This window comes from Platichthys flesus, chromosome 16 (genome assembly GCF_949316205.1).
Source record: "Platichthys flesus chromosome 16, fPlaFle2.1, whole genome shotgun sequence".
In the NCBI taxonomy this organism is placed as follows: Eukaryota; Metazoa; Chordata; class Actinopteri; order Pleuronectiformes; family Pleuronectidae; genus Platichthys; species Platichthys flesus.
Genome location: NC_084960.1, coordinates 1828429 through 1897417, shown reverse-complemented (window position 1 = coordinate 1897417; position 68989 = coordinate 1828429). Strand labels below are relative to the sequence as shown.

The 68989-nt window shown below is 45.6% G+C and overlaps 5 protein-coding genes across 10 annotated transcripts in view; 4 read left to right on the top strand and 1 right to left on the bottom strand.

The window, feature by feature from the left end:
* The window catches only part of ilf3b (interleukin enhancer binding factor 3b), an 11766-nt gene extending 5157 nt beyond the window's left edge, over positions 1-6609 (top strand). Inside the window, exons 6-18 of one of the 4 annotated variants that reach the window (XM_062407340.1) lie at positions 1-92; positions 1193-1288; positions 1592-1703; positions 1827-1915; positions 1993-2104; positions 2204-2317; positions 2422-2627; positions 2718-2894; positions 2988-3269; positions 3415-3547; positions 3650-3697; positions 5215-5634; positions 5781-6609. In XM_062407340.1, coding sequence (XP_062263324.1) covers positions 1-92; positions 1193-1288; positions 1592-1703; positions 1827-1915; positions 1993-2104; positions 2204-2317; positions 2422-2627; positions 2718-2894; positions 2988-3269; positions 3415-3547; positions 3650-3697; positions 5215-5634; positions 5781-5926 — 2027 coding nt within the window. In that variant the 3' untranslated portion in view covers positions 5927-6609. Of the gene's footprint in view, positions 93-1192; positions 1289-1591; positions 1704-1817; positions 1916-1992; positions 2105-2203; positions 2318-2421; positions 2628-2717; positions 2895-2987; positions 3270-3414; positions 3548-3649; positions 3698-4232; positions 5090-5214; positions 5635-5780 lie in introns of those variants that run through there. The other 3 variants (XM_062407341.1, XM_062407339.1, XM_062407342.1) reach the window with 3 other exon arrangements.
* A 694-nt stretch (positions 6610-7303) lies between these two features.
* Positions 7304-11444, top strand: farsa (phenylalanyl-tRNA synthetase subunit alpha). The gene is made up of 13 exons (XM_062407280.1): positions 7304-7481; positions 7588-7725; positions 8273-8371; positions 8453-8571; positions 8743-8835; positions 9155-9283; positions 9363-9478; positions 9634-9718; positions 9803-9902; positions 10108-10276; positions 10400-10477; positions 10674-10788; positions 11053-11444. The coding sequence occupies exons 1-13, from the start codon at positions 7335-7337 to the stop codon at positions 11156-11158; spliced, it is 1494 nt and encodes a 497-aa protein (XP_062263264.1). The 5' UTR covers positions 7304-7334; the 3' UTR covers positions 11159-11444.
* A 3519-nt stretch (positions 11445-14963) lies between these two features.
* On the bottom strand, positions 14964-19711 carry LOC133970465 (glutaryl-CoA dehydrogenase, mitochondrial-like). Its single transcript, XM_062407281.1, has 12 exons — positions 19590-19711; positions 18791-18903; positions 18643-18675; positions 18386-18526; positions 18245-18307; positions 17843-18013; positions 17590-17719; positions 16658-16874; positions 16451-16554; positions 16233-16358; positions 15953-16113; positions 14964-15675 (listed from the first exon to the last, which is right to left on the bottom strand). Exons 2-12 carry the CDS (start codon positions 18888-18890, stop codon positions 15602-15604), a joined length of 1320 nt encoding a protein of 439 aa, XP_062263265.1. The 5' UTR covers positions 18891-18903; positions 19590-19711; the 3' UTR covers positions 14964-15601.
* A 2252-nt stretch (positions 19712-21963) lies between these two features.
* Positions 21964-36709, top strand: LOC133970857 (choline transporter-like protein 2). Of its 3 annotated transcripts, none has more exons than XM_062407955.1 (22): positions 21964-22115; positions 28911-28959; positions 29045-29118; positions 29207-29291; positions 29715-29799; positions 30569-30682; positions 30793-30853; positions 31039-31162; positions 31269-31352; positions 31439-31551; positions 31833-31964; positions 32059-32158; positions 32246-32338; positions 32452-32536; positions 32629-32891; positions 33022-33116; positions 33321-33424; positions 33536-33609; positions 33696-33766; positions 33848-33936; positions 34029-34113; positions 35939-36709. In XM_062407955.1, the coding sequence occupies exons 1-22, from the start codon at positions 22088-22090 to the stop codon at positions 36043-36045; spliced, it is 2115 nt and encodes a 704-aa protein (XP_062263939.1). In that variant the 5' UTR covers positions 21964-22087; the 3' UTR covers positions 36046-36709. The 3 variants fall into 3 exon arrangements, with proteins under 3 accessions (XP_062263939.1, XP_062263941.1, XP_062263938.1); XM_062407957.1 differs by lacking the exons at positions 21964-22115; positions 35939-36709 and adding exons at positions 26206-26445; positions 34601-35932; XM_062407954.1 differs by lacking the exon at positions 21964-22115 and adding an exon at positions 26214-26445.
* A 4703-nt stretch (positions 36710-41412) lies between these two features.
* Positions 41413-52511, top strand: LOC133971413 (ral guanine nucleotide dissociation stimulator-like 1). The gene is made up of 17 exons (XM_062408747.1): positions 41413-41731; positions 43920-44212; positions 44575-44619; positions 44708-44907; positions 44996-45156; positions 45241-45489; positions 45578-45681; positions 45992-46076; positions 47257-47328; positions 47910-47996; positions 48642-48674; positions 48954-49075; positions 49632-49724; positions 49882-50011; positions 50490-50858; positions 50996-51110; positions 51198-52511. The coding sequence occupies exons 1-17, from the start codon at positions 41708-41710 to the stop codon at positions 51335-51337; spliced, it is 2322 nt and encodes a 773-aa protein (XP_062264731.1). The 5' UTR covers positions 41413-41707; the 3' UTR covers positions 51338-52511.
* The last annotated feature ends 16478 nt before the right edge of the window (positions 52512-68989 follow it).

Genomic DNA, 68989 nt, shown 5'->3' with positions numbered 1-68989 from the left:
AAACGCTTTCAGTCAACGATCCCCCGGATGTTCTGGACAGGCAGAAATGCCTAACTGCCTTGGCGTCTCTCCGCCACGCTAAGTGGTTCCAGGTTTGGATCTTGCCTTTATTTGTCTCTAAAACAGAAGTAGCTTTGAGTTTGGTTCTATGCAGTTTGTTCCTTTGTCTTTTATTTGGGCGTTCAATGTGTTTTTATTAATTATTTTTTTTAAACTCTTTTTGAAGTGTTCCTCCTGTAGTAGAACTTGACGATCTGTTGTTTCCCAGGAAACATTGGTCATTACACTGCTGTAGAGTTGCTTTGCTCACTTAACAGGTTCCACTGCAGTGTCATTTAAAAGACCTTCATTGCTGCTTCTTAGTTTATTACTTTCACTCAAAAAATCTGGGGCTAATATACCACGTGTCCAGGTGCAATATTTCTATAATATAATTGTTGGTGTGAGTGAGTTGTTGTTTTCACATTTAAGCAAGCTACCAGTAGAGCATTGTTTGCTTCCGCATTGTGTAGTTTTTAAGAGAAAATGTGTGTTTATTAAATAATGAACCATGTTGCTAATACCTCATAGTATCGTGGCCTGTGTCATCTTTGGCTTTCACACTTTAACAATGTTGTGTTCCATCTCTGCAGCTTGTTTTTGTAGTGTGGCCTCAACCTTTCCTGCTCTCTGGCTGTTTCGTTACTGTGTGCTTCCAAATCCACAGGAATATTGCACCTCGAGTTATAGTTTATCACATTTTTTAACCCTTTCAGTGACGGCACTCATCAGCGCGTCCTTATTTGAATAGTTCACTTGGTTCTCACGTTAAAGTTGGTCTTAAGTTCGAGGTGATTTAATCGACTCCTTTCCTCTTGATCTTAAGTGATAAGCATGATTTTTTTTCTTTCCACTCAAACAAATGTTTTATGTCTGATAACTTCACCATCAATCATCTACGGCTTTAATTGTGTAAAAGGTCATAACTAGGGTTTCCCAAAAAGTAACACAACTTTCTTTTATCATCTTGTATCTTAGAATATTTCCATAATGACAAAGTTAAGCTGTTAAAGTCTGTGTGGCTTCATTTTTGATTAATTTCCATTTACCTGGATATTTAGGTTGTTTTATGCCGCACCCGCTCTTCCTCTTTGACTAAGGCTTCTTGTCATCCTCGTGCCCCCTCCTCCCCCTCCTCTGCTTGTGTCTCCAGGCCAGAGCTAACGGACTCCGCTCATGTGTCATCGTCATCCGGATTCTAAGGGACCTGTGCGCACGTGTCCCCACATGGGCCCCGCTTCGTGGTTGGGTGAGTCCCCTCTACGATCTCACCAATCTTGGTGACGCTCTGCTCTTTGTGGCTTCTGAGAATACATCCATATGTAGGAGGGTATTTTTTGTTATCCTGATTTGGCTGCTCAGAACATCAGTTATCTTTAATAACTTCCACACATCTCTTGGGTAAACATTTTGTCTGCCTGGACACAAAAAAAGCAAGGCACCACCAGCTCGGTTAAATTGCATTACGCAGTGACCTAGAATCTCTGTGCTCGTGGCCAAGCTTAAAAATAGCCTCCTCATACAACGTCTCCCTCTCTCCCCCGCTGTGTAGCCCCTGGAGCTGATCTGTGAGAAAGCCATTGGTACAGGGAACCGGCCCATGGGGGCAGGAGAAGCTCTGCGAAGAGTGTTAGAGTGTCTGGCTTCAGGAATCCTCATGGCAGGTGTGTATGCAGAGTTTCTTCTCCAGAGTGTTTTGTTCTAATCGCACTGTTTAATCTCATATTTCAGCTTTTTCTGTGTGTTTTAAATGTTATTAAATGAAATCTGCGTTGCAGATGCTGCAGGAATCTCAGATCCATGTGAGAAGGAATCCAAAGATGCTATTAGTCACTTGGACCCCCAGCAGAGAGAAGACATCACAGCCAGTGCACAAGTGAGTGAGACCGATTTGTATGTGCGCTCTATAAGTGAATGTGAACCTCCCTCTGACTCCCTGTGTCGTGTCCTCAGCATGCCTTAAGGCTGTCAGCTTTTGGACAGCTTCACAAAGTGCTGGGAATGGATCCCCTTCCCTCGAAGATGCCCAAGAAACCTCGCAGTGAGACTCCTATCGATTACACAGGTAACCAATACTTAATACGCAATGTGACTCCAGAATATGTACATGTACTGATTATGTCTCTACCTTTTTATTATAACATTTTTATTGTCCCTGTTTCAGTGCAAATCCCACCCAGTACGGCGTATGCTCCACCAATGAAGAGGCCCATTGAGGAAGAGGAGGGAACCGATGACAAGAGTCCCAACAAGAAGAAGAAAAAGCTGCAGAAGAAATGTAAGTATTTCTCAACACTTGAAAGAAAAGCACAATTATTCAAATTGAAAAGTCACGTTCTTGCCACAGGTCCTAATAATGTCTTCATTCTGTCCTCCCACCAGCTCCAGAGGACAAGGCCGAGCCCCCCCAGGCCATGAACGCTCTGATGAGGCTCAATCAGCTGAAGCCAGGACTCCAGTACAAACTCATTTCCCAAACTGGCCCAGTTCACGTTCCTGTCTTCACTATGGCCGTAGAAGTGGAAGGCAAGACCTTCGAAGCCTCCGGTCCATCCAAACGCACGGCCAAGCTGCACGTAGCTGTAAAGGTGAGCACAGATTGGAATATAGCCTCAGAACCATCTGAGCTGCATCTCCTTGTGACTCTAACAGAGCTGAATCTGTGTGGTCTCTTTCAGGTCCTGCTGTATATGGGTCTGCCCACAGGCGTGGAGGTGAAGACCACTGATCCAGTGAAACTAGAGGAGACAGAAACCGTTGTGAAAGTGGAAGAGTTGAAGCCGGTGGTGACGCCCATCGAGCCGCCCCCAGCTGCCACAGGAGCAGCCGCTGCAGACGCCACTGATGCTGGAGAGGTAGGCAGCTCCTCTCTTTGTGTTAGCAAGTAATAAAATGGGTGTTTTCCCAAATTAGCTGAAAGCTCTCATATCACTGTCTCACTCTCTCAGACTGATCGTCAACAGGGACCGATTCTGACCAAACACGGCAAGAACCCCGTGATGGAGCTCAACGAGAAGCGCCGCGGACTCAAGTACGAGCTCATCTCAGAGACGGGCGGCAGCCACGACAAGCGCTTCGTCATGGAGGTGGAGATCGATGGTCAGAAGTTCGAAGGCACAGGATCCAATAAGAAGGTGGCGAAGGCTTATGCTGCCCTGGCTGCGTTGGAGCGTCTCTTCCCTGAAGGCTCTGTGGCCGAGGCCGCTAAAAAGAAAAAGGGGCCCCCCATGGTAAGCTCCAAGTAAAACATCTACAGGCACAAATTAAAAATAAATAAAAAGAATATGAAACTGATGAAGCAGCTCCAGTCGTACCATCAGGTCTCATGTTCTCAGCAGCGGACACATCTTCATAAAGTGTTCCTCTCCTCTGCAGCACACTCCAGGTTTCGGTATGATGGGAGCCCCCGGAGGCGGAGACCCCGGCCTGCACAGAGGAAGAGGTGGACGAGGTCGTGGGAGGGGCAGGGGCAGGGGCTTCAATAACGGAGGAGGCTACGGCCAAGGAGGTAAAAGCACACTGTCGACATAGAGCTGGTAATAAAGACAGTCGCCATGAATATCGAGATTTAATGCGTCGAAGCAGAATATTGATTGTGTCTTCCTCCCAGGTGGCTTCGGAACATATGGTTACGGGAACAACGCTAACGCCGGATACAGTGAGTATTCATTTGATCGTTTATAATCCTGGATACAGGCTCTTATCAAAGCTGCAGTTAGGCTTTCATGTACCTGTGAGATGTGTCTGAACCATGGGGCATGTTGATGTGTGCGGTGGCAGCACGGTGCACCTGCCCAGGACTCTGGAGAAATCACTTCTCACCTGTTTGTGTTTATCAGAGAATGTAACGTAATGCTGAAAACAGTTTTAGCCAAAGAGAAATCAAGATGTGTTGATACCAAACCTTGTTGGGATGTTCCCAGTTCACATATTTTACATTTCTCTGCTTTAAGCCACAGGATTGAATCTGTTTTTGACAAGTCCCCTCTTATGAGACACCTTTGCGTCCTTCTGGCATTCTGTTCTGAGGACTGACCTACCAGAGCGTGACAGGAGCAGAGAAATCTAAAAACCCAATAACTCAGTTTTAATGTAATCCGACCCACAAGTCATTCAACTGCCCCTTTTTATGGCAGCAAACAAATCTAATTTTGATATTTTGTCCCCCTTCTCTGCCCTGTCTCACTCTTTAGGTGACTTTGTCTCAGACTGCTATGGCTACCACGAGTTTGCGACATAGATCTTCCCCCAGTGTTTTAGAAAAATCAAAAACAGTCTTGTAGAGAGGAATAAAAAAATTGACAAAATCCACAATTATGTTGCAACAGCATCATGAACTCCCTTCACCACCAAGTCCGCGACCCTGGGAATAAAGCGCCAAACAGCCTCTCCGCCCTGTCTTGCCAATCCACTTGTCACGCTCTGAAGCCTCCAGGAGACGATCTGCGCCTGCATGCACGTAGCCATAATTCAACTCCTGTTCTCTCAACTTGCCGTGGACGCACCCGAACAGCCGGATCTCCCCTGAACCGCAGGGCCGGTTTACCGTAGAGTTTCTCCACGTGGTGTCAGAACTGGGAACAGGGCTTTGTTCCTGGATGAGGATTTGAGTGAAAGCCCGTAGGAGCTGGACAACTTACTGCCTTTTGGGACAATTGTAAAGACAGAAGCAGTGTTCTGTCTCCATCATGTTTACCGAGATGATAATACTGAGAGTCTTAGCATGAGTTGTTCTTCTGTCATTGTCGAGCCTTCCTGTCACATGCATTGAGCTTATTTTGTATTTTCTGCCTTGCTTTTTAAAAATGACCACATTGTTTATATGAACTTTGCAGTTTCTGTGTGATAACAGCAGCACTGTTTAGTCCGAGCCACACTGAATGCATGATAGTCTTACTTTGGCAGTGTGTCCCATGTGTCACAGCATCGGGCCTCGATGAGCTGAGCTTGTTGGTACGAGGTTTAGAAACAGAGGTTGAAATGGAAAACCTGATGTTTTTTATGATTTTAGTTGTTTTTTTTAATAAATGTCACCGTCACTTCTGTCTTACTCAAGGGTCTGAATTCATTATTTACATGATTGTGCCGATATGCAAGCAGTAGTATAAGATATATATAAATATAATATATCCTGTTATGCCCGTTTTAAGACTGTGCCGTGCTGTTGTTTCCCAGATTACTATAACAATGGTGGCACAAACGGAGGAGACGGGGCATCGAGCAACCCGGCCGGTGGCCCTCCAGCCAGCACAGCACCGGATGACGCACAAGGCTCCTACGGGTCGTACTACCAGAACGATGCCGGCTACACTGCCACTGCTGCCGCCAAAGTTCCGAAGAAGAAGCCCCCCATGCAGAAGGGAGCGAAGGCACCATTTCCAGGTCCACCGGGGACAAACAGTGCAGCTGCAGGGGGCTACCAGTCCACCAGTCCCTCAGGGCAGGCCCCCTATAACCAGTATGGCCAGGGTTATGGGCAGGGAAAGAAGAACTTCAACCAGAACCAGGGTGGAGCAGGTGGATACATGTACAGCACTGCCTATCCCAGCCAGGTGACAGGGGGCACTGGGGGGAGCCAAGACTATAGTTATGATGGTGAGTTAAAGGAATTGTTATAAATTAGATTCTTCATTCAGACATTTCTTATCTTCCTCTTCTCAATAGATGCTCTGAGGTTTCAGGTCAAAGCAAATCAAGCATATTAAAACCTCTACCTAATTCCACTGTCTCTTCCCTCTCAGGCTTCAACAGCCAGTCCACTTACAACGCACAGGGAGGAGGAGCAGGGAGCGGCAACAACCAGGGCTTCGGCAACAACCACTCTCAGTACCACAACCCAACAGGCTACGGCAGAGGAGACGGAAGCATGAACTACCAGTACAGATAGACTCTGCCCCTCCGTCTGGGACTCACCGGCATCTGTGTGTGTGAAGCCTTCTCCAAAGAAAGTGATTGACGGCTCTGCCCCGTCCATGTTCTTTGCCTTGTCCATGTTCTTTGCTTCTCTGCTTTTGAGTTTATACGTAGCACATGTGGGCACAAAGTGAGATGTCAGACCTGGCTCGTGGCTAAGTTTAGTGGTTTCAGTGGTCTGGTCAGTGGTTAGTCCTGTGGTTTTAGGTTATTCTAATTATGTTTTTTATTTTTAAATGTGCTACCAGTCGTCATCCTCATCACTCAATTTGAAGGCTGATGTCAGAAGCTACTCACCTTCTCTGGTTTCATTTTCCTTTCTTCTGAAGACTTTGTGTGGGCAAACGTTTTTCTCCCATAATGGAATTAGTAAAATCATGTAGTTTGAAACTACTACGGTTGTTGTTCTTTTTGTAACAATTCCATTGACCCAAATAGTTCAGTCTTTCTTCAATGTGTGTATTTTATTTTAATCCTTCTTTGGTTTTTACCTAACCTGATATAGTTATTTCAATCAATGGATTTGGAGATGACAGGAAAATACACTTACATTCTGATGTTCTATCCACATCCTGCTCAGTGTAGCTTTTTGATTGGGTGGGATTTGTTCTGGTTGATGTATAACAGTGTGTATTAATAAATGATTTTTATTTTGAATTGATGTCTCAAGGATACTTTATTAATATGGTTAATTCTATAGCTCATTAATGAGTGTCCCAGAAAGGGTAAGTTAAAATAATACCCACCTGTGTGTGATGAAATAATGTAAAATAGAGGGTGCTTATATTTCATATAAAGATACAGCACATATAAATAAATACAAGTATCAAAATATATATATTTTAATGCACCAGCATTTGAATTTATACAGAAATAATAATTTGTTGCATACATTTTCTAATCAAAAGATTCAAAATTCACTATTAATCACATAATAAAACCAATATGAATTTACAAATAATTACAAGAACATTTTACATGTTCTCAGAGGCTGAAATACTAACAGGTAGTGATGAAAATGTCATATGTTTATAAATTAAGATTCTAAGTTATTCATTTAAATCTCTTAAGTATTATAGTGCTTTTAAATTACATAATTGAATTATTAAAAATGAATAATTTAGCCAAAGGAATGAAAGATGCTAAATTCACAGAATCAATTGTATTTTAAAAAAATCTAAGGAATGGTTTTAAAGATGTGTCATTATGCATTTATCATTCTTATTTTGTAAGAATGATCAATAAAGGAGCATGGGTAATTACGGTAATTGGTTTCCTCACTTTTTCAGCAGGAAATTGTTTACGCCCCCTTATTTCAATATATTCGGCCTACGGTATAAGACGTCACTTCCGCTCCCTCTTAGGCCACGCAGGGATCCAACATGGCGGACACCGGTGCGGTAGAGACGCTCCTGCGGCTCCTTGAGAAGACTGACGGCGGCGTGGAGAGCCTGGAAGTGGCGGCCAGCCTCGAGGTGGACCACCAGGTCATCGTCGGGGCCGTGAAGAGTCTGCAGGCCGCCGGCGACGTGAGTTTCCCGGCGTGCGAGGGCAGCGGAAGTCCCGACTGTCAACATGATGCAACACGGAGGTTTGAGTGACACTCGGGTTTAATGTCGGTGCCGTTTGTTCCAGCTCATCTCCGCCGAGCAGCGCTCCTCCAAACACTGGGAGCTGACGGAGGAGGGCACCGACACAGCCCAGCACGGCAGCCAGGAGGCCCGGGTGCTCGGCTCCATCCCGCCGGAGGGTCTGGCCCAGAGTGAGCTGATGGTGAGGCAGCAGGTGGAGGTTCAGCTCCATCATCTACAAGCTAGTGTGGCTAATGTAGAAACACAGGAGCTGATGGTGAAGCAGCAGGTGGAGGCTCAGCTCCATCATCTACAAGCTAGTGTGGCTAATGAGGCTAATGTAGAAACACAGGAGCTGATGGTGAAGCAGCAGGTGGAGGTTCAGCTCCATCACAGTGTAGCAGCTTCAATAACTTTAATATTGATGAATATAATTGTCCCACAACAGATTCACAATGACTCCAAAGTGATTCTGGACCTTGAGTTGTGTGATTCTCTAACTTCTGTTCCAGGCTCATTCTGTCGCTCACAGGCCGACACACCTGGGACCAATTAATAGTCCAATTAAGCTAATGATTTAGGGAGGAAACACCTGGAGAAGACACACACACAAACACACACGTGCTGAGTTCAGTGAACAATCATTTGAAAATGTTACCTCCACTTGTTAAGCATATTAGTGGTCTCCCAGTGTAAGTTCCCAGTTTGTGTTTGCAGTGGTGAACCTCTGCTTCTCTGTCCCTGTGTAGAAACTGTCCTTCGGGAAGGTCGGCTTCAGCAAGGCCATGTCCAACAAGTGGATCCGAGTGGACAAGGCGCAGGAGGGCGGCCCCAGGATCTTCAGAGCTGTACGTGTTCCTACATGATGTCCTTGAGTGGTTGGTTGTCACGTCAGTTAGTTGCATGTGTTGTGTTTGTGTTGTCGTCAGGTGGAGAACATCGAGGACCAGGTCCGAGAGAAGCTGCTGCTGGTGCAGAACGGAAACGGCTCTCAGCTGGAGGAGAAGGAGAAGAACGAGCTGAAGAAGAGAAAGCTGCTCTCTGAAGTGTGAGTCTGAGGCCTGCACATGTGCTGAATGTGGCAGTAGGGGGCAGTAGAGGGTTTGTTGTGCCTCAGTGTTTGATCTGAAACCAATAGAAGCTCAGTGGGATTCATTAAGTCGACCCTCAAGCAGCCAAGGCAGAGTTTATAATATAAGTCATTTTATTTTCTGTTCAGGACGGTGAAGACTTACTGGATCACCAAAGGAAGCTCCTTCAGCACAACTCTCACCAAACAGGAGACGGAGCTCACGCCTGACATGATCGCCACGTGAGTCCACTGTCCTTCATGGTGTTACCTCAGCTGGAGAACGTGTCCTGTTTGCTCTGCTCCGTCTGTCAGTGACGGTGTGACGGGTCTCAAACAGAGGACACAGAGAAACCTCTGCCCTTATAAAGGGGACGGGTCCAAAGAGGAGGACTTTGTCCTAAAGGCAGGGCAGGACATGATCATAGGGACCGGAAATATGATTTACATCTGTGGAATATGAATAATTAATGCAGCTTGTACAGTTTCCAGTAGGACGTTGAATCAGCTGTTGCCTCCTTCAGACCCACACTCCTGTCTTACTTTTTCTTCCTTGACTCAGAGGAAACTGGAAAGAGAAGAAATTCAAACCCTACAACTTCGAGGCCATGGGCGTCGCCCCGGACTGTGGCCACCTGCACCCGCTGATGAAGGTTCGAACTCAGTTCAGACAGATCTTCCTGGAGATGGGGTGAGTCCCTGTAAAGAAGAATCCACACACACATTGTTAAACCAGAGATCACAATAAATGAACTCTGTCTCTTCTGCAGCTTCACCGAGATGCCGACCAACAACTTCATAGAAAGCTCGTTCTGGAACTTTGACTCCTTGTTTCAGCCGCAGCAGCATCCGGCCAGAGACCAGCACGACACCTTCTTCCTGTCCGGTAAGCCGGAGACTGGGTCTGATACCTTCTGTCCACAAAGACTTATACCCGATCTGGATAATTTCAGGAAGATGTCTGTATCTCAGTCTGAAAGCAGCATGTGATCCGGTCCCTGTGATTTAAGTTGATCATTCACCACGAGGATCATTTTTCAGATCCAGCCCTCGCCCACGAGTTCCCAATGGATTATCTGGAGCGGGTGAAGAAGGTCCACTCGGAGGGAGGCTTCGGTTCACAAGGGTGAGTCCCACACTCGCACAACAAACACAATCATCAGCGTCAACGACACCAACAACATCATGATGATCCAACTTCCTGTTTCAGGTACAAATGCGAGTGGAAGATCGAGGAGGCTCAGAAGAACATCCTCCGAACGCACACTACAGCCGTCAGCGCACGCATGTTGTATAAACTCGCACAACAGGTGAGGTGCACAAACATTTATACATGCGTTTGAACTATTGTGGTCCATGTCCCATCCACTAACAAGGAGGAGGCAGAGTTTATGACCTTTATTATGTTCCTCCTTTATGCTGTAAATGTTTAAATGACTTTTATAGAAACTCAGTCGTTCAGTGATCATGTGACCACTCAGTTAATTCACTGTATCTGTGTCTCCATCAAACCAGGAGAAGTTCACCCCCGTCAAGTACTTCTCCATCGACCGGGTGTTCAGGAACGAGACGTTAGACGCCACCCACCTGGCCGAGTTCCACCAGATCGAGGGCGTGGTGGCCGACTACGGACTCACACTGGGAGACCTCATGGGCATCCTGCACCAGTTCTTCACCAAACTGGGTCAGGACACATTCTGATGCTTGTTCTGGAATAAAAGATGCAAATCACATGTTCTCAGTGTTTTGTCCACATTACGTGTTTGAATGATTTTTATTTCTCATATTGTATTTTTCTGTTTTCCAGGAATTACTAAACTACGCTTCAAACCTGCCTACAACCCGTACACAGAGCCCAGCATGGAAGTGTTCAGCTACCATGAAGGTAACCTGCAGCTTCCTGCTACTTTCTGTCCTTGTGTGGAAAACCCGGATCTGACTCTGTATTTTCATTCCTCCACAACACAATGATGCAGTAGCTGTCTGTGCTCGATTGTCAGTCCTGCGTCTGTGTTTGTCAGTCCTGTTTCGTGGACCCGGTTGTTCCACCAGCTTCATCTTGTGTCGTTCTGTGCGTGCAGGTCTGAAGAAGTGGGTGGAGGTGGGGAACTCCGGGGTCTTCAGACCAGAGATGCTGCTGCCCATGGGTCTTCCAGAGGACGTGTCGGTCATCGCCTGGGGTCTGTCGCTGGAGAGGTGAACGAACACAGACCTGAAAACTGTCTCTGCAGGTTTAGAGATCACGACTGTTTTTAATGACGTGTCATCTCCAAGACTGTTTTGAAACTGGGAGCATGTTTGTCTCTCGCATTTGAAGAAGCCACCACTGCTATTACAGGAAATTTGACTGTCTGTCTGAATGCAAACTGAAAATCTGTTGGACTCTAGTCAGACCTGTGATAAGTAAGTTGGACAAGTTGTTGTGTTGCTGCTCACAGCGTCTCCTCCTCTGACCTGCAGACCCACGATGATCAAGTACGGCATCAACAACATCCGGGAGCTGGTGGGTCACAAGGTGAACCTGCAGATGGTCTACGACGGCCCCATCTGTCGTCTGGACTCCTGAGCGTCACCACATCGACTTCATCTGTGACCATGTGACATCTCGTGTCTGTCTCCTCCTGCCTGTTGTTCCTAATCCAACAGGCAGGGGGCCTCGGCTTCCTGCAGACACTCTGCAAAGGGCTTCGACATGTTGGATCAGACTTTGTATGAACTTGATTCTCAGCTCCTTTTAAGAACATGGAGTCAGGAGACATGTTACTCGTATAAAGTCACAAAGTTTCTACTTGTACAGGGAGAAAACAACAACTTTTGGAATGTGACAAACATAAAATGAAGTTTTTTCCAAATCTGACTTGTGTGTTTCTTCTTGTAATCAACGGTTTCAGACTTTGACTCTGGAGGATTCTGTCAGAAGTGGGTCGGGAGCTCCTGGGTTTTCCTTCACGTCTGCAGCAGGAGATTCCCTTGGCCAGCGTGTGTTGAGCTGTTGTTATTATTGTTCTACTTTCCAGATATAGATCCCTGGAAGTTTGTGTAACCATGTTGTGCTGAAGGTTTGTTTTTGTGATGAAGAGTTTGGATGTGATTCAGCCGTTTGGCTTCTGTGTAACTCCAAGGATCTGGGATTACATTTGACCTTCATCACTGATTAAACAAACATCCCGGGAACCAATCAGCTGGCTGTCAACAGGTTGTTGTTCAGTGAAGGAGTTTGTTGTTTTAGAACAGAGCCGATTTCAGGAGCTTTGTGTGGACGGTTGGTTTTGACCCTAAGATATGATTTTGGTGCAGATTCAGGATTGTTTAGATGAGAGTACAGTAAAGTTCAGACGAACTTCGAAGCTGCTGCTCAGACTGAAGTTGTGATTAAATGAAGAGGATTCAAATCCCCCCTGAAAAAAGCGTTAAATAAAAAGTGCACCAATAGTGGAATAAGTGTTTGAGAGTAGCCGACCAGGAGCTGTTGATTTTGTATTTATAAAATTTCCCCTGATTTTATATTTTTGAAGCTGCCTCCTCTTCAGAGAAGTCAGTTGAAATCCTCTCTCCTCATTAAGTGAAAGTTCAGGTCTCAGAATAGCAGCAGCCGTGAGCTGAGCTCACTTTCCTGGGACTCTACTTACGCTCGTACTTTAATCTGCACTGTGGGGGGGGGGGAATCCGTGGGTGTGTAGGACACCTGTAAAGGCCCCAGGATTACGTTGTGTTGTTGAATTGCTGGAACTCCGTTAAGTCTTTGTCTGAAGCTAATCCCTCAGTGTCTTGAAATAACATTTCAGTGCAGCAGCAGCTCGGTGGAAACCACTTTGTTGACCTCCACCTTTTTTTGTTCTGATCTTTAAGTTTTGACTCAACTGGACAAAAAAAAGACATAAACCTGTGATCTCTGGCCTCAGAATGACTTTATGTGTGATCTCCTGGTGCACAGGTGGATTATATCTGAACAGCAGATTATCAAACTTTCAATCTCATCCAGCTCGAACAAACACAAGTCAACTCAGCCTGAACATGAGGCGGCATCTCGACTACAGTGTTCGTACAAATAAATAAGTCACAGTGTCGCCATGACACACGTAGAGCAGCTTCTCCCTGAAGCTCAGGCACAGACACGATGCCCAATGATCTCCTGCACTAATCCTCTCCGTCCTCTGCGTGTCCTCCTCCTGGTGTTTGACTCTCCTGCTGATTTGTTAAGTGAGAGGGAGACAACAGTCTGGACACTTTGAAGACTGAGTCGTGATGTCAGAGGACACGGAGGAGTGTTTCTACACACGGGTTTAAATGACATCTCCTCACAGCCACATTCCCCAAACATTCATCCTTGTTGGATACAAGTCGACCTCCTGTCACTTTGTTTCTGGGCATCAAGGCGGATCATGATCACGGTGTGGGTGGGGTCAGAACTCCCTGGGGAGGAGGCTCTCCCTGCTCGGCCCGGGGCTGCCAGAGAACGGCAGGGGGCCGTGACTGGTCGGGCTGTGGGAGTGCGGGAAGAACGAGGGGATGTAGGGAAGGGCCATCAGCAGCGGGCTGGCCAGGGGGTCTTCATCCTTGGGCAGCGCGATGACCACGTCGTCCTGGTCCCACACGTGAAAGGCATTGTGGGCGAAGGGGTGTGCCAGGGGGGGGTGACTGGAGGCCACGCGCTGAGCTTCGTTTTCTTTCTCCTTCTCTTCGTCACCGGTCGGACCCAACAAGCATTCTGCACGAGAGAGGAAGGGAAGTTATAGATTTTAATATTACATCAGCTTGTGACAAAATGAAAAGGCCTGAAATAAGTGACCAGAGACGAAGTGTGAAGATTTCATATGAACATATAAAATCCACATGATCAGAGAGATGAGCTCAAACTGTTTGATGAAGTCATGATCCACTCGTCACTCTCATACGAACCTGATCCGCAAAATGAGGTGAAGCCTTTTTAATTTTTAAGATAAAAGATTAAAAGTAAACATTAAAGCAATGGATGAAGTCATTTGAAAATATTATAAATATAAATAGTAAAATGAGGTAAAAAAACATCTAAGAATCAATTTGTGATCTTGAAAAGATAGCGTATAACTACCCTCTACATTAATTATTATTATTAATATGCAACCAGGTGTAGTCTGATTTGAAAACTTCTGTATGTGATAATAATTCATACATCATATTCCAAATGTAAGTTAAATCAAATCAACGTTTATTGTGGAGCTATAATAATACAAATACTAAATGCAAATAAAATGTCTTTCATGGTGACACTCAAGGACATCTATCAATATATTATAAATAAAGACCTGAATCATTAAAGCAAGAGAAGAGTTAAAGTCTGATGAAGTCCTACCTGCGATGTCGATGGCCAGATCCTTGATGAGATGTCCCACGATGGCGTAGGCCACTCCCACCACCACCAGTGCAGCCATGAGCAGATACAGCACCGCCTTGGGCAGCGGGATGAGGTCCTTCACCACGGGCTTGTACTGCCGGTACAGAGGCTCTTCCGTGGGCAAGGAGCCCAGCCCGGTGATATTATAACCATTCATGATGAGGAGGACTATAAACAGGACGCTTCTCCAGACATGACCGAGACCCGCTCACAGGAAGACACAGACTCTGCAGAAGAGACAGAAGCTGTCAAACATGTCGGGATGAAATAAAACAGTGGAAGTCATTTAGATCATTTGAACTTCAAACCTGATTCAGACGTGGGAGTGATGCTTCTCCAGGTTCTGCTGCCTCCTGCTCTGTCCCTGGTGCTGAAGAGCTGAGGGGTTAGTCCACTGCCAGGTCCCGCCCCCTCCGTCGACCGCCCTTCTCTCTCTCTCTCTCTCTCTCTCTTCTCTGCCCACAACAAGCTTACAGGCCAGCGTTGCTCTTCCCTTAATTCCCTGGAGTTACTGAGAAAGTCTCTTCGTGGGGAATCAACCGAGCTCTGTCTGAAGCGCACGGAGCTATTTGTGCTGATCCATTCTCTTCAGGGTTTGCCTGATGAAAGGTGTGTGTAAGTCTGAGACACACACACACACACCACAACACGGCCTCACACACAACAAACTGATATTAAACCAACAAAATTCCTCCCGGGTATCTGAAAATAAAGGTGATAACCTGCATGTCACTTAATACATGTTCTTAACTGTTGGATTAGAAATAGATTTAGATTTAAAGTTACTCACTAGAACGTGAGAAACCATTTAGGTCCAAATATATCCGTCCATTGTCTCCAGTTGATCCTGGCTCAGGTTGAGAAGGTCATCCTAGATGTCCCCGTCCCTCAGCACGCTCTCCAGCTCCTCCTGAGTGATCCTGAAGGGATATGTTGTCCCTCCAGCTGGAGAGAATGGAGGTCCCCCCCCCCCCATAACATTGACACTGAAACTGTATATTGTGAATACAACACAGTTTATTGCACGTTCACATGCTCAATGCCGTCAAACTGCCATAGGATGAAGGTTCACTCCCCTGCAGACACTTAAATAACCTTTATTCATATCAAGCACCAATGACCTTCTGACCTCTGGCAAACCTGCAACGTTCTTACATCGTAGTGTTTCAGCCCGTAAAGTGCAACAAGTACCAGCTGCACAGAGACGGGTTTAAATGGATCAGAACCTACAGCTCATTCCAAATCAGAGTCTGAATTTATGAAGTTTTAACTTTTCATCATCAGTAACAAGCAGCAAATCTTGGATCTTGACCTTATTCAACGTTTCCATTCGTCTCTACAGTGAATGATGATGACGTCCAAACCGATCGAGTGAGAAACAAAGAGTTGGAAAAACACTGTTGTGACAGATATAGAAAAATATCTCTCTTTACAAATCTACATCTGAGTTAATTACACTTCATTAGCTCCGTCCCAGGCTGGTACGTTCTTTCAAAATAAAAGCACTTAATCTATATTTCACAAACCTGAGAAAAAAACCCATTTCCATTATATATAAATGACACTTGATCAAAACTAACTGAAAACTGCTTGTGTCTCATTTCTGACAGTACGCTCCTGATCAGAGAGTTGTCTCTATTTGTCCACGGTGAAGGACTGAAGTCCTGTGATGACTCGACCCAGGATCAGCGCGTGGATATCATGAGTGCCTGAGGACGACAGAGGAGAAGACCGATGACTAACAAGCTCAACAGCCTTGTAACGGATCAACAACTATATTAATATGAATTCCATGATAGGAGCTAAATGAACTAAAATGTGTGGGCAGCTGTTGAGAACTAATTAAACCTGTGCAGGACTGTGGGTGGGTACCAGTCAAACTCTGTGGGTCACTGGTACCGGTGAATATAATCCTTCAAGTGTTCAGAGGCTGTGCAGCAATTCAGCCAGATGAACTTCTGGTGACACAATCTGCTTCTTCCTCACCTTCGTATGTGTTGACGGCCTCCAGGTTCAACATGTGGCGGATGATGTGGTACTCGTCTGAAATGCCGTTTCCTCCCAGCATGTCTCTGGCCTGCCGGGCGATGTCCAGGGCTTTACCACAGCTGTTCCTCTTCAGCATGGAGATCATCTCTGGAGCCGCTCTGTTCACAAAACAATACATTTAAACCGTCTTCCACCGGGAGGGATCAGGACAGGACCTGAGGGATCAGGACAGGATGTGGTTTCACAGTTTCATACACCAGAGAAATGAGGAAATTACTTTTTCTCATCGATGAGTCTTCCCAGCTGCAGACACGACTGGAGGCCGATGGTGATCTCCGTCAGCATGTCGGCCATTTTCTTCTGCATCAGCTGATTCCTCGCCAGTGGCACGCCGAACTGGATTCTGGATTAGAGAGGGACATCACACAGATATATCATTCAGTGGATTGCACTCTAACGCAACAAGTGGACGAGTTGAGCTCGGTCTCTTCTGACCTGTCGAGTGTGTACTGACGAGCTGCGTGGAAGCAGAACTCTGCAGCACCCAGCGCCCCCCAAGCGATCCCATACCGGGCGTTGTTCAAGCAGCCAAAAGGTCCCTGCAAGCAACAAGAGGAGATGAGCAATTATTACCGTGTACAGTTTAAAGTGTTCTTTACTTTAACTGGCCTCTGTAACATGCCACCGTTTGACCCCACTCACCCCGAGGCCGGACACTTTGGGGAGCAGGTTCTCCTCAGGGACCTCCACCTCGTCCATGACGATCATGCCGGTGGCCGAGGCTCTCAGGGAGAACTTGCCCTCGATCTTGGGTGTGGAGAAGCCTTTCATGCCGCGCTCCAAGATGAAGCCTCGGATCTTCCCATCATCGCATTTGGCCCAGACCACAGCGACGTCTGCCACGGGGGAGTTGGTGATCCTGGGAGTAAAGGGAAAGGGGAGGAGACAAGTTATCTTACACACTGGAGAACACCGATAAACTGTAATGATGCAGAATGACAGTGGGTACGTTTCTGTTACTAGAATACATTTGAATAATAATTATATGACAACGTATGTCTTTCACCTTCCAAACATAGTTTTAGGAAGTTATAAAACTGAGTGAAAATAGAATGAATAGACTCAAACCTGGTTTATGTATCGAAGTTTAACTGTGAACAGCTCCACCATGTGGACAACTGACAACATAACAGGTCCAGTGCCACCACAATAACCTTTTAACTTTCAAACAGAAAAACTAAATTTCAACTTCAATTTCTTGAACAAAATGTGGTGAAAATACATACATTATGAAATATAAGTACAAAATATAAGAAATACTATAATATAGCATATAGTGAAAGAAAGAATGGTCACTAAAAGGTCACTAATGTTTGTTGCTGTTTTCAGATCATTAACTCTTCCTGACCTGATGCAGTATAAACTCTGAACAGTGTAAATACACCTGACCTTATGATCACATGCTTTATGTAACATGTTATTGTTATTCAGATGATCTGTGTTCTCTATCGCTGTAGAACTGCATCACACAGAAGATATTCAGCTGTTTGGTTCGTCACATTTCTGTCAGTGACGTTTCATCTGTTTCTTGTCCAATGAGGAGCTGGTGTTCACGTCACTTCACCCGGACTCACCAGGTCTTTGAGCCGCTGACAGAGTAGGTGCGACTGGTCGGGTTGTATTTGGCTCTGGTTTCCATGCCACTTGGGTCACTGCCGTGGTTCGGCTCCGTCAGGCCGAAGCAACCGAGGATCTCTCCACGAGCTGGGACAGAGAGAAAGAGAGAGGGGGGGATTACATCTCAGACAGGAATAACCAAAAAGCTCAGTCGCTCATCAGAACAGAGTCCAAGCTGCTGTAGACAGATACATGTGGTTGTGGTCTTACCCAGCCTGGGGAGGTACTTCTCCTTCTGCTCCTCGGTGCCGTAGGCATTGATGGGGTGCATGACCAACGACGACTGCACGCTCATGACAGAGCGGTAGCCGCTGTCCACCCGCTCTACTTCTCTGGCAATCAGACCATAGGCCACATAGCTGGTCCCAGCGCAGCCATAACCTGTGAGTCAGAGGCAGGGAGAGGAGTAAAGAACAAACAGATACAAGTGAAGAGAACAAAGTCCAGTCAAAGAGGCATTTGATTGCGAGACCAGTAGCTGACTATGGAAGTGTTGTGAAACTTTATATCTTAACAATAAAAAGCCAGAATAAACAGAAGGCATCAATTCTGTTGATCTCATCAAAGTCACCTGTTCAATCATGCAAAGCAAACAGACAGGTTCAGACTGACCTTTAATGGTTGGGCCAAGGACGCCCATCTCTCCCATCTCAGACACGATGTCTCTGTGGAAAACTGAGAGAAAAGGACACAACTGTCGTGTGAGCAAGACGTTAGACTACCAGACCGATTAAATATCCCTGAGTAACTCACCTTCATTCCTGTTTGCCATCAGGATGCGAGGCATGAGTTTCTCTTGGCAGTAGGTGCGGAACGAGTCCCTGATCATGATCTCCTCCTCCGTCAGCTGACCCTCCAGGTCCAAGCCGTCACGCCAGTCAAACTGGACCTTCGCTGTCAGACAATTAGAACGGGAACAATTCAAATACCTAGAAAAACTAGTTTGAAATCTGCTAGTTAAGAGATTATATTCCAGAATGGAACCTAGGATTAAAACATTTGTCCCTTACATGCTTTAGACTTCTTCTCAATCTTCTCTGCATCTGTGAAAATACAAATATGAGAATAAAATATCGTTAAAAAGAGAAAGACCTAAAACTATTACACGCTCCTGTATGTTGTTGTTATTGTTGTTGTTGTTGTTGTTGTCGTACTCACCTTGTCTGACAGGCGCTGCAGTTGTCTGAGCTCTGGAAGCTGAGATGATGACACATCTCGGAGGGTTGACCAGAAGACGACCCACAGCTCTCAATGCCATGATGGGAATTAGTCTGAGAAATAAAAACACTACTTATCTTTCTGCAACTCTCTGTTCACCGGGCTCCACCACAATCCTGTAAGCCGCCATGAAAACATGAACTCGTCTTCCTCGCCTCATTGCATTTATTGTTTCGATTCTTATATTGCTTTTAGCCTTTAATTGCTTGTTTCTCTGATTTATTGCTTTAATTTATCCAATGTCTCTTGCATATATGTTCTAAATAGGTAATTGCCCTGCACGTGTTTCCAGTTGTTATGTCTGTGAAGCTCTTTGTTATAACACACATAGTAAAACTGTCTTTTCCTGTTTTATTTAGTTATTCTGTCTGTTATAGCTTCTCTGGTGTTGACATCGCTCCAGGAACTGGTTCTTGTCACTGGTTTGAAACCAAGCAGCAGCTCGTGGGTGAGCTCCCAGTGGAAAACATGACTGAGTCACTTCCCCTCAGATGAACTCTTCACTGTCTCCTCCACTGGGACAACCTTTCAAAGCTAGCAGGCTAAGCTAGGCTAGGCTAATCCAGGTAGACTCCACCGTGGCTACAAGCTAACAGGGCTAGCTTACACAAGGGGACGTAATTACGATATTATAACAGCTTAACTTGTGTATGATTATGAAGTAGATGTCACGTGTTGAGTCTGAGGGTTCCACTGAGACAGCAGAAACCCTAGCAGCGGCTGTGTGAGGGTCTCTAACCTGTGACGTGCGGCTCCACCGTCCTTCCTCTGTGGACACGTTCCTGTCTGCCTGGCAAAACAAGACCTGACGTCATTACGCAAAGCACTCCGAGCGCCAATCAGGTGCCACGTTGAGTGCTACGTCATCGCCGAACCACTGCCAGTGATGCAATATTTGTAATCCTGATTATTATGTATTTATATATAAAGAGAGTAAATATAAAATCTGCACTACGACCCGTGTTTCTTTATTTGTAAACAATCATTGTTGAGGATCCGCCCTTTTAAGGACACTTCCGCCACAGGGGAGGATCCTGATTGGCTCGTTAGGGGGGGTGTGAACGCTGGAGGATTTCCCAGAATAAATATAGATACACGATAAAAGTTCACACGACTCCTCTAAATAAGTTCAGACAGGTCCTCAACACTCCACTGGATGAATAATCTATATATATATATATATATAACAGCTTGAATTACTTAAAAAAACCTAAAAGTTTTATAAAACTGGCTTTTCCTCTAAATGGGGTCAAACAGGTAGAGGTCAAATAGACACTCCCTGCTTGTTGAAAATCCACATCTTCACTCTCTGCAGCTTCAAATCTCTCCTTAGGTTTTCTGCTTTGAACATCTGTACCACACCAACAGCACCTGCAGCATTAGAAGTGATCTGTTCATTCAGATGCTATCGGATAGAGCTGGCTAGTGTCGGGTGTCTGCTAGTTTGTAATAACCAAGTAAAACTTAATTTGTTCAAAGGTTTCTGTGAGTGTCAGACGATTCAGACAGTCTGAAGCAGAGAATGTGACTCGGCTGCAAATTCACTTAGTTAATCAACATGTGGTGAAGTAAGAGCTTCAGAAAACAGCTGGTGCATCAAACGGATCAGTATTTCTGAGTATATTATGAAATTGTGATTAATAATACAATGGATAATAATAAATGTAATAATAATAAGCTAGTAGATCTAGATAGAGTTGGTCAGGGACTCACTTAGACCATCTGGAGGTCTGAGCATAATATGAAGCATCCTGTGTTTTTTCTGTTGTTTTATTACATCTAAAGATGAGTCACTAATCACTAAACAGCTGTTAACCCCTGAAACTCCAAAAGTGTTATGTGGACTCTTATACTTTTCACATCTGAGTGAACTGTCCCTTCAAACTGAGATAATCACACTTGTTTGTTTCTTACTATTTAACTCCAGCCGGGTTTTGAAGAGAAGAACAGTTCAAAGCATTCTCTGTTTTTTCACTTTGCTTTAATGGCGCAGTGTCAGTGGTCATAGATTCCTGTGATGTCTTAGATTTATGCAAAGTTTATATCTTTATACAACCTGAAGAGAACCAAATGTATTTGACCTGAACAGATTGATACGTCTTTAAGTAGTGATAGTGATAGCGCCACCTACTGCCATGTCAAATAGAGGTAAGCCTTGGACATAACTTTAATTCCATTTACAACAAACTTTCACTGTGTGGTCTACGTTAGAAGGTGTGGACAGAAACACACACGTGCGTTGATGTGGTGCGTGCACATGGATTTTTGATATCATACTTCCTGATATGATCCTGAACATTCACTGTCAACATGATGATTCAGACACCTTGTTGTATTTCTGCTTTAACCTGAGCTCAGTACAGCAGAGGCTGCAGGTTGTGAGCAGCTCCGAGTGCAGAGTCAGACCTGCAAGCTGAATTATGAATGAATATATTAGCTTTTATAATTGATGTTGTCTTGCATTGCAGTCAGGCCTATAACAGATATGCTATGTCACTGCGTTGCTGAGAAAAATTCACCTTGAATGGCTGATGAAGCACAAACACTAAAGAAGACCACGTGATAATGAATTGGTTTCTAGAATTTTATTGTACAACTTCCATTATCACTGCAAATTAGACAATTATAGTAACTCAGTGAGAGAGTAGAGGAATCTCAAGAGTTTTTTTTATTTTATTTTTACTTTCATTTTTGCTCTGAGAAGAGTAGAGCTATATATATATATATATATATATATATTATATATATCTTGATTTAATTTGTATATATTTTTTTATTTTAGCTCTTTGATGAGTGTATTTTTTATTTTATTTCAATTTCATTTTCGCTCTGAGGAGTTTATTTATATTTATTTTAATCTTAATTTAATTTTAAAATTAATTATAGCTCTGTGAGGAGTTGATTTTCCACTTTCGCTTTTATTATTATTATTATTATTATTATTATTATTATTATTATTATTATTATCTTGTATATCAGTTAACGGGAACAGTAGCCCCTCCGCCCTCCCTCGCTGATTGGCTCAGCCTGTTGTCAGTGTCGCGGCGCGGCGCTGTGATTGGTCGGCTCCCCGCTCGGGAGGGCTCCTCTCTTTTAACTCAGGAGGTTGAGGATCGGACTCCTCCTCGGGGTGTGAGTCGGACTGAAGCCCAGCACGGAGCCTGAACCCCGGCTCGCAGACTATGCTGTAGCCACGAGAGCAGCTTTGGGTCCCGAGGGAAACTCTGTGTAAAAACCATGGAGCTGGAGGAGAAAGCGAAATATGGTAACTGACTGAAACTTCACTTTTCACAGACACCAGGAGTTCAACAACAGCAAAGTTAGCGTCTGTTCTGTTTCCAGCGTTTCTCTCATGTCTGTGGCTTCGTATTCTGCTTGGATGTGATCTGCTGGTCTCACTGGTGAGTGTCCACCCTCAGTGGACTCGTCTCATGCTGGGACCAGTCAACATGGTGGCTTGTTGTGTCCCAGTTTGTCTGCAGCTTGACCAGTTGCTGCCACATTCCTCAGACTGGTATGGAGATCATGCCCAGCTATGTATAGAGCTGCAGTTATTAGAGAATACCTCCATCCTGTGTGTGTAGCTGTTTATTAGAAAATACCTCCAGCATGTGAGGAGGGTCTCATAATAGAAATATACTTCAATTTACACATAATCTAATTTTCACTGAAAGGGCAATCCTTTTCTGAATCTGTATCGTTCAGTGCAGTGTCTATTTATTTGTTTATTTAATAATTCCACACAAACATCATTTGTTTTCTCTCATTTCTTCAGCATCTCTTGATACCACATCGTCATTTTTGGGAATATCCTTCATATCACACACAATCTTCATTTCATTTGAAGCGTGATCCCTTCCTTCTGTGTCTGTGCCTTCAGTTGTGTTGTTGCTGCTCGTTGTGGGTGTAATTACGCCCTCTGTCCCCCTCGTAAATGTGTGTTCATAGTGACACACCCTGGTGGAGACGTGCTGCTCCTTCCTCAGCTGCCCCCTCTTTGCCTGGGAAGTGCATTGAATCAAGATAAATCCGGCAATAAATGATTCACACTGAGAGACAAAGCATGTCGTCGGAGCGCCTTCACACCTTGAAGACCTCGTTGTGGGTCAAAACAACAATGCTCATATCTGTGTTTGGTCCTTTTCTGCAGTAACGTGTTGTGCATTACAATGTGGACATGTCCTGAGTCTGTCCCGGGATGAGACCTTGACTGTCTGCTGGTTTTCATTATGGAGCTTTAACAAAGTGTTTCCCTCCTCTTCCTCTTCTCTGCCTCCCACACCAGGACTAAACATTACAAACCCTCCACCAGAGGAGTTACAGTCGAGTGTTTGCTTGCTTTGTAACAGGCAGAATACAGTTTGACTCATTAGGGAGACACTCAGGAGCCGTCCACGAGAAGATGGTGGGGACTCGGCTGCACATCAGAAATCACCACGAGCAAAGAGCCTCGGGAAACAGCAAGTGTATTTTGAGAGTCTGGGCGAAACCAGCTAAAAAAAGAAGGCAAAGGCAGAAACCTTCACGGAGCCGAGGGGGAGCACTTCAGAGGAGAGTGGAGGCTCTGCCCCAGTTTCACATGTTGGAGTAATTTCAGGCTGCGATAAATGAAGAGAACCTCAATGAGAGGATGTGAGGCCGCCGTGCAGCCCGGCCCTGGTGCAGGTCGGGCGTAATTAGAAGCCATTTTTAGGAGAGTGGTTTGAAACCAGATCCCGAGTCTCTCTGGCCCTTTTTCCTTCATCCGTGTTCCAGCTTCATTTGCAGATTTTCCTTCCTCGCTTCAGTTACTGTACTGAGTCGTGTTTACGCACAAATCTGCTCTCCATCGGTGCAGCCAATGCGTTTCCACTGAGATGTGCTGTGTGCCCAGGCAAACCCAAACAGGATCATGTGACCCTGCTAACCGTCTGTGGTCGTGCCAACTTGCCTGCGGAGGGAAAAACAAAGGGCGTGTTCACACCAGTGCGATTCTGATTGGTTATTAAGGTCAAGGGAAATGAGGGTGGACGGAGAAGAAGAAGAAGAGAAGTCGTGGAGTCAGGACCACCCCAGAGATCTGTCCTCTGTTTCTACCACTTTGCTCTTCTGATGATCTCATTCTGTCTCAATTCATCTGGATTAGATCTGGATTAGATCTGGATTAGTTCTGGATTAGATCTGCGTCTGACTTCTCGCTCCAGAGATCAGGAGATGATTCTTTGAGTGGGAGCAGGAGAGAGGAGGTCACAGATCCAGTTTGGATAAAGTTGTGTGGAAAATGATGCAACTTCAGAAGTTCCAGAAAGAAACGATTTCCTTGTTCAAAATGTTCCAAACTCTGTTCACAGTAAAGTTGAACATCTCACTGTGGATGTTGAAAACAACTTTCATAGATTCTTGTTTGATTCAAGTTGTTTCCTTTGTTGCACTTGACACTATAAATAGACGTGAACTGAGAGACTCCACACCCTCTTACTGTAATGAAAGACATGGGAGGGAAGGCAGCAGCTGTAAACTGTAGATATCAGACACTTGGACTCGGGGTCATGATATTTTTAATAGCGTGGTGCTTTTCAGAGTTTGCTTCTGGCCTCTGAACGGATGTGATGAACCTAAACAGGAAGGGAATCTTGTTATTCTCCTTGAAGGCCGTCGATCCATCAGTGACATGGATTTGAATATTTTTAACAGCAGCAAGAGCCAAGGATGTTCTGATGCTGATACCAGCTTTTAAAATATCTGTCTGGTATCAGCGTGTTCTCAAATGTATTGGTCAATAACCAGGTCTTTTTAAGTATAGTAAAGATTTTAGAGCATTAGCCAGAGTTTCCAAAAATATCAGCAATTTGGCAAAAAGTCAAATTTCTTCATATCTGAGTCACATTGCAAAAACCAGATTATGAAACTTACACGTTGACCTTTTTCACAATAGCAGACATTTTGACTTTATGTGTGTTTCCATGAACCATCACCTCCTCTCCAACACTTCTCCCAGTAGATCCGATTGTCTGTGGTGGTCTGGCTGCTCTGTGGTGGTCTGGTTGTTCTGTGGTGGTCTGACTGCTCTGTGGTGGTTCACTGGTTTCAGCTGAGATCCTGTTGGGAGCTTCTAACAGATTCAAACTGTTGCTCTGTGTCACTCTCACGTCTGACTCTCTGGAGCGTCCAGGGAAACATTTACATGATGTAAAGCATCAGCGACAGATCCACAGAAGATAGATCAAATGTTGGACTGAACACAAAGGAGCTTTCATCAGGGTGTGATATTTAGCTAGATGGAGCAGGGATGCTTATGTAGGTCAGTGAAGAACCCATTAAATGTGGATTTGTATTTTATATCATTGATTTCTCAGAAAAGAACTCGTAGATCTCGACTGTTATTTATGTGTTCGGGCAGTTTGGTGCTGATCCAAATAAAAAAGCTGATCTAGTGAGTTTGAATGTGGTTTCATGAGGAGACGTTTGGAAGTTTCCTCTCTCTGAGCTGTGATGTGATGTCGTTGCCGTCCAACAAAAACAAATTCCCCAGAAACTAGTCACGTCTTCTCTGTGAAAAACCTTTTTGTTTAGGAAATTACTACCATAGCAATATACTCCTGAGGGGAATTGGTCCATGAATCAGTAACATTGGCCATGAAACGAGAATAAAATGGATGGAAACCTTCAGTTTTTCCGACGGGGTTTTCCGAATCTTGGGGGACAAGAGGGACAGAAATTGGCATCTCCAGCATCTCCAGCCTCTGTAGAGTCTTTGTTGAAATTTGAATTCACTGGAAATACTGGGATTAGCCTTTGGCTGTTCACTACAGAAAGAACTGGGAGCTGGAAAGTTGTTTTATCTGCTCCAAGGTCTCAGTGCAATACAGCCATGTCCCCACAAGATGGGAGAAACCGCTCTGAGGTGAGGAGACCTGCTGGGATCCTGTTTCCTCTGCTCCACAAGGAAGTTTGATTGCAATTAGTCAACACAGCGCACACTCGTTATTTTTAACCCTGATGGTTGGAGGTGTCACTTCCTGCAGGTGATGACATCTGTAGCATCGAACATCCTGCACACCTGAATCTAATCTGTCCTCCTCCATGACACACACCTACACACACATCACCAGGAGAGAGAGAAGTCCTGCTTGTTTTCCCCAAACACATGTTTTAGATAACAGCTACACAACTTCCTCGTACACAACAGCAGTCCCACCCTCTGTCCTCAGAGTCCACGTCTCTCTCTCCCTGCAGATCACTTCGCTCTCCGGGTTTTAGACGGACACTGAAGCTGAAAACCTCTGGGGAGCGTCGGGGGGGGGGGCAGTGGGAGATGCACAGGTGGAGCACAGATTGTAAAGAGGCAGTAGTTTCAGAGTAAAGGCAGAAAGGGGGGGGGGAGTCTGAGGTGGAGCTTTGCCGCCCTGGGCTCACAGCTATTCACTGACAGGTTGGACTGGTTTCTCCTCCTCAATACCAGTGTCTCTGGTGGCTCTGCCTCATTTGAACCAGCTCACAGGGAGGAAGCAGAGCAGAGGGGAAGTGGCTGTAAAGGGTTCTCTGTGCATTTCAACGTTTTGGACCAGGAAGGAGTTTCACCATGCCTGAGGAAGAGGAATATTTTGGAAAGAATGGTAACAACTCTTTTTATTTAATATTTTTATATAGATTTGCATTTGTTTTCTCATCCATAGTCACATGGAAAGGCTCAATCTTCAGACTTCTCTGTGTATGAACCTGTGTGTTAAGGTGTGTGTGTGTTGTGAGTGAAACTGGAGCAGCAGCAGTATCAGCATGTGAACACTGAGGTGGGAATGGGTGTGTGTGTTTGTGCGCACTGAGCCTCTTATTGTGCAGGTGTGTTAACGCAGTGAGCTGCTTTTATCAGTGTTTGTTCACATGTCTCTGAGTTGTGTGTTGATCCTGACTCAGCAGGCGAGCAAACCTTTTCTTCTGAAGGTAGAAACGCTTCAGTCGGCCGGACACCAGCTCCTGCAGCTGCTGCACACCAGTGAACAAGGCCTCAGTCCCCCCCCCCCTGTAACTGATTGGTTTGGACTTGTGAAAATTAATCTCAAGTTTATATCTAATCAGTTAAAGCCATGTCTTGTCACAGACACTGAGCTGTACACGTGAAAAACAAAGCTCGTGCTCTGTGACCTCTGAGAGCTCCTCCACTAAACGCTTGCCACAGCATTATCCCGCTCGCCACATCCATAATTAATATGCAAAGACGCCACAGAGAACATCAGAGTCCCGTATAGATGCTTCCGGTTTGGGAAGTTGATTTCTGCAGCAGCGTTCAGAATCACTGTGCTAAGGATGAGACACAGGAGGAGTCAGGATCCAATGAGGAATACAAGATGGTGGTTAATGGTTTGAGGTTCTCACCCCCTGTCTGTCTGTCTGTCTCTCTGCTGGTTGGTGCGTTTGATTTAAAGCAGGATTACACAACAACCCCTGAACAGACTTCCATGAGATGTGGTGCAAGGATGTGTTGTGAGTCAGGGAGGAACTCTTTGGGCTTTTGGGGCTGATCCAGGATTTTATTTCACTTTCTTTAACATCATGTTTTTCAGAATTTACACAGATTTCCGAGGGAGTAATTCATGAATCATGGATGGAGAAAAATCAGACATTTAAGGGACTGGAATCAATTAGTGTGTTTGAAATTTTGTGTAGTTTGGGAAGTGTCGTCGCCAGGCACTAAATTTGACCTCGCCTCCGGCGATTGGACAAGCGTGTTTGTTGATCCAGGATTTGAGAAGGAATAATTAGACACTTATACATGAAGTTCTGGAAATTGAACATTTATTGTATTCAATGAAATACCTACAGAGAGTCTCTGGGGTTCTACCGGACACGTCACCAGGTTCACTGGATCATGTCGAGAAGAAGCTCCCCCACATCCTAAGTCCACAGTATATATAATCAGACACAGGGTGCAGCACAGAGGCGGGTCTTTTTCTTTGAGAGAATTCAGTTATTGGCCAGATGTATACTGTTTCCACAAAGTGCAGTTTTTTTGCAAGCACATCACTTTCAACTGACCAGGTGTCCCACTACTGCGGCCTTGGCCAACAGGGAGCCTGCTACATCAGAGAGAGACAGATTAGACAGAGAGGAGGATTTCATATCTTTTTCTCACCACGTTTCATGAAACACCTCTTTGTATTAATTCTGGCATGACCTCTCTCTTTCCTGAGAACCTGTGCTTGTTGTGCAAACCCTGCGTCTGAGTCAAAAAGATAGACATCATCCCAAGAAAAGAAACAGTTGTAGCATAAGCATTATTGATATCTAGATTATACAGCTAATATTTATTCACAGGATATAGGTAAAATATAGTCACAAGATACAAAGAAACATAGATATCTCAACAGAAGTCGGGCGCCTTATTGGACGTATACTATTGTAGTTTTCTGTATAACATTATTTTTAGTCTAAAGTGGAGCCTTTTAATCTGTCTAGCGTTTGTTTGCTTGGCTTTCATAGCTGCAGGATGAATTTTGCATAGAAAACTAGAACTGGGCTTCCTGCCTCAGACACACTGAGCTCAGATAACCTGCTGCAAACTTTACTGTATCCATGATCCTGATGATCAGAACTCCCAGTGACACCATGGTAGGTCCTGAGAACAGCAACCCAATTCAAGCAGTGGATGTTTTGAGTTTGTACTTTATGAAATTGAAGGAAGCCTTGTTATTTCAAACTAATATAGTGATCTTCACAACAACAAAAACATGTAAGTTGGCTCATTTTCAGTGACTGTTTTTGGCATAAAACTCCAAATCCTGACATAATAAAATGAATTCCATAAATAACTCCCGCCCCTCTAGTGGCGGTGGATGTTGTTTTGGATTTGTCTGCTGTTTGGCTCAGTCACCAGAGAGGAATTTGTCCGGTTGCCAGGCGTCTCTGCCTGAAGGGAGAAGTCCTCTAGCAGGAGAATGGGAGGAAAAGAGGGGGGGTTCTGAACCTTAAATCCTCCGCTCTCTAAAAACTGGAGCGTGGGTTGAAGGTGCATCTTTTAAAGATGTTTTTCAGGAGTCAGGGCTCTAAGGCTGCACTGACTCATAACTTATTTCTCTTGATGCAGGGGAGCCGAGGAAGTTCGACCCGTCCTTCAAGGGTCCAACCCACAACAGGTGAGACAGAGATGTGATTTCCAACCCTCTGGTTATTAGAGCGTGAACATGAACACAGAACCCAAACGTCTGCTTCCCCTTTCAGAGGCTGCACAGACATCGTGTGCTGCATCCTCTTCAGCATCGCCATCCTGGGTTATGTCGCGGTGGGAATACTCGGTAAGGAAACCCACCTTTTAAAAAGAAAAGAGATTTGAACACACAGAACCTTTTGATGACCTTTGACTTTATTCTGTCGGGCCACCAGCCTGGTCGCAGGGGGATCCCAGGAAGGTGATCTACCCCACGGACAGTCGAGGCCAGTTCTGTGGGCAGGCCGGCACCAAGCTTGAGTGAGTTGCTTTCCATTTATAGGTCTGACTAAGCCTGGTGCTCTCATGGACATTTTCTTCTTTGAGAACACACACACACACACACACACACACACACGGTACATTAAAGTTTAAACTGCAAATCCATCTACATTAAAACACATCATACAATTCCAGTCCACCATGTTTTATTCACCAAACGGTTTCATCCGTCTCTCCTTCGTCAGGGTCGATACAAACCACTGCTGAGTCCATTCTTCTCACTTGTGTGATGTTTGTATCACCATTGTGTGTTTTGTCGTAGAAAGAGAAAGATGATGATGAACATGTGTTGTTGATTCACCAGTAACAAACACAAACTCCCCCCGAATGGAGGCAAGATGGCACAAACATGCCGATGCAGCCTGGGAGAACTTCATGTCTGTTTTTCTCTCTGTCGAACAGAAACAAGCGAGACTTGTTCTACTTCAACATCATGAAGTGTGCCAGCCCCATGGTGCTGCTGGAGTTCCAGTGTCCCACCACACAGGTGTGAGCTCCACTCCCTTTCCACTCGTGTGATCTTCTCTGCTCATGTTATATTCCACATCAATGCCATGAATGTTTTTTAGTTACGAGGGGGGATTCTTAAAAAGAAGTAAATCATTTTCTAATTACCTTCACTGCCTCCTACATCTACGTCTGGTTATGTTTATCTGTTAAATTATTCATGAACATGGGGAAAAGCATGTTTATCGATAAATGATTCGAAAATGTCGAGTGCTCGCAGGTGAAGTTTAAGTTTATGTGTCTTATACAGTGTTTCCCATTAAATACCAAGACTGTGGCAGCCCCACATACTTGAATCAGTCCTGTCACAGTTTCATATTGAACCCACTTGACACTTGACCTAGTAACAGCAGAGCTCTCTAACCTGGTGTTATTTGCAGCAAACGTTTTTCACACTTGAATTCTGGAGACGCCCGCTAACAGGAAGTGATGCAAAGTGTGTAACAGTGCTTGTAATATTGGGACACAAAATGGACATCACTCATATCTGTTATCTCAATCCACAACCTGCTTTATCTTTGAGCACTGTGGTAGAACGGTGTCCATCGGGCAGCACCGTGTGTTTCAGTCTGATCCCCCGACTGTTTTAAGTTCACCTTCTCAGCTGGAACAGAAAACCTGCTTTTAATTAGAATGTTTTCATGGAAGTGGTTTTTGTTTTCTTCCTGTTTCACAAAGAGTGTTGGCATTTGTTCTCACTGCTGCGTTTATCATCTGAACTCACGACCACTGATTTCTCCCCCGTTCAGATGTGTGTGGAGAAGTGTCCTGAAAAGTTCATGACCTTAGTCAAAGCCTACACCAACAGTAAGGACTTTGAGTACTACAAGACCTTCTGCCAGGAGGGCGTCACGAACACAATGGTGAGTTTGAATCTGTGTCACTGAATCGTTTAGTTCAAACCTGGAAGCTTCTTTCCTTCTGTCTCTCTTCCCTCACTTTCATTTGATCATCCACGTGTACTGTTCTTCAGGGTGTTCCAGAGATCCTCCGGTTGGACCTCTGTCCTGCCATGCTGATGCCCAGCAAGCCCTGTGAGTGACCCATCATCTAAAGCTTATGATTGAACAAGAAAAGTCAAATAACATTTAATATAAACAGCAGGTTGAGATTAAATAAGAGTATAGGAGGATGTTGTGTACATCCGGGGAACTGCTGTGGATCTGTACTCGACCAGTGTCTCCATGAAAAGCTGTAACTTCTCCCACTTGTGCTCCAGTCACACGCAGGTGTTTCCCAGCCCTGGGTAAGAAGGGGGGGGTGATAACTGTGGGAAACAACTCCAAGTTTGACGATGGAAGTGGGAAAATTCTAGATGCCAAGGACCTGCTGGACGGAGTCAAGTGAGTCCATCTCTGCAGCTTTCACCTTTTCAGACCTTCTATTTTACAAATATCACTTTGGAGTTTCCCAGAGCTCTAGCTGATGATCACAGGAATCTCTCTGCAGGAACGCCACCGTGGTTATTGAGGCTCGTCAGGTGGTCATGAAGATCTTTGAGGATTACACCAAGTCCTGGTACTGGATTCTCATGTAAGACGCTCACTTTGATCCAGTTGATTGAACACATGCTGGTTTCACCGCCCCCCTTTAATGCCCTCCTCTCTCTCTCTCTCCAGAGGCTTGGTTATAGCCATGGTCCTCAGCCTGATCTTCATCATCCTCCTGCGCTACCTGGCCGGGATCATGGTGTGGGTCATAATTGTGCTGGTGATACTGGTGATAGGATACGGTAAGATCTCATGTCATGCTCAGGGAACCTGTTCCAAAAAAAGGTGATCCAGCAAACCTTCCCACTTGAGAATGCTGAGAGTAAAGAAAGTCTCTGAAGTCTCTGTAAGAGTTTCCACTTCAACTAATCCTCAACCTGCACATTTAAGAGCTGTGGGAGGAAGCCAGAGAACCTGGAGAAAACCCAGAACAAGCTAAATCCACACAGAAAGACCTCAGGGCTGAACTGGCAACCTTATCATAACAGTTTTTAAAAACCCAATATCTCTGTCTGGTGCTCAGGTATCTTCCACTGCTCCATGGAGTACGTTCACCTGAAGGGAGGGCCCGGTGCTAACGTGACTCTCCAGGATCTGGGCTTCCAGATGGACTTCACCGTGTACCTGCAGATCAGACAGACCTGGCTGGCCTTCGGTCAGTGCACAGTTCACATTTCATACACACTCACATGTTGCTGTAAAATGAAGACATGTACATGATCCGTCCCTCTGTCGTTCTGCTGCTTCAGTCATTATCCTGGCCATCGTGGAGGTCATCATCATCCTGCTGCTCATCTTCCTCAGGAAAAGGATCCTCATCGCCATCGCGCTCATCAAAGAAGCCAGCAGGTCAGATAGAGGATTCATTTTCTGTTTTTTATTATGTTGTGTGTGTGTTTGTGTGCGTGACCACCAGTGACACTGTTGTGTTTACAGAGCCATTGGTCACGTGATGTGTTCCCTCTTCTACCCGCTCTTCACCTTCCTCCTCCTGGCCATCGTCATCGCCTACTGGGCCGTCACTGCTGTGTATCCTTCCACGTCCCAGTCGGTCTCATCAGGAGGAATCTAGAGTTTTGATAGACGTTTGTATTTGTTGTTGAAATGTTCCCGTGATCGTGATCCTTGACAGAACCCATCAGTTTCCTGTCGACCTCAAACGAGCCCATCTACAAAGTTTTCAACGAGACGGCGTGTGACCACTCCAGGACAGTTTGTGAGCCGGCTGTAAGTTTCTAATCTTAATGATTTATTTCCGTGCACATTTATCTTATTTAAATCTCCTGTGTAAACAATCTCTCTCCGTCCAACCTGCTCAGAACTACTCCACCAGTACGATGAAGGCCCAGTGTCCTGACTCCCAGTGCCTCTTTGCGTTTTACGGCGGGGAGACGGTTTACCACAAGTACCTGATCGTCCTTCAGTTCTACAACGTCTTCCTCTTCTTCTGGTGCGCCAACTTCGTCATCGGCCTGGGACAGATGACGCTGGCCGGAGCCTTCTCCTCGTGCTACTGGGCGTCCGTGAAGCCCGACGACATGCCAGCGTTCCCAGTGTTCTCCTCCCTGGGGAGATCTCTCAGGTGTGTGTGGAGGAAGCTGTGGTTCACTTATCTTTCTTTGTTTATCTTTATAGTCTTTCTTCCTGTCATTATGTATTCATTCTTTGTGTCTTTTCTTTCTTTCGGTCTTTTGTTTATTTCTTCGTTTCAGGTATCACACTGGAAGCCTGGCGTTCGGCTCTCTCATTCTCTCCATCGTTCAGATCATCAGGGTTTTCCTGGAGTACCTGGACCACAAGCTCAAAGGTGTTTCACTTTCCTGGATCAACAATAATTAATCAAAACACAAAAGCTTTAGTGTTATTGCACCATGTTTCCCTCTTGTGGTTTATTTATTGTAGAGTAACTTTCTCTTTACTTCTTTATATATATATATATGTGTTTGGTTATAACTTTGAAAACGTGTCTCCCCTGTTTGTTAAACGCTGTCTTATCTCTGAATCATCACAGGAACTCACAATAAGTTCACTAAGTTCCTGTTGTGCTGTCTGAAGTGCTGCTTCTGGTGTCTGGAGAAATGCATCAAGTTCCTCAACAGAAATGCCTACATCATGGTGCGTGTGTGTGTTTATCGTTATTTCATTGAACTCCGCCCCCTTCATAAAAACTGGGTTGTTCTCAATGTGGAAACATATTCAGATGTAATGAGTCCATTTCGCCTCTAGGTGGCGATTTACGGGAAAAACTTCTGTGCCTCAGCCAAAGATGCCTTCTTCCTCCTCATGAGGAACATGATCAGGTGAGGGGTTAATAAGTTTACACCAAACTAATTTAATGTGTGCAACAATCTCATTGTGTTTAATCTGTGTTCCTTGAATGTTCCAGGGTGGCTGTCTTAGACAAAGTGACAGACTTCCTCCTGTTTTTGGGCAAACTGCTCATCGTTGGACTCGTGGGTGAGTTTGATTTGTTTCCTCCTCGTTCCTCCTGCTGACTGGAGGAGGAGCCGTTGTCTGATGAGAGCTTTGCTTCCTCAGGGGTCTTCGCCTTCTTCTTCTTCTCTGGGAGAGTGAGGGCCTTCGATGACACAGCACCCAATCTCCACTATTACTGGGTGCCCATCCTGGTGAGTCACTGTTCTATTGGAACTGTAGATTCCAGTTGTTCCAGTGTTGTTTTGGTTCTGATGCGTGTTCCTTCGGTTCTTGTCCTCCTCAGACTGTGGTGGTCGGCTCGTACCTCATCGCCAACGGCTTCTTCAGCGTGTACGCCATGTGTGTGGACACTCTGTTCCTCTGTTTCTGTGAGTAGCCCCCCCCCCCCACACCCCTCAGCAGCTCTAAAACACATAAGAACCGACATGTCAGACGAGCTGTGTAGAAGAAAGGAACAGATCAGTCACTGATGGAAGTGTAATGATGACTCAGAGCTTCTCTCACTTCATGAATCCTCACTCTGCTTTCGGTGATGGGCTGTTTCTAATTTCCAAACATTGCATGCCTTAGGTTTCTCAGAGTTTCTTAATAACAGCCTGTGGCTTCACAGTGAGTGAACCTGGAAGCTGCTGCTGCTCCGTTTCCAGCTGAATCTGTGTGAAATCTAAAGTGCTTATCTTTGCCTTTGCTTGCTCACTTTTTGACTTTCTCTCTCTTTTTGTCTCGCCTTTCCCTTTTCTCACTTCCCACAATTCACCTCCCTTTCCCTCGCCCCCCCCCCCCATCCCTTTTTATTCACTAACCTTCTGTTCCACCCATTAACACGTACAAACACACACACTCTTGCACGATAAGGTGAAGACCTGGAGCGCAATGACGGCTCAGCCGCGAGGCCTTATTACATGTCCTCGACCCTTCACGAGATTCTGTGGAAGACGAAGGCCGAGGACCCGTCCTCGTCTTCGTCTCTGCGACGAGACGAAGAAGACGACCAGACGACAGAGCAGCGCAGTAGAGAGGAGGACGCTGCGTCTTAGAGGAGGTTCTCGTAGGAGGACTGATTACTGAAAACCCGACATAGTTAGAGGAGCCGGTGCTTTGTTGTTGCCTAATGGGGAAATTCTAAATGTTGCACTAAACCCAGTCCTCCCATTGAGGCAGGTTGTGGTGAGGCTACAGAAGACGATGCCTTAAAGTGGCCGGGTTCATTCACAACTGACTGGTTCCCTTTAACTTGACTGTCCTTCAACACAAGGAAACGTTGGACATGAGATGTTATGAATATTGTTTTTCCTGATTGACTCTTCACTAGTCTCCAGACAGCATTTGTCCAATCAGAGCTTAGCAAACGTAACCAGGAGCTGCAGGTCTGTCAGCAAAATGTTGGAATGATTTTCAAAGTTTGAAAAAGAAGAAACTTGAAGCCACAGAGACGTCTGGAGTTTAGCGACTGGTCAATCGGCCGTGAAGCATGTCTCCTGAACTGAGCTCTTTGAAGTGTACATGTGATTATTACTCATTCTCAAGCTGCTGCATGGTGGAAGTGATGAAGTGATGGTTTCCTACTGGACGTGATTAACTGGATTAGAACCTTTCTCCTGTTGTCAGACTGTTGTTGGTTCGTGGTCGTTTTGAATGCGACGGACAAACTGCTTCACTGAATAACTCTTATTTCTAAACCTTCCACTGCCGCCGGCCAAACGGAAACTTGAAGCCGTTCATGTGCCTCAGTTGTTGAAGTTTGTCTGTTTGTACTTTAGTGTTTATGGACACAGAAGAAAAGACGTGATCATCAGTGCTAATCCTCAAAATGCTGTTCTATCGATGCACTTTAACTCCTGTTCACATGCGTATATCTGTACGAGAGAAGATCTTTTTAAAGCTGCTTGTTTTTATTGTAAATCTTTGTAGATTTTTATGTTTCAAATGCACAAAACAGGATTTTAACTTAAATAGATGCACGTTGGCGACAAATGTCCGGATTGAATTCACAGTTATTGCCTTTTTTTTCTACTGAAGCCAATTAAATGTCCTCTGACTTCCTCAGGTTTACTGGTATGAGTATTTCATATATTACATGTATATTTCAAAAATCTGCAGAACACAAAATACGGTGCTTCAGAGTTTGAAATGGAAAAACTGTGTCTGTGATAAACGTTCACTTAATGGTGTTTCTGTTTGAACTGGTTCCAGTGGAGGACCTGGAGAGGAACGACGGCAGCCCAGAGCGGCCATTCCTGATGCCCGAGAGCCTCCGCAAGGTCCTGAACAAGAAGAACAAGACGCAGCCGGCGGAGTAGAGCGCCCCCTGGGACAGCGTGGGCCTCAAGCTGACTGTGGTGACTCAGTGGGGACAGCAGGTTGGACGAGAGTCGGTCCCCAGGACGCCTGCAGGGGGACAAATCACATGTGTCATCCAGTTACTTTTGTTTTTATACCAAATGTGCTTCAGTCCAACGTGTGGCGACTCGCCTGGATCTAAAAACGGGTTCTCATCCCTCGTATTGTGGGTTTTTAATATTATGGAGCAAAGGTAATATCCCCAAAAACATTTTAAGTGTGTTGTAAATTTAAAAAAATCAAATATATGGTTTAATATGAGTGTTTTATTTTTAATATTTGCACGTTTCATATACAAGTAAGGTTATCTATTAAAGTCAAAGCTTTAATCACAGCTTTATTTCCTTTTTATAATGTGTAATCTTATGCAATATTTGAATAACTAACTTTATTGTTACCAAAGCCATTACGCTGCCAGTCAGGCATATCGTCGTCGAAGCCTTTTCTACATTCATACACTTTAATGTATCTGATGATGATGCTGTGCAAGTTGTTTTTTATTAGCAACCATATGGAGAGATTTATAGAAAGGAAGAAAAAGCAAATGTATTTTTACTAATATTTGTGGAGTTGGATTGAGAGTTTTTGGAATAAAACAGTTTTGTACATATTTGTGAGAAACTATGAGTTGTGTCTTTTCTCTTTTGTCCTGAAACCAACAAAAAGTCTGTGTGTTTAAATTTAACACAAAGTAGAAATGGATTGGAGGAAATCAAATCTGTTTAATTTCAGCATGTAAAATAATGTTTTCATACATTGATCACAGATGTTCTCTGTCGTCAACATTACACATTTGTCAGTTGGAAGCACTTTTAACATTCAGAGCCACACACACACACACACACACTAATTCCCCTCTTTGTCTCTGTGACCCACTTTTTAACACTCAACCATAGTGTTGTGGCTGCTGTTCTACTTGTGACCACGAGGTGGCGCACAGCAGCTGAACCAGTTCCCAGTCAGTTCAGAAGCTGCTGTAATTCTGTGTTTATGAAGTGTCACCTGACGCCTGCAGGACAGTTATCATGTTTCATATCATCAACTTGTGGGCGTCGCTGTCTCTGACTCTGTCAAACAGATCAGGTGGACACTCTGGGAGCTTCAGTGTCCCCTGAAGATAGACAACTGAATCCTGACTGTAGGGAGACAAAGCTGGTTCCACTCAGAAACCTACAAAACCACCGACACTCTGAGTAAATGTTGCCTGATGAGTTCATTTCCTATTTCCTACTAGTTAAGACTACTGCCACAAATCCTATGAAGTACTCGTACTGTGTACTTTTTGCGTAACCCTCGGTCAAAAGGACAAAACCTTTCTAATCCAGAGATGACACTGAGACTCCTGCGGTGGTGAAGCCGTGGTCCCACTGCCCCCTAACATTGATAATGATATTACATAATACTTAATCATATTGACCATAGCTGCTCGGTGCAGAATTAAATCTTGGAAGATCCATCACACGGCCATTTATGGAGATCAAAGGTACAACCATCAAAGATTAAAGCCAATTGGTACTTCACAGCACGGTCAGTATATAAAGAGCCCTTTTTCATCCAGTCACTCTGCGCTTTGCCTTTGGTTCGTTCATCACTTCACTGTGATCCTCAACAGACCTTCAGCTGCTCTCTCCCACAAGGTGTCTTCATCTCACAGCATCACAAGGTGTCTTCATCTCACAGCATCATGCCCCACAGGAGGGACAAACGACGAAAGAGGAAGCAGTTACAAGCTGCTGCCAAGGAGGAGCTTCCAAGTTGTGAGGAGCCAGAAGCTCCAGCTGCTGACGAGACCCCCGACCAGCAGGCAGCAGAGACAGGAGGACAGAACGTCCCTCAGGGGGAGGATGGTCCGATGAAGGAGATCCCCATCGAATCGAAAGGAGAGTTCGTCTTCGGTCCTAACTCTGCTCTGGCTAAAGGGATGTGGAAGAAATGAGATGAACGTCTCCAGCCTCAGCGAGGTGCAGCTAGGACCCCCCCCCCCCCCCCCCACCAGCAGAAGCAGACGAGTTGATGGAGCAGCTCCAACTGAGGGACGCATGAATTCATATGATTACAATGCTCAATAAACTCACTTCCTCTGAAAGATGGCCTCCTTCTCATTTATACATAGAACTACAGTGTGAATATGGTTTTTAACAGAAGATAAAGTCCGGCTGAGTAAAAGTATGAACAAATAATAGTTTTAGATATCTGCAAATCCCAGTATTTCCAAGATCGACTTATGAATATTAACTTATATCCCAAAATCCTGTTGTGGGAAGTCGGTAAATTTTGCAGAAACATTCACTTGAGCTTGGATTTCCTCCTGGCAGCCCAAGGTCAGAGGTCAAGCTCAGGTTTTTTTGTTTATCTTGATCATGATATCTTAAGATCATTATTGAGCGACCCCTAGTGGCTGATGTTATATATTGTACATTCAAGGGGATGGTCCCTAATTGTTTGTTGTCAGGACTGAAGTAATCAGCTGTTCTCTGGGGCCCCTCTCTCACTCGGGGCCCCAGGCACCACTTCGAGAAGCAGTTCTCTCAGCAGTTTTGCGTCACAGGTCCCGTGTGGTTAGCGACGCTTGTCCCTGGAGGGTTTCTCTTTCATTCCAGACTCCGTGGACTCCCCGGCCCGAGTCATGAGCCGGAGCCGGGCAGCTCTTCAGCTCTTCAGCTCTTCAGCTCTTCAGCTCTTCAGCTCTTCAGCTCTTCAGCTTGTGACCGGTATGCACTTGATAGGAGCCTACGTCACACCCCGGCTACCTTTCAGAAATGTGAACTAGCCTTCAGGTGACGTCTGGGTGTGTCTGAAGGTCTGAGTCATGGCTTCTCACTTTCCTCTTGTTGTCAGGAGTTTTATATTTAAAGGCTTTGACCTACAACGTGTGTCAGCGGCAGGTGGAGGTCAAATAAGAGCAACAGAAAGAAGACAGAGATTGTTGTCAGAGCAAAAATCTGTTTCTCTCACGATATGAGGGACAGAGGCTCACATAGAATATCGTAGGGTTTGTTATTCTGGACTAAGTCCGATCACTAAGGCTTGTAATAGGAGACAGAGGGAGGACCTGACGTGGCACTATTACCAATCTCTGCATCTTAAAACCACACGTAACCCTTTAACTGTACATATTGTTGTTTTTTTTATATTGTTATATTGGTTGCTATTGTTGTTTTTAATTTGTTGTTTGTAAAGTGCACCAACCACACCAAGGCAATTTCCTGTATGTGCAAATATACATGGCAATAAAAGGAATTCTGATTCTGATTAACTCCACTGCAGAGATCACATGATAATATTCGTTTTTTGACACTTTAGCCTCCGTTACGTGTTAAAAACAGAATTAAACCCCCGACATTCTTCAGAGTTTTGTGTCTGGACTTGTGGGCTTTAGTTCCAGGTAGTGTTTGGTCTCCTCAGACTCATGGTTTCAGGCTATAGAGCAGAGAAGCAGTGAACACACTGTCACGAGGCCCACGAATGCAAAGGGTTTCAGAAGGAATGTTCTCTGTGTTGATAACGAAGCGTCGGTCTTCATTCCTCATCGCTGCTGTCGTGCATCGGCCTTTGAATTCCTAAAAGTCCAGAAACCAAATGCCTGAAAGTCCGAGAACTGAGCGACACTTTCAGATTGTGTTTCTCTCTTTCAGTGGTTTGCTGCTGGTGAGTCTTACACAATCTAAAGAATGTGTGTTCATACCTACACGCTGCAGAAAGTGCCGCTGTGGTATGTGGCCTGTTGGAGTGTCTCAACAGTACGGTGGCCCTGGGTGCTCAACACACGTACAAAAACACACATGCAAATACTCAAAACACAACAGAAGTGTCGCCTAGGGACGAACACGGATGAGTTCCTCTTGAAGTGTGTCTCATTTGAGGAGCTGCCTCCTTCAGGGGCTGCGTTTCAAGACCAACTGCGTCACAGAGGCAACTTCAGTCTTTCCTGTTTCAGTCCCTGAGAAACGGAGACTGTCCCGTCCCTCCCGTCCCAACTTGTCCCAGCACAGGTTGTCTCCATGGTTTGTGACTCGTGAAGTTATGAGTTGGAGTTATACCCTCGGTAATGAAATACACGATTTACTTATAAAACTGTGATCACATGATTCAGATGTGTTTTGCAGATGTATGCTGCAAAGAGTAAATGATAATACGCACATGCAAGAAGGTGAATATCATAGTTGTGTTGTTTCATATTCATGGTGCCTGACATGTTTTCAACTCATGTTCAAATGACAGGAAAACAAGCTGCAGGTTAATAAACAACTGGAATCAGAGTTCTAGAATGGAACAGTCTGTTGGGAGGTGACATGTTGACAGCAGGTGTGGGCGGGGCTCGAACCCAACCGGGTGACATTGTGTTTAAAGCTCAAGGTCAAACATGAAGCATCACCAGTGACCCTGAACAAGACAGTGAGGGTCACAGCTCAGGAGGAAAAGGGAAAACTAACCCGGAGCCAAGACTTCATACGAAGAGGAAACATGGAAACAGGAAACAGGAAGCGAGCGCCACTTGTGTCTTTTGTTTCAGAGTAATCCTGATATGAGCCTTGAGGTGTGCGCTACATGAAGATATGATAAATGATGTGCAACCCAAGGTATTAATATGTGGTGTAAGATTTACTTTCTGTCAGTGAAATAAGAGAGTGTTAGTCAGTGTGTGAGTCAGCTCAAAGATTAAAATGTGCTTTTATTGCTCTGCATCTCCTGATTTGACCTCATTCTAGTTTTTATTATTCTTATAAATGGGTGTTCACGCTTAAATTTGTTATATTTAGGCTGTTTTATATATTTATATATTTATTTTATTTTGTGGGAGTGGGTGTGGTTTATATTTTATTTAAAGGGTTATTTAGGTTATCAACAAAGTTTGAAAAAAAACAAACGGTAACACATACCTAAATAACACATTTGATTATATTTATTATATACAAGAAAGGAAAGATTAATTAAAAATGACTGATTGAAAACTTTTCTTATTCAATTGCTTTGACATATTAAAACTATTTAACAAATACATATCCATCATTTTACTTTAATCTATTTAAGTATCTATATTAATTTTCTCCTTCAACTGGTTTTTACAGTTTTATAAAGATTTTTCCTTTTTTATTCTGCTCTTTTTAAATCTCTTTTATTTTGCGTGACATTAGTTTTAAAATGTGTTTTCTGATTTAAATTTGGTCTTTGTGCTGTTTTTAAATGTCCCTGCATATAAACTTGATTCTTCCTCTGTTAATAAAATGTGTTTTATAACTAAAACACACACACTCCTCCCACACGGAGTCTCCTCCCACCCGCAGCCCAGTGAGTTTCAGGCTGCTTGTGTCTGTCCTCACGCACACTGCGGGGACACAGCAGCAGGTATCGGTCTCTTCTCTGCTGGGGAAACAAGAACCTCCACATGGAGCCAGATGTGTGAGATATGATCCAGATGTGAAACGGAGCGAAGCCTCTGCGGAGAGAAACGCGTCTTCTCAGCTCGTCACACAGGGTTAGGGTTAACGTTCATATGGTTTGAAACCAGTTTCAGAACTAGATCTAAGTGCTGGGCTCGTTCCAACATGCAGCCGTAGACCTGGAGTCGGTTTTCAGTCCCGAGGAGATGAGGAGCTGCAGAGTGTAACTCCACAGGACGTCATGGGGAAATGGGAGCTGACTATGGTGAGTGTGAGAAGAGAGAACAGTCCACTCAGCAGGATTCAGCTCCTCAGAGATGGATCTTTGTCTTTGTGGGTCAATGTGTGTCTGATTAATCTGTGCAATATGAGTTAATGTGTAGTTTCCTGTGGATGAATTGTGTTTTTATTCTTGGTTAAAGATTGTAACTACTGTAGATGAAGCTCAGAGAACATGTGGAGTTACCTGGGGAGAGATTGGTTCTGTTCTTTAACAAGTGAAACTTCCTGGGATCTGGGATTATCTGTCTCTTTGAACTTTATTCTTCAAAATGTAAAAAAGTTTTAAAAGCTTTTGTAGTGTCCTGTGGAGCAGTTTCCTGTGTAGATCACCTGTTGATTGTAGAGAAACTGCTTGAGGAGAAGCTGGCTCCTTGTTTGTGTGTCTTCCACTCACAGAGACAACAAACAGATCAGATTTATGTGGAGATATATAAACACATCTTAAACAAAAATAAGAACAATAAATTGGAAAGGAATAACGAAAAATACAAATTTAAGGCAGATTCTTGCTGGAATTTTTTTTTTTGGGGGTTTCTAGATTCATGGAGAAGTGTTTCACGACCTTCGAGGTTTTTAAAAGAGACGTTGTCGAATCTCCGTGTGACTGAAATGTGAGATATTCACATGAGAGAGAAACCGACCATGACTGAGTCTGTTTGTTAGAGTTCAGGGCGGAGGAGTGGTGCTGCTGCTCCATGGTCTGTTCTGTCTGTTCTGTCTGTTCTGTTCAAAGCTGCTGTGGGTGGAGTGAAGTGCCGAGAACATTCTCATCAGGGTCATTTTGACATATGAGTCACAGGTTTGATCCATTTTCACTGGAATAAAACAGAATAAATGAGGATTATGTGGATTTTGCTGGAGTCTGATCCCGACAAGTGTTTCCTCTCGCGTTTAAGTTTGATATCTGTGATCTAGTGTTGTACAGTGTGCTTGCTCCAGATCTGCTCAGTGCCACCAGCTCATGAGGCCCAGCTTCACATCTGCATAACGAACAAATGGTTCTAGTTTCTGTGCTGGACAATAGGGTTTGTGTGATACTGGTCCACACTGGCCACCACACAACCACACAACATAAAGACATTTAAATAACCTTCTACAGAAGAAGATAAAGCTCGTCTCGTGTGGTGAATTGATTTTAAATGAAATCTGTTTGTTTCATCCCCTCGCTGCAAAGAGTGACTCACACTGGTTGTGTAGATTTGTGTGATATTTGCATATAAACCAGAGAATTAGACATTAGTCAAACATGAGCTCGTTGTGACTCTCATGTTTATAATGTGACACTTTGAAAAGACCGGAAATAAAGAAGCGTCTCCACTTCCTCCCTCTTTAGAGAAATACAGGGAAAACATCTCAGATACGAGCGCCAGCATCCAGAAATTACAACCTGGAAGGCAGGGGGAGTGAGACAGAGGTGCATGATGGGAAACGCAGGATCTGATGATTAGGGTTTTTCTCGTAACAAAAACTCAGAACTCGTTGACTTCAGTTTCTTGTTTGTTTGTTGATCGGCAGTTTGTTGTTCCCTCTGACCTGCCTCTCGTTCTGCTTCTAACAAGTTGCTCCTCGTTCCCTCAGGAGGAGCTCATGCTCAAACTGTTATCCATCAAACATCTGACCTCTTGAGTGAACATGGAAATGAACGTTTGAATTGAAAGCTGGCGAGTGGAGCTGAGTCTTCACCGGTCCCTCGAGGTGAAGATGAAGGAAACACACTCCTGACATTTGGGATCCGTTCCGGTGTTTTTGCTTTGATGCACCGACCTTTTGATAATCCTCTTATTTGTCCCTAAACATTCGTGTTCACCTACAAAACTCCTGGAAACCTCTCCTTCCTGTGTTAGAGGAAACTGTGAAAACAGGACGTGAGAATAACAATCGTTCACGAGTGTGTGCTCGGGCTGCAGGATGATGATGAGTCAAATACTACCTGGTAATTGTGGTTCATAGGGGATCAGTGTGTGTCTCTGTGGTGGTGTTGTGTCACTTGTTTGTGTGTGTGTTTCTATTTTTACCTCCTCGTGGTTCGACCTCTGACCTTAATGTTGTGACCGGTAACACAACTACACATGTGTTTGTGTATAGGACCCGTATCTGTGTATCATCAAGACACAAGATGAGGTTTCGAACCAGCAGCCACTCTGAACAGTCTTATTTCCTCCCCTCACCAGAACCCAGTGCAGGAGTGGGGCGAGGAGTTCGAGGACGGCGCCGTGTACGGGGTCACCCTGCACCGGGAGCCCGCCCCCCCCTCCGCCCCGCAGACCGACGATGCCAATCCGTCCTGCGCCTTCGTCCAGTACCGAACCTGCAAGGTGCGGCGCCTGAAGGCCGCCACGCTGGAGCTGCTGGTCAACCACCTGCTGGACCCCAGCTACCAGGAGCAGGACTACAGCAAGATCTTCCTCTCCACGTACAGAACGTTCACCGGCAGCTCCAAGCTCATAGAGCTGCTCTTCCAAAGGTAACGCACCATAAGGTCCAGACCCTTTGGGCTTCAGTCTGGGAAGTTAATAAAGTCACCGGGTTGAGTCCGGGGCTCTTTAGACCTCGTTTGCCTGACTGAGCGATTCTCTGCTCTCAGCTTTGATGTCATAATAAGTATCTGGCAGGTGCTCATTATCTGGAAGCTCTCCACAACAGCAGTTGAGCACAGGGTTAGGGTTAGAGTGGTTTGTGGCTGCGGCCGGCAGGACGGCAGCTCAGGGTCTGGATCAGCGCAGGGCAGGATAAATAAGAATTCAAATAAAGCAACCGACAAACAAAACAGCTCTCAGGGTTCAGGACACTGTGACGTTTCTCTAAAAGCTGTTTTCCTGGTTGCAGAGACGGTGCTGCGTCAGACCTGGACAACTGTGAGTTCTACAGGAGGTAAGAGGACGACTCAGAACCTGCAGACACTCTATATCTGATATATCTGCCGCTCTGCTTGAATGTGACTGTTGCTCTACGTCCCCAGCCCTCTGCTAGCCTTCATCCAGACGTGGTTGGACGAGTTCAGCGAGGACTTCAGGGACCCCCCCCGGCACTCGGCCCTCCGGCTGCTGCTGGACCACCTGAGCATCAGCTCCGCGGTGCTCGACAACATGCGCACACAACCCAACTTCTGCTCGTTGGCCGGGCAAGCGGAGGCGCTGCTCAAGAGCTTCCAGAGAGAAGGTACAACCCGATCCAGAGCGGTGAGGTCTTTGTGTGGATGTGAAACCCCTCCTCGCTCATCTGACCCCTGTTCTCTGTGTTGGTTCAGAACCGGAGACAGACGTCGGTTCTGCTCTGGCGGATCTGGATCAGGAGGCCGAGGGATCTGGTGACGACGAGGACTCCGGATGTGAGAACTCTCTGGATTCAGGAGGGATCCTGGATTACTCTACTGCCGCCGTTGCCGAACAGCTCACCCGCGTGGACTCAGTACGTGAGCGGCTCCGAGTCCACACGAGTCCACGTTCTCCATTCCTGATTAACCACTGACGATTGGTTTTCACTGGTTTTCAGGCTCTGTTTGTCCGAGTGGTGCCGTACCAGTGTCTGGGCTGTGTGTGGTCTCAAAGGGACAAGAAGGAGAACATGGCTCCCACCATCCGGGCCACCATCTCCCAGTTCAACGCCGTCACCAGCCAGGTGATCATGTCTCTGCTCTGCCAGCCCACGGACGCCACCTCCAGTCCCACCTCCTCCTGCCTCCCCCCCACTACTCCTGCACAGAGGGCCCGCATCATCGAGAAGTGGATCCGAGTAGCACAGGTCAGACAAACACAGACACAACACGATCACCGGAACACTGGATCTGATATGGAGTGAATCAGCTGATGGTGGATCTTCTCTCCTGCAGGAATGTCGTCGGCTGAAGAACTTCTCGTCTCTCAGAGCGATTCTGTCGGCGCTTCAGTCCAACGCCGTCTACCGGCTGAGGAAGACCTGGGCGGCGGTCAGCAGGTGATAGAACCACGTCTCTATGGTTGTGTTTACATCTTGTGATGCATATTTGTTCTTTAATGAGGTGATTGACGCCTCATCCAGAGCAATTCACTGCCACTGACGCAGCAAGTCAGCAAATAGCTTTGAGTCATAATGTGCAGCAGGTCACGAGCATTGTGAGGTCGAGGGCGGGGGACACCTGACTTCATGATTGTGCTGTGAACATCTGCACCAAAGAGTGAAGGGAAATAACAAGTGAATAATGTTGATTATTAAAGTGTCTAATATTGTTTGAAATGGTATTAACTGTGTCTGTTCTGTTTTCCAGAGAGAGCATGGCCACGTTCAATAACCTGTGGGAGACCTTCCCTGACGAGAACTGTGTCCTCACCAACAGAGAGCTGCTGGAGGAGGTGAGGAGGAAACCAGATGCTCTACATTTCTACTAGAACCTGGCTTTTATGTGTAATAGACACAAACCAATAACTTTATATGTATCCTACAACTTCACAATGTCATTTATTCATCATCAAACTTTCAAATCCATTCTGTCCATCCACCACTGATGTTTGAGGAGGAATGAACAGGATCATTTAACAAAAGATCATTTTAAATAAAACTTCCCAGCAGCACTTATTCAGTCAGTTTAAATCAATATAGATAAATATCTACACTGCTAAAGTTAAGAGGTGAGATCGTAGACTTTATATAAAGAGGCTGAGATACATTAAATACTATAAGTGACTTATTAGATTCCTTTAAGTTTCCTTATGCAATGTTTATATTTAATGTTCATGCATGGAAGCTGCAGGAAAGTCGTCCTACTGCATGAGCTGTCAGTCAAATCAGAAATCTGACACGTAATCATGAATACTAGATGAACGGCTGAGGAGCGTTCCTCAGAACATGTTTAGAAAATGATTGTCTTCCTGTTTATGGATTTTTCTCTTTCAATTATTAAGAAGCTTCATTCTCGGCGTGTTAATATGAAACCAGAGGCCTCCGGCACATCGTGTTCCCGGCTTTTTCTTTCATATCGTGTCCTGCAGGCGACTGCGTCAGAGGCGTCTCGTGTCTCGTTGCAGTGAAAGAACTCCAGAGTCAATAGTTCACCTCTGGTCGCTCTGCACACAGCAACCGGGCGAGTCGCTCTGGAAAAGATCAGAGACTCTTCACCGGGAATCTTTAATCCTTTGTGTTGCTGTTCTCCTCCTTGTTCACTTTACTTTGTGGTTTTAATCAGGTGCGTTTTTATGTCAACACAATCAATCATACATGTATAATATCACACACAGACACTCCCTCCCTCCCTCCCTGTCTCCCTCCCTCCCTGTCTCCCTCTCTCCCTCCCTCCCTCCCTCCCTCCTTGTCCCAGGAGAACCATTAAACAGGATGTTCAAGTTAATGTGTAATAAACCCTGGAGAATCTGCTCCATAAGGAACTTTCTCATGAAACCTTTAAACCCGTCTTGCACACAAACCCATGCGCCTGTGAAACCCGGTTGGTTTTATGAACCTCTTATTGCTCTTACCCCGTCGTATGTGTCCCACATCCTTTGACTGAATATAGCTCCGTCTGACCCTCTGTGACAGGACGGAGGCCAGGCCAGCGCGGATAACATTTCTCCAAAGATATCCAAGCGGTGTCCGATCGCCAGGCAGATGGTAAGGTCCCACTCTGGAGGGGGGGAGAGTTGGGATGTGAAGAGAAGCCCAGTGAATCCAGAAAGGCTCTGAGAAGCAAAAGTTTCATTTCTGTTCAACTTTTAAACCTTTAAACCTCTTTCCTACTTTCCAGCGTTAAAAGCTGGTTTTACCTCAGTGTGGGTGGAGGAGCTCAGAGACCAGGAGCTATCTTTAGCCCTGGACATGTTTCAGACAGCCTCAGATCAGCAGGATTATAGGAGAGTAATAATAGACCGGACTGGGGTCGTTATGAGTCATATGCACATTCTCCTGAGCTGTAACATAAACCCCCCAGAGCTGCAAACTGGGACGTGGGCCTGTGTGAATGTCGCTCTGTATGTAAAAAGAAAAGGGCTGCTGCTGGATTTGAAAGACAAATGAACAGATGCAGTGACAGTGGAGCAGGAGTGACACTCCAGCTGCTCTCAGACCAGCCCTGAACTCTGCAGAGTCTCTGAGTCAGCTGCTGAAGACGTTCATATGTGAAAGACAAACTCTGGACCCAGTTGTCCAGACAGCATCAGTCTTGTGTAACTGTGCTTAATGTCGTCTCCCTGCAGAGCTCGTCCAGTGGAGTGGTTCCCTACCTGGGGACGTACCTGACCGTCCTCACCATGCTGGACACCGCTCTGCCCGACACCGTGCAGGTACACAACACACAAACATCTGTGTCACGTTTGACTCATCACACTCAAACACACAAAGCACGAGCTGGATGGACGGGCGGAGTCTTTTTCAATGGACTGACCTCAAGTTTGACCCATAAACGTTGAACATGAGCAGGAAACACCCTCTGAGTCACAGCGTTGAGTTCGACCTCAGGTTTCTCTTTTGTGATAAACACTTTTGTTCAGCATCTGACTCCTGGTGGCACTGGTGCCACTGGTGCCACTGGTGTCACTGGTGTCACTGGTGGGATCGTTGAAAACATCCCAGTGTGTTGTAATGCATCATGTGTGCTTTGGTCCCAGAGTCCAACACCTTTAGCTGGTGTTTTATGTTTTGTGTTTATTAAAAATATCACTGACCTGAATTTAATCCTATGGTTGCAGATGAGTACACATGTACAAATAAATGAATATTAAAGGAAGATTTATTATTCACACAACTTTAGTTTTTCAGTTTTCAGTCAGTGATTAAGTAGTTTTCAGGAAAGTAAAGCCTCAATATGTGTGTAAAATATACTATATTTGAATTGCTCTGCTAGACATTAGAATAACGTGTTTTTGATTTGTTCATTTCTTTTGCTGCAGTTAGTTATTGATAAATAAATAAATCGTCTCTTTTGACAGAGTGGACTCATAAACCTGGAGAAGAGACGAAGGGTGAGTGGAACCTCTTCTATCTTTCCCCCCTTTTCTGTCTTGATGTATTTCTGCACATCAGACAAACAGAAAGTTGCCAACTTCGTCTCTCAGCGTCACATACCTGAGCAGCTGTTTGCATTGTCAGAGTAAACAGAGCTGAACAGTTCCCGACTTGTTCAGAAAGTTTTTGGGATATGTTCAGGATCAGCTCCCTCCTGACGGGTTGTGTTCACAGACCACCGGAACATCCCAGCGTGTCTGTCGCTCTGTTCACGTGACGTTGCTCTGTCCCTGCAGGAGTTTGAGGTTCTGTCTCAGATCCGTGTGCTGCAGGCGTCCTGCTCCCGGGACAACCTGCCCCATCACCCCCGAGTCGCTGCCTGGCTGCAGGGACACCGGCTGCTCACTGACCAGGAGAGGTGAGAGGGGACAAGCCCGATAACAATAATATACATTTACTCAAGTGAAAGAACCACGTTAACCTTTCTGTTTGAGAAAGAGTAGAGAAAGTACTTGCTTTTAAATATATTTAAAGTATTAAAAGTAAAGCGCCCGCTGTGATTGGATCAATTCCCCTCACATTATTAAAACTGTGTAAAGTTTCTGAAAATAAATCTACTTTTACAAAGTACAGTTACATGAAAAATGTACCATAAGGATGTAAATGTACTTTGTTTCATCACATCCCTGAGACATGTTAGTTACAGTTACAGTTAGATAATATTTTCTAGAGCGACTTCAATGCTGCTGAGGAAACTTTGAACTGACTCACTAACCAGCCAGAGTTTATTCTTTTAATATTTAACCCTGTTGGGTAAAATAAAAATGTGCTTTTCACAAAGTCTCTGCCATAAAACCAAAGAAATGAGTAGCCAGCGTGAAACACACACAAACCGGCTGACGTGACACAAATCAAAGCTGCAGCTCCTGTTTGTGTTGTGCAGAGTTGTCAGCGTTGTGTTTGTTGTGTTTCAGCTATGAGGTGTCGAGGCAGCTGGAGCCTCCGGTGGACGTCTGCTCTCCGACTCTGTGGTCAGGCCACCGCACGCTCAGCAAGAAACTCTCCAGGTGTGTGATTTGAATATTTAAACACACACATTTCACTACACACGCACACACCTCACTTCACCTCTGAAGTCAAATGCAAACATGGTGGATGCACATGTTGTATTTGTGCGAGAGGACATTTCTGAAACAGCTTCATGGATTCCTGGTCTGTCCTCAGTCTCCTGACGGTGAGCGACGGGGCGAAGAAAGTCCCGGCCGACCAGATCAGCGTCTCCTCCTCTGGATCCAGTGGATCTGAGATGGAAGATCTGTCCTCCCCGAACTCGGCCTGTTCCATCAGACTGCAGGTGAGAAGCTGTGTGTGTCTCTCTGTGTGTTGTTCATGTTTTATTAATCGTCTCTGCTTTTGTCATCGCCTTACTTCTGTCCGCCCTTTGTCCTTCAGAGCGAGACACTGGAGTCTTTGTTGACGCTGTCGTCACACTGCTCCATGTAGAGCGTCTCTGTGCTCAACACAACATCCACTATTTACACTTCACAAACAATTGTCCCATTTTTTAAATCGCCAAACAAACCCTGGAGCAATTCTAATGAGGAGAAAATTACACTGAACGGCTTCTGCAAAACAGAGAAAATGAAATAACGCTGAAGATCGTTTCTTATGATTTATGGAAACAACTGGAACCTTCAACCAGTGGAATCTGCTCTGAGAAGGTTTTAACTTGAGGTGGTTGTTTAGCAGCTTAATAGCTTCACAGTTCCCTGAACAACAATGAATATATAATACAAATTCTATAATCATATTCGCCCTCTGGTCTTCTGAAGTCCTTTCACAGCTCCTGCAACAACGTGTCCGAGCCCTACTCCTTGTCCTCCTCGGCCTCCTCCTCCCCGTGCTCCTCTACCGCCTCCTCCTCTCCGTGCTCCTCTACCGCCTCCTCCTCCCCGTGCTCCTCCGCCGCCTCCTCTCCAGACTCTCCCACTCCCTCCGGCTCCCCCTGCGACTGCCGGGCGGACCCTCACCCCCCCGCCTCGTCATGTGGCGGTGCAAGGCCGAAGTCCTCCCTGGCCTCCCACCACAAACGCTCCGTGTCCATGACCTCGCTGCCCGTGTACAACCGCCAGGTGGCCGACACGTGCATCGTCAGGGTGAGCGTGGACTTGAGCAACGGCAACATGTACAAAAGCATCCTGGTGAGTTCATCTCAGAGAACTGATTTGGAAATGTTAGTTTTTGTCATATTTTAAAATGTATATGGAGAAGAAACTTACCTGATTACAATCTTTGAGTATTTCTCTGAACTGCAGGTCTGACTCTTTGTCTTTCACAGTTGACCAGTCAGGACAAAACTGCTCATGTGATTCAGAGGGCGTTGGAGAAACATCACCTGGAGCACCTGAGCTGGAGGGAGTTCACCCTGACGCAGGTCATCTCCCAGGACAGAGGTCAGCGCTGAGCCACGAGCACGGAAAAGACTCTGCCGTGAAAAAGAACCTGTTTTTCACACTTGGGTTTTTTGTTTCTGTTTTCAGAGCTGCTCATCCCGGACAAAGCCAACGTCTTCTACGCGATGTCCACAACAGCTAACTTTGACTTTGTCTTACGGCAATCCCCCAAAGGCCAGAAGAAGCCCCTGAGGGCCACGTCCAGCCTGGGGCGATACACAAAGTAGCTCAGAGGGTCTGGAGGAGCTTCTAGAGCTCAGAGGGTCTGGAGCTTCCTCTGTCTCACTTTGAAACAGAGGAAACTTTTTAAAATGTGACGGACAAGACGATGCAGAAGCACTTTATGAAGAGGAAGCAGCTGAAACTGATGAAGCTGAAGAGAAACGCCTGGATCTGACTTGCTTTTATTTCCTGTTGGAATAAACTTGGTATGAATCCGGCCATCAAACCAAAGAACTCCTTGATTTGAGTCCGCTGCTCGATGTCACTTCATTTTGTCGTTGCTCTGAGGACGTGGACAGAAACGCTGTCCATCAAAGAGCAACAAGTGCTGACATCAGCGACCTATATATCTAAATATATATATATATACTTGAACGTTGACAAAATAACACAGCTGGACGCTAACAATAACCTGTGTGTTAGAAAAGGGAATATGGGTCAGAAGCTGTGCACAGCCGGTATCTAACTCCCGAGGCCCCCTGCTGAGCTGACGTGTTTCCATACGAGGAGTGGGAGGAGACGCTCTCAGCTGGGATCGGCGTGTTCCCTGCTGGTCTCAGACCTGTTGACGTGATTATAGAGCACGACTCGCTGCCCGACCGGAAAGATGGCATTCCTGAACTCTGGTAAACATGGCGGCAGCAGATATTTGATGGACAGGATGTAAATGCAGATGAAGCAACAATAAGGGCGAAGTGTCGGATGTTTATTATTTATTTTCACTTCGGTTCCACCACGCTTCACTCGAACGCACCTTTATTGACACGTGGTGATGACTCACGAGGATTTAACTTGTCCTCTGACTCTGATTTGGAGACATGGTTGATTTAATGTGGCCAGAATTTACTGATGAAAACTCCTGAGAATATTTAAAATGTTTTATTTTTTAACTTAATTGTATTTAACAGTGTGGCTCAGACTTGTGAAGCTGGGATGTAACTGGTCCTGTGACGTGATCAAACCTCCCCAAGTATGAACATTTTAGAATAAGCTTATTCTTATTATACTGTGCAATACCCCCCCCCCCCTTTGATAATTTATAAATGATCTTGGCTTATAAATAACTGCAAATTGTTCGATCTTTTTTGATGAAGACAAATGTTAGAGTTGTAAAACAAAATGAATAAACTGTCTGAAAAAATGAATTTCTACCAAATTTCCATTAAACTGATGTTCTTATTTGTCTTATTTTTTCCAACTGTATGGTTGTAACAGTTTACTTTGTCATACAAGTGCTTAAGATATATATATTTATATATTTTTTTTTTTTATAAGTCAGCAAACAGTCCTGGTCAAAACATTGGCGATCTGTAAGTTTCGAGCTAGCTAACAGAAGCTAAAACATTAAGAATAAAGTGTTAAAGAAGCATCACAGAGCAGATTAATGAAGCTAAAAACACAACAAACAGAAGTTTCACTCAACGGACACAACGACACTTTCCAACAAGTTTTTAATTGTGTTGAGTTTTATTCGAGGGAGGACTCATCGTCTGAAAAGCCACGAGGTGAAGATTCCTTTGAGAAATTTGTTGGATTTTGCTAAAACCACCTGAGAGAATCCCCTTCGTCATCACCATCACTACCATCTGACATCAGACGCCTCGTCAAAGAGAAGCAGTTCAAGTCATTTCATCTGCGAGATGAGTGACGTATACTGTGTGTGTTCAATAGTTAAGTGTCGCCCCCTGTGGCCGATGTTGTGAAATTGCTCTTGAGAGAATAAAGTTCACCATCACTGAACCAAACTTTATCTCCAGGCCTCATAATAAAATTAGTTTTTTTTTAACAGCTTAATTTCAAAAGTCAACCTGTGTAAAAAAAGAAACACAAGAAACGATAAGAAACAAGACAAACATGTCAGAGTCAGAATGATACAGTCTAACACTAAATATTGTATATTGCAAAGAATTTGGACAAGGGTTTTTATTTCCACTTTTACTATATTTTCATGTCTATTCTTATCTTATTAATTCTAGATGCTGCTTTTTATTTAAATTCATTATTACATTTCCCCCTCGTTCTGCTTCTATCTTGTGCTGATGTGTCAGTGTTGAATTTTTTGCTGTGGAGAATCAACAACCTCATTTCATTTTTCCATCTTGACCCAGGTCACGTGTCATATACTTGTCTAATGTCAGAATTTGTCCATGTGTCTTAATTCCATTATTTCTGATGAGTTCGACCTGACTCAGGTCATGAGAAACTGCTGTTTCCATGGAAGCGTGTTATTCAGCCTGAATCCAGTTCATCTCAGAATGTTAGTGATCATATAAATCATAAACTTATTTACTAGAAGATGCACAATGTCGCCGCTTGGTGGCGTCAGAGAGCTGCTCGCTCGGCCTCTGGTGAAGTTACTGTAATTTGAGTGTATTTACATCGAGACACCACTAGGGGGCAGCAGCAACGTTTGCGTTGGAACACAATCTGGCTGTGTTCTTATGCATATGGTGCAGAGTATTTTGTGTGTGTGTGTGTGTTTTGAAATAACACAACCTTGCATAACTTAAAACCCTCATGTCGTGACTTCGTCTCTTCTGAAATAGAAACGCTAATAATGTCTCCGTCTGTCCTCTGCTGAGCTGACCTGTCTGTCCACTCAGAGACACAGCGCTCAGCACAGGGGTGTGGTGTTCAGGTGTGTGTCTGTGTGTGTCTGTGTGTGTGTGTCGGGGGGGATGCACTGGTCAGCAGTTCTGAAGGAGAAACAGGACACTGCCCTTCATCCAATACTTTCTCATGTATTATGTATGCACGTGATGTCCGGCTGCAGCACACATCATATCACTGCTGCCCCGAGCCCCTGGGCCCGGCACACCAGAGGAGACGCTCAAGGTCTTATCTGGATCGGTCCAGGAAATGAGCGTGACGTCCTCCCTGATGAAGACTGATGAAGACGGATGAAGACTGATGACACGGGGAGTTTAGCTGTCAACGTAATCGATGGTCTTCACTTCCGTTGACCCTGGAGTGTGTGAGGAAGTCAGGGAGGTTTCTACAAGGTCTCAGGCTGGGGGGGGCATTTGGTTTTACCTCACACATGTAATAATGAAGCAGGAAACAGACAAACCAGATCCAATGAAACAAAGACAAGCAGCTCGGGTCCGACCTTTAGTTTCAGGTGGGTTCCACTAATGAAGATATTTTAATGAATAGATTTCCCTCTTAACTCCTCCACAGCTTCAGCACGAGGAGCCAAACGAAGCTGTGTGGGAATTCTGTACAAGCAGAGTAAGTTGTTTTGTATCAGAGGTCATGACCCCTTGACTTCAGTTTGATAACCACAGGACTTGGAGGAGTGTAGAAATGTCTGTGCCCCCCCCCCCCCCTGTGTGGAGGAGAGAGGCATTCAGCTGTTTACATTTCAGGACCAGAGGAAAAGAGGCACCGGAGGGGAGGTGATGTTGGTGTGTGTGTGGGGGTGGGGGGGTGGGTTGGGGGGGTGAACTGCACATAGGTTGAGGTCAATGAGTTGCTGCTGTGTTTTTCACAATCTACATGGTTGTTACACACGTGGCTGAAACACAGCCGTCTGTGCACACACACTGAACCCTGTTCCCTTTTCTCAGAAGAGGAAGCCAGGTGGATATAAACTGTATTTACACATATATGTTTGTGTGTGTGTGTGTTTGTGTGTGTCACAGGGGAACACACACGTATATACAAACACTGCCTCGCTGTGAGTGACAGTCGTGCCTGTTTGCATTAATGCACTCCTGGATATTCTTGGCAGGCTGCAGGTCTGTTTTGCCATATGTGCAAACGCATGTGAATATGCATGAAAGGCTGAATATACCCCCCCCCCCCCCACACACACACACTTCCCCTCTAACATTGACGCACACATTTAAACTCACTTACAGATATTCTGCAGCCACATGTGATATTCATGGCCTCTCTTCGCCCTCTCCTCTGAAATGAATGGAGGTTGATGAGTTCGACCTTTTCTCTGCTGCGGCGGCGATCGTACAATTATGTTTGAATTGTCATCGCTGTGCTGTGGTTCAGGTGTTTCTCTTTTCATGCCTCTAAGTTTAACTCAGTGTCTGAGCTTGAGAAGGTGTATTTTTATCAATGGAACATTTAGTTCTCTATCAAACACGAGTGAAAATCACCAGTGCTTCTTCTTCTGAGGAGGAGGAGATGACAGAGTGGGATCTTTAGATTCGTCTCATTTTGATTCTATCTCAGGGATCTGGGCTTGTTGTCAAAAGCAGAGTGATAAAATGATTGTGTTTATATTCAAAATGCTTTACAAGATAAAAATCCACAGTTAAAAGCAGATTGAAATGTGTGTGAACCTTTTAAAATATGAAATACTCTCAATATAATTCATGAACATAAAAAAAAACAGAGTAGTATGTACGGTTTAAAACACTATAAAAAAGTAATGTACTATATCAATGTTACATATTTGCAGTTGAGTGTTTGTACAGTATCTGTGGATGTGTTTACTTATAATGTACTGTGTGTGTGTGAATTTGTTCTAGATGTTTGACACATATCATTATTTGTATTCTCCACCTGTTGATGAGCAGGATATTATTTCTAATCCAGTCGTTTATCACACACACTGTACACCGCTGCTCTCTGTAAAAACCCAGGTTGGTCATTTCTGAGTCATTGTTATGATTTATGGGGAATCGACCCCGTGAGTCACTGAGACCACGTTAGAAGAACCTCTGTCTTCAACACGGATGTTCCACCACGTCCACATGCTTCCTGTGACCTCACTTCCTTTTCCACATTTAAAACATAACGTCCTTCCCGTTCCCTCCTGGTTCGTGTGGTCAAGTGTTTTTTTTTTTTTTTTTTTTTGCAAGCGTGTGCAGTGTGACGCTGTGTGCTGGTCTATTTTTAGTCCGTGGGCCCGGTTGCACACCTCACCTTCATGGATGGATTTATGTGCACGTATACTTGTGTGTCCGGTGTGTACGTGAACGGCGAGTGTGCGTCGCTCGCCTCCTCCAGTGTGTGATTCATGCGGTGACGCAAACAGCCCCTGCACATGGCGCTCAGACAACTCGCTCCCTGGCTTCACGTGCTCCCCCCCGACCTCCTTCTCCTTCAGCCTTGTTTTTTTTTTGTTTTATATATTCTACCATGAACCCGTCCTCCTCCTCCTCGGCTCTGCCTGTTGCTTCACGAACCTTGGCAGCCGTTATCACGTGTGTCCTTAACCCAGTTTCTCCTGAAAAACAACATCTCCTGTTCCTCTTTCACCTCCTTCAGATTCCTCCTCTCTGTTAAATCACATCTCTTACTTCATGTTTCCTCCTGTTGCTGCAGGATCTTTTTTTAAACCCCCCCCCGTGTTGTAACTCATGGCGGAGGGACTCGCAGGAGCTCAATGTAAACATGCCCCGACTGCTCCTCCTGCAGCTGCTATTAATAAGGAGCTGTCTGAGCAGGAGTTGCTTAAGAGCAGAGAGGAACAACAACCCTCTGCCACGAAATCCCAGCACGGGGGTTTCTTAGAAAGAGGCTGAGCGAGAACCTGAGGTCAAGTCCGATCTGGGAAGCGTCACACACACGCCGTTAGAAGCTGTTCTCTCAGTGTAGATCACAAAATGCTCACAGTTCTTCGTGCCACTTTTGTTTTGCGTTTCGTTTGCTGAAGGTCGAGTGTTTGAGCTGCAGTGTTGATTGTCAGCGGCTGCGTCATGACAGGGTTGAAACAACCTGGTGATACAGGTTCAGTGACCCACATACTGAGAGTGAAATCCTGGCTTAACCTCCTGTTTCTCACTCGTAGTGAAGAAACACAAATGCAGCTTGTGTCGTCGTCTATTTTCTGCTTGTGTGTCTCTGCAGCTTCCAACGTGAGACCCAGTGTGAAGTGACTCTCCTTCGAGCTCCGGTTCATTTACACCTCTTGTTATCACACTCCGAGATTTGTCGCATCCTCGGTTTGCGTAACACTTCCAGTAAATCTGTCGATAACCACACACATTGTGTTGCTCTGGCAGCGAGACCTGGTGTGTTAACATTGCCGGAGCCGAAGGTGGCACGGCTCAACGGAAACAACAGCTGATACTGTAAATCCCCCTTCTTGTGATTTGTCTGCCTGTACCCACCTGCCCCCCCCCCCACAACCCCGGCCCATACCGCCTGTGTGTGTCTGTGTGTGTGTCAGTGTGTGTGTGTGTGTTTTACGTAAGCGCCCGCCTTGGCCCCGGTGAAGGTGTAACTGTACCATGTTGTGAGCCGACTGCATGTGAGCAGCTACTCACATGGGCCCCGCTGCCCCCCCCCCCCTCCAGGTGTGTGGAGGAGTAGGGAGGAAGGGTTGAGTGGTGAGGAGGAGCAGGGAGGGAGGGTTGAGTGGCGAGGAGGAGCAGGGAGGAAGGGTTGAGCGGCGAGGAGGAGCAGGGAGGAAGAGTTGAGTGGCGAGGAGGAGCAGGGAGGAAGGGTTGAGCGGCGAGGAGGAGCAGGGAGGAAGAGTTGAGTGGCGAGGAGCAGAGAGGAAGAGTTGAGTGGCGAGGAGGAGCAGGGAGGAAGGGTTGAGTGGCGAGGAGGAGCAGGGAGGAAGGGTTGAGTGGCGAGGAGGAGCAGGGAGGAAGGGTTGAGTGGCGAGGAGGAGCAGGGAGGAAGGGTTGAGTGGCGAGGAGCAGAGAGGAAGGGTTGAGTGGCGAGGAGGAACAGGGAGGAAGGGTTGAGTGGTGATGAGGAGCAGAGAGGAAGGGTTGAGTGGCGAGGAGGAGCAGGGAGGAAGGGTTGAGTGGCGAGGAGGAGCAGGGAGGAAGGGTTTAGTGGCGAGGAGGAGCAGGGAGGAAGGGTTGAGTGGCGAGGAGCAGAGAGGAAGGGTTGAGTGGCGAGGAGGAGCAGGGAGGAAGGTTTGAGTGGCGATGAGGAGCAGGGAGGAAGGGTTGAGTGGCGAGGAGGAGCAGGGAGGAAGGGTTGAGTGGCAAGGAGGAGCAGGGAGGAAGGTTTGAGTGGCGAGGAGGAGCAGGGAGGAAGGGTTGAGTGGCGAGGAGGAGCAGAGAGGAAGGGTTGAGTGGCGAGGAGGAGCAGGGAGGAAGGGTTGAGTGGCGAGGAGGAGAAGGGAGGAAGGGTTGAGTGGCGAGGAGGAGCAGGGAGGAAGGGTTGAGTGGCGAGGAGGAACAGGGAGGAAGGGTTGAGTGGCGAGGAGGAGCAGAGAGGAAGGGTTGAGTGGCGAGGAGGAGCAGGGAGGAAGGGTTGAGTGGCGAGGAGCAGAGAGGAAGAGTTGAGTGGGGAGGAGGAGCAGGGAGGAAGGGTTGAGTGGCGAGGAGGAGCAGGGAGGAAGAGTTGAGTGGCAAGGAGGTGCAGGGAGGAAGGGTTGAGTGGTGAGGAGGAGCAGGGAGGAAGAGTTGAGTGGCAAGGAGGTGCAGGGAGGAAGGGTTGAGTGGCGAGGAGGAGCAGGGAGGAAGGGTTGAGTGGCGAGGAGCAGAGAGGAAGAGTTGAGTGGGGAGGAGGAGCAGGGAGGAAGGGTTGAGTGGCGAGGAGGAGCAGAGAGGAAGGGTTGAGTGGCGAGGAGGAGCAGGGAGGAAGGGTTGAGTGGCGAGGAGGAACAGGGAGGAAGGTTTGAGTGGCGAGGAGGAGCAGGGAGGAAGGGTTGAGTGGCGAGGAGGAGCAGAGAGGAAGGGTTGAGTGGCGAGGAGGAGCAGGGAGGAAGGGTTGAGTGGCGAGGAGGAGCAGAGAGGAAGGGTTGAGTGGTGATGAGGAGCAGAGAGGAAGGGTTGAGTGGCGAGGAGGAGCAGGGAGGAAGGGTTGAGTGGTGAGGAGGAGCAGGAAGGAAGGGGTGGAGTGGGGAGGAGGAGCCAGGTCACATCTGCTCGTTTGAGATCTGAACACTTCTTTAATCTTTGATGCAAGTTGTGTAATGTTTGTGTTTGTGTGTCTGGAAAAAGGTGAAAGTAAATTTACTCGCTGTTAAAGATTAACTCCCCCGACTCTCACAGATTGTCCAAAGGTTAACAGGAAACTGAATGAGACGTGTTTTATGATGACTTTGATCCAATTAGGTTCATACTTCCTGGAGGTTTACAGACAAGTTATGAGTCAGGAACAGATTTAAAGTTGTTAAAATTCCTTCCTGGGCAATGTGTGTTCTTTCAATTTAATAATAGTTTAGTTATGACTCTTTTAATATCTGGACTTTGGTTCATGTTCCCTTCAGATTTTTTTTAAGTAAAGTAATTTTTGTTTCACTGACGACTCAAACTAGAACCACATAGATTTTTTCGAGTTTAATGCCAAATGCCAATATTAGGGAGTTGAAAGTTTCCGATAGCAATTTATATCTAATACAAATAAATGTAATTGCGATACAGGATATTTGACAGTTTAACTCAAACACAACCGAACAGAGAGAACCAGTGGACCAGTGGGAAAGTGGTTGGTTCAGTTTCATAATGTTGAGCAAGACTCCAGGAGGATGTTTGATGCTTTCACAACAAAGCGATGAATTTCACAAATCTATTCCCACTTCACTTTGGCCTTTGCTGACATGTTACCATTAGCACAGTGTTGAAACATCATTTCAAAGCAGCTGCAGATGATATTTCTACATTGACAGTAGATCACATGACTTTTGAGATTTGCACTCCTCAGCTTTACAAAGTTTTTAAGTTTCTTCAGCTTGTTGTTTCAGCTGCAGAAGGTAAAAGGTCTAAACATCCAAACCAGCAGGTCAACACTTGTTTCTGAGACGGGGGTGAAACAGATTAAAAAAGTGATTGATTCCCGTCTCATTGTTCGAAGAAGAGTTTAACTTTCTGATTTTGATCAAACATATTTGAACCAGAAGTGAAAAACAACAGAAACCATTCCCAGTGCAGACACAGGGCCGGAGAGTGGGTGTTACTGGGTTCGTTGACCAGTGGGTGAACACGGTTCAGCAGGTGAAGAGCTCTGGAGGTGGTGGAGACCAAAAATGGAGCAAAAAATGGTCCTTTGTGTGATTGAGGACAAGTTTTGTTTTTGCAGTTTGTATATCCTGTATATTTGTTTGTCAGTTGTCAGCGCGGTGTTGTTGTGAGGTACTGCAGGACCCCCCCCCTCCTGTTGTTGTCCTCTGACACGACACAATAAACAGGAAGTGCTTCCTTTTGTCACGCTCTGCGTTCTCACTCTAAAGCTAAATTGGCCACAGGTGTAACCTTACTGTCCCCATTCACCCTGCGTGTGTGTGCGTGTGTGTGTACATCCTGCTGTATGTGTTGGCGCACACTGGGATGTTTGTTGTGCGTTGCCTACAGGTTGTGTGAGTTGACGGGAGGAAAGGAAGACGAGCGCCCACTGCTCCACTTACGGACACTTGAACCAAGACGTCTCTGGACAGATGGACGGGCCTGTTGACACTAATCCACTGGATGAGGTAATGGAGTGAGCCGGTGTTTGTGCGTTGCTTCCCTGCCGCCGCTGACTTACTGACTGACCTACTTACCACACAACTCACGTGGCACCAGAGCAAGCACACACAGTTCTGCAGTTTCGTTCCCAGAGGCTTCAAGGACCAGAAGATTATGTGTGTGTTAGTGTGTGTGTTTCTTTACTGGATTGTCGAGATAAGATCCTGATATGATGATTAACAAGTTCTAGGTGTGTGTGTGTGTGTGTGTGTGTGTGGACTTCCTGTGGGTGCGGGTGTGTGCAATACTTCACTCGTTCATAATTAACAAAACTCCTGGAACAGGAGTTCCATCTTATTAATATGAATAGGACATAAAGTCTATTTTGAAAGTTATTGGATATGATAAAACAGTAAAATAGATAGATGTCAAAATGAGGATAATAAAGATTAAGATAAAGATTATTCAGATATTTTCTCCACTTGAACAACCTCAGGTTCACAATGACACACAAAGGGTGTTGGTTCCATTGTAAAAAGTTTCCGCCAAGAATGTTGTGGTTATTGTCGATAACAAAGAAACAGTGATTTAGAGATTTGTAATTTCATTGTGACAAGTGGGGGTGAGTGTAACAGACTGTAACACAAAGGTGTGTGTGTGGTGTGTGTGTGTTTCTGTCCTTAGAAGTTGTTCTGACCACACATACCTGTAAGGAACAGCTTGATCCAGAGGTAAATGTTCCAGTGATTTATCTTGGCAGTAATAAAACCTAATTTTGAATTATGGGTCTTATCAGATTTCTCGTTAGATATAAACCATTCGATTAATACTGGAGTGTGTAACACTTAAGATGGCAGTTGTGTGACACACACACACACACACACACACACATGTCTCACATCTGCCCGGGAGCATCTGTACACAGCTGCCAAGCCTGTGATAACTTTGGTTCTATTCATAATCATTTATGAATATTATTGTTTAAAATGTAATGCGCTGCTTTAAGACACAAGTCAAGCTCCCTCCATCCCGACACAAACAAAATACCCATTAGGAGGAATATACTATTAATAGGATATACTGAATATGATTCAGTAATTAAATAAATTTGAATTAAATCAATGTAATAATTAAAACGTTGTGCTTGATGTAGTTCATTTGTAGTATGTGGGGACCATCAGATGGGGTTTGGCTCATTAATAGATTCCTCTCTGATTACTGCAAACACACACACACACACACACACACACACACACACACACACACAAACACACACACACTCCGCCCTGATGACAGTTCCACTGAGCACAAGCTGACTGCTCTTAGACGTGTCGTTAATGTACTGGAGATATTATTCAAATTAATACCCCTTTAATTTCCTCTGTGAGTTTCCTCAGTGGAAACATCTTCATCCTCTCTGACTCACACGCTGCTGCTGCCCCAGAGCTCTGCAGAGTACAGGTGCTTCTCATTTTTAAGGTTTAAGATTTTTTTGTTGTTGTCATAATCACCTTATATCATCAATTTAATGACCTGTATCAGTGTGACTCTGAGAGATGAAGAGGATCTGAACAACTTCGACCCCTCCCTGACTTTTCCCTCCAGATCAACCAACTTGTTGACTTTGAGTAGAAGGATTTGAAACCGTTCGGATGTGGAGCCTTTGTCCTCTCAGCCTGTGTGAACAAGTTAAACAAACTGGATTCAGCAGGTTAATGACAGAGATTAGAGCCGACTGCTTCCTTGTGTTTGCTGATCTAAAGAGGTGAACTGCTCCTTTAACCTTGTCCTTGAACCCGTGCTGCAAACCGACCTCCCAACGAGTCTCCACCAGGTCTCTCTGCACACTCAAACCTCTTGTGTGTGTGTTGTGTGATTATCTCCTGTTGCAAATGTGTGTTACTGTTGTTTCCTCTTAAAGTATTTGGCTCCTTTGATGTTCGTCCAGTGCAGCTTTGACCTCTGACCCTGTCAGGAAGCTGCAGAGTTATTTCCCTGACACCTGATCCCACACACAATCTCACAGAGGGGTTTTTCTGAGATGATCGGACCTCTCAGGTCTCACTCACCTGAGGCCTGTGAGCCAGACTGACTGGCTGGAACCGGATGAGAAACCAGCATCGGTTACACTCTGCGGCCGTGTGTGAGTGATTGACAGCGTCGGAGATAAGGGAACAGAAAACGTGAGCGGAAGATGTGGGTCAGCGGGGGGGCTGCGGTGTGTGAATGACCCCGTTCACACCTGGTGTTCAACAGGTCCGCTCTATGAGAGAGAGCGGCGTCAGGCTGGGTGGATCCATGTGTTGTGTGAAGCTCTACTATGAACTTTAAACTATTTCAAATTAATAATTTGGTCGAATCAAAGTCGTGGGCATAAAGAGGCGTCAAAACAAGTTTCATTACTCGTGAAAGTTTAGTTGTTCAGAGTTTGACAGTCGTTCATCGTGACCCAGGACTGATTCTCACAGATTAAGAGCCTGGTCACACATGAGCTTAACTTTCACCTCCTGCTCACTTCCAATCCGCGTGGACACGAGTTCCAGATCATCTCCGAGTCTCAGAACTTGTTCAGGACCCGTTAAGATTCATTTGATCGGATCCCTCAGGACACATGTTAAAGCCCAGGCTGAACAGCGGGGGGGGGAGGTTCACAGGTATTCAATCATAACAGCTTAACCAGAATTCTTAGAACCGTGTAATGCTTTTCAGGAATCTGCCTGTAACCTCTGCTCAACACAATGTAAACAACCCCGCTGGATTCTTCTCGTTCATTAGTCGCACAATTCTCTGCAGTCAGTGCAACACAAAGGCTGCTTTATGTCCCGTGTTGTGTAGCGAGCCGCTGAATGCAGTTTGGCTTCTCCGCTTTCACATCATACTCGGGTTATCTCACCGTGAGACCCTTCCCTGAGGTTTATCTCCGGCCGTATCTCCTTTCCGCTGGGATGCTGACACCCTCCTGCTGGAAACACTCCTGTCACTGCCTCCTCTCATGAGTAATGCCAGTTTCATTTCTGTACTGGTATCAGGTGGCAATCACTGGTTAAGATACTTCAACTGCCGACGCTGATAGAAGCCCACTCTCTTTAAATGTTGGCTTCCTAAAATAATTAAGTGGGCCGTAAAAACTGTCAAATTGTGGACTGGACCAGGATTTACATTTTCACACTTTTCTATTTCTCGTCAAATATTGGTTTAAGATGAATTCTGGGGTCCTCTGGAGAATGTCAGATTCTTAAAGAATGACCGATCAGTGTGACTCAGTCACAGCCGATGGTTTAACTTCTCTCGTGTTCTCATCCCGTGTGGAACGGCTGCAGCTGGATCTGCCAGCGGTGCGATGGGGGAAAGCTGTGCTTCCCTAAGTATGCAGCACACTGCCCTGAACAGCCGACTCACAACGGGAGGCTGTTGTCACCCCCCCACACAGGCCCAGTCAGCTGCTGCTCGGGTTGGTGGTGGGGGGGTGGGGGGGGGAACCCTAAAGTGAGTCCATGCTCGCATTCCTGTCTGAGGGGGAAAATAAAGACCCCTCCCTCGGAACGCCAAACGCCACCTCTGTGTTACACTCCTTAAAAGGTGGCCTTGTGTCGGCCCCGAAGACAAACAGCCGCGGCCCTGTATGAACACAGGGCCAGGGGGGGGGGGGGGGGGGGGGGCTAAGTGAACCTGCTGATAGATAACGCTCGCTGCCGAGAGACACCACATTCCTGCCGCCAGCCGTCGAGCCGGGAATCGAGCCAGCGGAGCCACGTGAGGACGGTTTGGGCGGCTGGGGCCTGATCCCACTGGCGGCTGTATATGGGCAGGTTTCTCAGAGCAGAGCGGAGATTACCTCAGAAGTCTGAGAGGAAAATGGGGAGGGGGGGGGGGGGGGGGTTTCCAGGAGGCAGAGCCATGTTAGGAGCCAAAACTGGATTTTTAGCATGCCCTCCTTTCTGCTTGAGCCTCTTTACCCCCCCGGCCTCAGCTGCTGGGCTGCGGGGGGGCTGCTCTGCTGTGCTCGGGTTCATTTGAGGCTTCGCTGCTTGAAAATGTTTTGGTGGACGGGTGAGAGCAAGGGCGGGGCCATGTTGAAGAAAGTGGGCGGGGCTGACCTACATTTCTCCAGTTGTTCAGGGTTTGGCTCAAGTTGAATATCAACAATCGAATCTGATTGACAGACGCATACTTCTGGTTCAAACCGTGGCCAGGCATGTAAAGTGAAACCAGATGGAAGCTCGTGAAGGTTATTGTAACGTGTGAAAGTTAGAATTTAAAACGTGGCTGACTTTCATACGCTCCTTCCTCACTGAGCTGTGCTGCGTATATTACATAAATGTTATATAAGGCGGCGCTATGAGCTCGTTGAACCCTTATGTAACGTTCAAATTTCACGCCCTGACCCACTTGGCCTGGATTTTGAACTCCAGATCTGTTTAGAATGTGTAAACAGCCCATGTGACATTAATACATTGATTATTAATCCTTGTTTAATGTTTCAGAGATCAGGGAGAGTTTGTGTGTTATTCTGTTTTAACTTTAAAACATGAAAAACATAACATCCATAATGATTTAACTATATTTTATTGAAAGTGAGACTGGCATGAACATTCTGGAACTGTTTGGATTTATTACATAACCATGTGTAACCATATAACCGTTAAAAACGTTCCTGCAACTTACTGTAAAAGATTTGTGATCAGAAAACTGCATCACTGTCCTCAGACTGTGCATCGCTGCAGCTCCTCTTTTCAGCCTCTGTCTCAAACACCTGGTTTGAGCTCCTGTCTCTTTAAGAGAGGTTTTCATTGTGCTCTGCAGACCTTCTCCATCACTGCCCACAGATTTGTTTAACCATTCAAATTTCTCTGGTGTCCTTTTAACCATTCGATGCTCCAGCTGAAACGATGCTTGTGCTCTTTGACATGCGTTTGCCGAACTGCATTGTGGGTCCACTGGCGTCTCGTTTGACCGTTGCTGTGTTCAAACAAACAGTCATCCACAGGTGCAGGCCAATCACATCACATCCATGCAAAGGAGGAGGAGGAGATCAGCTGGTTGTGGGTTTTTAGTTCCTGTTTATTTCTTTGTAGCCTAGTCAAAATGTTAACGTAACACAAACGTGTGAGTCCAGCGTTACAGTTGTGATTCACCCCCCTCACATGGCCTCTCAGTGATGTTACATGTAGTTCCAGGTTAATAAGAACTGTGATGTAACTCATTGTTCTGATCGTGACTCAGTCTTTCAACGTCCTGAATCCATTATCCTCACCCCCCCTCCCCGCCCCCGCCTCCTGCTGTGCGGAGCCTTGTGTCGTCTTACACAAACTTATTGACTGTTTCATATTCATATTGTTGCATAAACTCCTTGTTTTCCCCAAATAAGTTCACTTGTGTGTGTGTTGTAGGTGAAAATGTGGGTCTTTCACAACAGAGTGTTGTCTGAGGCAGTGTCGACATAACAAGCGCATGTGACCTACCCGGTTTGGGAGTTCTAACTCTAAGTGAAGTGTTCATTCAGGTCACACACTGTTTTGTTTTATGACCTAAAGCGGCTCATTTATCTTTTTTTTTAAACGATCACTCGTCAAACACACAAAATCGGGACACGCATGTGATGTGTGTTTTGTCGTCTTGTTTGAGCAGCTCCCTCCGGGGGAAGTCGGTCTGTTTGCAAAGATCCGAAATGTGCTTTGTTTATAAAGTGTCAGGACAGTGCGTTCTGATTCTGTGTCACTCGATGTTTGGCTCTTTGTTTTCTGTGTGGCGGCCGCTCCCAGTGATCCCAGTGCTCCCAGTGCCGGCTGCACACATGCACACATGCCCACCGCCGGCACCTGTGATCGTGACTTTCCACAAGGACACGGCGGCTGGAGGGTAAACACGGCCAGATGCCTCCTGGCTCCACGGAATCTCAACAGTCCTGGAATGTTTTCAGATTTTCAAAAACATCCACAAACAGCTGATGAAGCTTTATGGTTTTTATATTAAACATTTATCTTATCGTGATCGTTTGAAAAGGTGAAGCGTGTTTTCTTTTTATCGCTCGTTGGCAGAAACGCGTCACGTGACTGCTGACCTAATTTTAAGCCATAGACGGGGAACTGGAAACAAAAACAGAGGGAAGGCAAGTGAGGGTAATTTGCAGTGAATGAACCCTCCCCTTGCACACAGGCACACAGACACACACACAGACACACACAGACACACACAGACACACACTGCGGGCCCTGTGACCAAGCGCTCCGAGTGAAAACAAACATCTCACCCTGCCTGGATCCCACAGCAACACAGGCAGTTACTCAACTGAACTTCAACTACAGGCAGCAGGTTGTGTAGTAGTTGTGTAATAATACCTTCTCAACATATATCACAGTATTGGTGGATCCTGGGTGTTACACACTGCTGCTGCCAAGTCAAACACAAAACATAACACAACTCAGAGGGTAGGATTTTTAACAACCCAGGTGTTTTTCTCCACTTCTTCCTTGTTGTTGGAGAGACACCGGCTCGGGCTCTTTTCCTCTGAACGTTACAGGAAGCCTCTCCTGCTTCCCTGGTGTTTTAATACTTATTACACATTACCAGTAAAAGCTTCCTTGTGGTGTCTGATAAGCCGTCAATATAAAAAGTTAATATGTGGACGAGATTAGTCGGTTGTGACTCGTTGTTGTGTTACTCATCTCCTCCAGCAGCAACAACACACTCAGCTCAGGACCAATGATTAACAGGGACAGTTTTCTTTAGCAGAGTTTTGCATAACACAATATAAACACATTTTTCCTCAATTTTATCTTTGTGCCATATGACAAAAAACAGCGTGACAAAGTTTTAAAAGTTCTTTAAATCATGTTCTTGAAAACAATCCCTGTGCCCTTGAGCGTTATCAGTTTGAATCCTCTTCACTTTCACACACTCACATACATTGGGCTGCTCTAATAATATCCTGTGTCCTCTACATGTAAACACTCGTATCTTTGTAAAATACAGAATTGAACTGAATAACAGCCGTGAGCAGAGAGACACCAGGGTCAGCTAATGTGGGTTGTTTTCTTCTGGAAGGGGGTTGATGTGATGAGCAGTTTGTGAGCGTCTACATCATAGGTTCTAATCTCCATTTTAACATCTCTAAGAGTGTATCTGGGAAAACGACCTGTTTCTCATTCCTGGACTTCTGGTCTCGGCCCTTGTGTCTGTCTGTGTCTGTCTGTGTCTGTCTGTGTCTGTCTGTGTCTGTCTGTGTCTGTCTCACTCCGTCCCCGGTGTCCCTGCTGTGATTCTTCACACCTGATGACAGAGCCAGTTGGCGTCCGGCGCATCATGACTCTGGACGGCTCTGGAGAGAGGGGGGGGGGGGGGGGGGGTAAGCTGCTGCTGATGAATGCACAAACAACAGGATTTGTGGTATTTGCGTCGCCCCCCCACCTCTTACATCACTTCTGTGAGTTAAACCACTGTTTTGGCAGGGAGGTGCAGGTGGGGCTGTGTGTGTGTGTGTGTGTCTGTGTGTGTGTGTGTGTGTTGGGTGGGGCCACAGTGCAGTGGTATGCTGAGCAGATTAATATTCCGTTTTCCCCTCCCCTCTGGCTGCAGTTAGCCGACGGCCTTGTGGTCCTACAGGAAGGAAGCCCGTGGGGTGACTGACACAGACGACTCTTTGTTTTCACTCGCTGCAATGGGTTCTCACCTCCTACCCCCTACCCCCCCACCCTGAGTCCTCTGGGCCTCCAGCATCACTCATCCTCTGTCTCCAGGCTGGTTATTACAGAATCACCTGCTTTTCTCTCCGGCTACAACCACACAACACAGTTTTTTTGGGTTTGAAAACGCACAAAAACGTAGTTGTATGGATGGACGACACCCGGCGGCACTGCAGGTTGTAGAAGTGTTGAGATGTTTGTTGATGTCAGAGGAAGTGACTCATATGAATCAGTGATTACTGGGTCAGTGGTTAAGGATTAACTTCTTCGTTGGAAGAGTCGAGTTTTGTTCTTTTCTTTTCTCCGGCTGCTCCCGTTTCTTATCACATGGTGTTGCACAACAGACACACACACACACACACACACACACACACACACACACGCAAACAGACACACATATATTAACCCACATTAAAAATAATGAGTCAACTTGTTGAGCAGATCAGACAACACACACACATCTCTTACATCTGCTTCAGTCGCACTTGTCGGCCTGCACTTGAGGCTGATGGCCAATGAGATATTCAGTGTGTGTGTGTGTGTGTGTGTGTGTGTGTGTGTGTGTGTATGCATGACCCAGAGAGTTTGTGTAGCACCGTGGAGGGGGCAGGCGGGGGGGTGGAAAGCTAAATCGGGGCCAGGCCACTCCCTGCCTCACTCA

Excerpts from the sequence above, each read along its gene's own strand:
- farsa (XM_062407280.1), top strand. The coding sequence starts at position 7,335 with ATGGCGGACACCGGTGCGGTAGAGACGCTCCTGCGGCTCCTTGAGAAG. Across the intron at positions 7,726-8,272 it reads TGGCCCAGAGTGAGCTGATG|AAACTGTCCTTCGGGAAGGT; the intron begins GTGAGGCAGCAG and ends GTCCCTGTGTAG. Across the intron at positions 9,903-10,107 it reads TGTATAAACTCGCACAACAG|GAGAAGTTCACCCCCGTCAA; the intron begins GTGAGGTGCACA and ends CCATCAAACCAG.
- LOC133970465 (XM_062407281.1), bottom strand. The coding sequence starts at position 18,890 with ATGGCATTGAGAGCTGTGGGTCGTCTTCTGGTCAACCCTCCGAGATGT. Across the intron at positions 18,676-18,790 it reads TGCAGCGCCTGTCAGACAAG|ATGCAGAGAAGATTGAGAAG; the intron begins GTGAGTACGACA and ends GTATTTTCACAG. Across the intron at positions 18,014-18,244 it reads CCTTGGCCCAACCATTAAAG|GTTATGGCTGCGCTGGGACC; the intron begins GTCAGTCTGAAC and ends TCTGACTCACAG.
- LOC133970857 (XM_062407957.1), top strand. The coding sequence starts at position 26,412 with ATGCCTGAGGAAGAGGAATATTTTGGAAAGAATG. Across the intron at positions 29,119-29,206 it reads TGTCGCGGTGGGAATACTCG|CCTGGTCGCAGGGGGATCCC; the intron begins GTAAGGAAACCC and ends TCGGGCCACCAG. Across the intron at positions 33,425-33,535 it reads ACAGAAATGCCTACATCATG|GTGGCGATTTACGGGAAAAA; the intron begins GTGCGTGTGTGT and ends TTTCGCCTCTAG.
- LOC133971413 (XM_062408747.1), top strand. The coding sequence starts at position 41,708 with ATGGGGAAATGGGAGCTGACTATG. Across the intron at positions 44,213-44,574 it reads ATAGAGCTGCTCTTCCAAAG|AGACGGTGCTGCGTCAGACC; the intron begins GTAACGCACCAT and ends TCCTGGTTGCAG. Across the intron at positions 47,997-48,641 it reads CTCTGCCCGACACCGTGCAG|AGTGGACTCATAAACCTGGA; the intron begins GTACACAACACA and ends CTCTTTTGACAG.